Below are 72,089 nucleotides of genomic sequence, written 5' to 3' on the forward strand. Positions count from 1 at the left end.
CTTATGTGACATAGACTTAGCACATTTCTAATCTCCAGATTCCTCTCATATTATAGTTTATAAATATGATAAAAATAAATCACACTATTAGTTTTGAGGTCACTAGAATGAATATTTTGACTTGAACTAGATATGTTTCAAAAGGTTTAGAAAAGATTCTTTTTTCCCATTAGACGTTGATTTTCTCACAAATATCTTTTTATTTAAAAATGAAATGGTAAATTTGAATAGACAAAGAAAGACAGTGTACCTCAGGGCTAACTATACATTAATTTTGACTTGCAATAGAGGGTGAATTTTTTCAGGGCACTTCCACTAAAAGATAAATTTGGGAAAAACAAAGTAGCTCATAGAATAGCTTAGGAGATTTCAGACCTGGAAGGGATCTTAGAAGGCATCTAGTCCAATAACCTTATTTCATAGAAAAGGAACCTGATTCCTAGAGAGGCTAAAGTATTTTTCCATGGTCACACAGCCAGTGAGTGGCAGAGACAGAGTACAACCCTACAGGATCTTGATGTCATTGAGACATATGCTCTTTGCTGTCTGCTGTTGTTAAAAGATATCTGAAATATTATATTAAGTTGAAGTTACCAGGATGCAAATTTAGGTTTGGTGTCAGGGAAATAAAAGATCATACCAATTAGAACTGTCCACATGTAGAATGAGCTACCTCAGGAGGTAATGGGTTTCCCCTTCTTTTAAAGTTTCTAAATAGATATTGAATGCTATTAGCTTTTTTAGAGTATAGATTGATTTGGGGTTATGGATTGTGTGGCCACAATGTTTTTATCTAACTCAAAATTTCCATAATTCTATGATTCCAGTAAGATTTGCTCACATATGTAGAACATTTTCCACTGTACCATTCTGCTTTTTATATACATATAGAAAAGAGCATAAGGACAAATCCTCCAGTCTTCTTAACTGGTTCTATCATTTTTAGGGGGTGTGTTTAGAAAGACTCTGATACACTTTTATTAACTTTTCAATGTTTCCTTTCAGAATAGTGCTTTAAATTGATAAAACTAAAAAAAATAATCTGAACTGTGCTTAATAAGGTAAAAAAAAATGTGGTATTTGCTTTCTTTACATTTGAAGTCCTTGCTGACAGTAATCCTTGTGATGGAAATGTCTCCCAGCCTCCTACTTAGTGCATTCTCCAATAGTTCATGTCACAACACAGTCAGCTTCTCTAGGATTGTCATCTTATGGAACTCTAATCTACATCCTATAATGAATTTTCCACAAGAGGGACAATCCAATAATCTTGGAGACTTCTTCTAAGTCTATTGACAGAATATAGAGATGAATTCAGTGAGTAGGGGGGACAGAGCCAAGATGGCAGCTGGAAAGAAGGGATTTGCATGAGCTGCCCCCCAGGTCCCCCCAAAAAGGGCACAGAGTGAGTTGAATATGAAGGGATGATATCTAAAAAAATGAAATCAATTTAAGGGATAAGAGAAGCATATATTGAGAGAGGGAGAAAGGGAGACATAGAATGGGGTAAATTATCTCACATAAAAGTGGCAAGAAAAAGTGGTTCTGTAGGAAGGGAAGAGGGGGCAGGTGAGAGGGAATGAGTAAATCTTGCTCTCATCAAATTTGACCTGAGGAGGGAATACCATACACACTCAATTGGGTATCTTACCCCACAGGAAAGAAGGAGGAAGAAGATAAAAAGGGGGGATGATAGAAGGGAGGGCAGACAGGGGGAGGAGGTAATCAAAAACAAACACTTTCCAAAAGGGACAGGGTCAAGGGAGAAAATTCAATAAAGGAGGATAGGTTAGGAAGGAGCAAAACATAGTTAATCTTTCACAACATGAGTATTGTTGAAGGGTTTTACATAATGATATGCATGTGGCCTATGTTGAATTGCTTGCCTTCTTAGGGAGGGTGGGTGGGAAGGGAAGAGGGGAGAGAATTTGGAACTCAAAGTTTTAAAAACAGATGTTCAAAAACCAAAAAAAAAGTTTTTGCATGCAACTAGGAAATAAGATATACAGGCAGTGGGGGGTAGAAATTTATCTTGCCTTACAAGAGAAGAAGGGAAAGGGTGATGGGAGGGGAGTGGGGTGACAGATGGGAGGGCTGACTGGGGAACAGGGCAACCAGAATATATGCCATCTTGGAGTGGGAGGAGGGTAGAAATGGGGAAAAAATTTGTAATTCAAACTTTTGTGAAAATCAATGCTGGAAACTAAATATATTAAATAAATTTAAAAAAATTAGAATGGAGCAATTGGAAACAAATGACTTTGTGAGAAATCGAGAAATTATAAAACAGAACCAAAAGAATGAAAACAAATAAAAGACAATGTGAAATATGTCACTGGAAAAACCAATGACCTAGAGAATAGATCCAAGAATGATAATTTATAAATTATTGGACTACCTGAATGCCAAGATCAAAAAAAGAGCCTAGACATCATCTTTCAAGAAACTATCAGGGAAAATGGTCTTGATATTCTAGAACCAGAGAGTAAAATAGAAATTTAAAGAATTCTCTGATCACCTCTTGAAAAAGACACAAGGAGGAAAAGTTCTAGGAATATTGTAGACAAATTTGAGAATTCCCAGGTCAAGGAGAAAATATTGCAAACAGCCAGAAAGAAACAATTTGAGTATTGTGGAAACACAATCAGGATAATACAATATCTAGCAGACTCTACATTAAGGGATTGATCAGCATGGAATATGACATTCTGGAGGTCAAAGGAGCTAGGCTTAAAACCAAGAATCACCTACCAAGAAAAATTGAGTATATTACTTCAGGTGAAAAATTGGGTACTCAATGGAACAGATAACTTCCAAGAATTCTTGATGAAAAGACCAGAGCTGAACAGAAAAAAAAACTGACTTTCAAATATAAGAAACAAGAGAAGCATGAAAAGGTAAACAGGAAAAAGAAAGCACAAGGGACTTGTTGAAATTGAATTGTTTACATTCCTACATGGAAAGATGATATTTGTAACTCATGAAACCTTTTTCAGTATTAGGGCAGTTGAAGAGAATACACACACATACACACATATATTTGTGTATATATATATATATATATATATATATATATATATATATATATGTGTGTGTGTGTGTGTGTGTGTGTGTGTATGTATACATGTATAAGTATGTGTGTGTATAATTGTATATATGTATACATATATACATATATATACATATACATATACATACATATATATATATACATATATATATATATACATATATATATATATAGACAGAGGACACAGGATGAGTTGAATATGAAGGGATGGCATCTCTAAAATAAAATTAAGGGGTGAGAGAGGAATGTAGTGAGAGAAAGAAAAAGGGAGAGATAGAATGGGGTAAATTATCATGCATAAAGAGGAAGGAAAAACCTGTTACAATGGAAGGGAAAAGGAGGGAGTTGAAAGGGAATGAGTGAACCTTACCCTCATTGGATTTGACTTAAGGAGGGATTAACATTCACACTCAAATGGGTATCTTACCCTACAGGAAAGTAAGAGGGAAGGGCATGGAGGAGGGATGATACATGCAATGTCTGACTGGGGGAGAGGGGTAGTCAAAATCAAACACTTTTGAAAAGGGACAGGGTCAAACGAGAAAATAGAATAAATTCTGGGGTGGGATAGGATGGAGGTAAATATAGTTAATCTTTCACAACATGACTATTATGGAATTGTTTTACATAACAGCACATATATAACCTATATTGAATTGCTTGCGAGGGAGCTCCTTTATGGCTACCTAGAGTCTCATCTGGCCAAATCACACAAACACTCTTCCAATGAGTGAGGCCCCAAAGTAAAATGCTAATCTCAGAATATATGTACACTTCTTCAGGGTCAGAGGGCATCACAAGCATGTGACTCAAACACATGTGGCTTAGGCTTTGTTGTGACTTCAGCAGGTCACCAAAGACTCTTGGTTTAATCAAAGACTCTTGACTCAAAGAAAGGCAAGGCTCAATCAAAGGAACTTGATTGCTTTAGTGATGAGAAGCATGCCAAAAGAAAAAAACAGCAAAATTTACAACTTTGCTTGCCATTACACCACAATGCTCAAATTGTTTATTTCTGGCTGCTTACAATATTTTCTCATTGACCTGGGAACTCTCAAATTTGTCTACAATATTCCTAGGAGTTTCCCTTTGGGGTTCTTTTTCAAGAGGTGATCTGTAGACTCTTTCAAATTCTATTTTATCCTCTGGTTCTAGAATATCAAGGCAGTATTCCTTGATAATTTCTTAAAAGATGATGTCTATGCTCTTTTTTTGTCATGGCTTTCAGATAGTCAAATACTTTTTAAATTGTCTCTCCTGGATCCAGTGATTTGTCCAGATCAGTGGTTTTTTCCAAGGAGATATTTCACATTGTCTTCTATTTTCTTCTGTTTTTGGTTCTGTTTTATAATTTCTTGATTTCTCATAAAGTCAATTGTTTCTGTTTGCTCCATTCTAATTTTTAAGGTCTTATGTTCTTTCTTGAGCTTTTGGACCTCCTTTTCCATTTGGCCAGTTCTACTTTTTAAGGCATTCTTCTCCTCATTGACTTTTTGCCATTTGGGTTAGTCTATTTTTAAGGTATTATTTTCTTCAGTATTTTTTTGGTTCTCCTTTAGCAAGCTTTTGACACATTTTTCATGATTTTCTTCCATCACCCTCATGTCTTTTCCCAGTCTTTCCTCTACTTCTCTTACAGGATTTTCAAACTCCTTTTTTGAGCTCTTCTATGTCCTGCAACCAATTCATATTTTTTTCTTTGATGCTTTTGATATAAGATCTTTTTTTTTTAAATGCAATTTATTTATTTAACATATTTGGTTTTCAACATTGATTTTCACAACAGTTTGAATTACAAATTTTCTCCCCATTTCTGCCCCCCCCCCCACTCCAAGATGGCATATATTCTGGTTGCCCTGTTCCCCAGTCAGCCCTCCCCTCTATCACCCCCCTCCCCTCTCATCCCCTTTTCCCTTCCTTTCTTGTAGGGCAAGATAAATTTCTACACCCCATTGCCTGTGTATCTTATTTTTTAGTTGCATATAAAAAGTTTTTTTGTTTTTGAACATCTGATTTTAAAACTTTGAGTTCCAAATTCCCTTCCCTCTTCCCTTCCCACCCACCCTCCCTAAGAAGTTGAGCAATTCAACCTAGGCCACACATGTATTATTATGTATAACCCTTCCACAATACTCATGTTGTGAAAGGCTAACTACATTTTGCTCCTTCCCAACCCATCCCACTTTATTGAATTTTCTCCCTTGACCCTGTCCCCTTTCCAAAGTGTTTGTTTTGATTACCTCCACCCCCATCTGCCCTCCACTCCATCATCCCCCCGCCTTTTATTTTTTTTTTTATCTTCCTCCCTCTTCCTTCCTGTGGGGTAAGATACCCAACTGAGTATGTATGGTATTCCCCCTCAGGCCAAATCTGATGAGAGCAAGGTTCACTCATTCCCCCCTCACCTGCCCTCTCCCCTCCTCCCATAGAACTGCTTCCTCTTACCACCTTTATGCGAGATAATCCACCCCATTCTATCTCTCCCTATCTCCCTCTCTCAGTATATTACTCTCTCATCCCTTAATTTCATTTTATTTCTTTTAGATATCTTCCCTTCATCCTCAACTCACCCTGTGTCTGCTCTCTCTCTTTTACATATATATATACACATACATACACATACATACATATACACATAGATACATACATACATACACATTCACTTATATATATACTTAAACATATATATATATATATATATATATATATATGCATATATATATATATATATATATGCATATTCCCTTCAACTACCCTAATACTGAGGTCTCATGAATCATACTCATTATCTTTCCATGTAGGAATGTAAACAAAACACTTCAACTTTAGTAAGTCCCTTGCAATTTCCGTTTCTTGATTTCCTTTTCATGCTTCTCTTGATTCTTGTGTTTGAAAGTCAAATTTTCTATTCAGTTCTGGTCTTTTCACTGAGAAAGCTTGAAAGTCCTCTATTTTATTGAAAGCCCATATTTTGCCTTGGAACATGATACTCAGTTTTGCTGGGTAGGTGATTCGAGGTTTTAATCCTAGCTCCATTGACCTCCGGAATATCGCATTCCAAGCCCTTCGATCTCTTAATGTAGAAGCTGCCAGATCTTGGATTATTCTGATTGGGTTTCCACAATACTCAAATTGTTTCTTTCTGGCTGCTTGCAGTATTTTCTCCTTGATCTGGGAGCTCTGGAATTTGGCAACAATATTCCTAGGAGATTTCTTTTTGGGATCTATTTGAGGAGGCGATCGATGGATTCTTTCAATTTCTATTTTGCCCTGTGGCTCTAGAATATCAGGGCAGTTCTCCTTGATAATTTCCTGAAAGATGGTATCTAGGCTCTTTTTTTGATCATGGCTTTCAGGTAGTCCAATAATTTTTAAATTATCTCTCCTGGATCTATTTTCCAGGTCAGTGGTTTTTCCAAGGAGATATTTCACATTGTCTTCCATTTTTTCATTCCTCTGGTTCTGTTTTATAATATCCTGATTTCTCATAAAGTCACTAGCTTCCACTTGCTCCAATCTAATTTTTAAAGTAGTATTTTGTTCATTGGTCTTTTGGACCTCCTTTTCCATTTGGCTAATTCTGCCTTTCAAGGAATTCTTCTCCTCATTGGCTTTTTGGAGCTCTTTTGCCATTTGAGTTAGTCTATTTTTTAAGGTGTTGTTTTCTTCAGTGTATTTTTCAGTATTTTTTTGGGTCTCCTTTAGCAAGTCATTGACTTGTTTTTCATGGTTTTCTCGCATCCTTCTTATTTCTCTTCCCAATTTTTCCTCTACTTCTCTAACTTGCTTTTCCAAATCCTTTTTGAGTTCTTCTATGGTCTGGGGCCAGTTCATGTTTTTCTTGGAGGCTTTGGTTGTAGGCTCTATGACTTTGTTGTCTTCTTTAGGCTGTATGTTTTGGTCTTCTTTGTCACCAAAGAAAGAATCCAAAGTCTGAGACTGAATCTGGGCGCGTTTTCGCTGCCTGGCCATATTCCCAACCAACTAACTTGACCCTTGAGTTTTTCAGTGGGGTATGACTGCTTGTAGATTACAGAGTTCTATGTTCTACGTTTGGGGGGGAGGTGCCAGCTCTGTCAGAGCCACACTCCTCCTTCCCCAAGGACCCCCAGTCCAGACTGGGCTCAGATCTTCGGCAGGCTGTGCACCCCTGCTGTGATCCGCCACTTAATTCCCCCCACCAGGTGGGCCTGGAGCCGGAAGTAACAACAGCTGTAGCTGCCCCACCTCCGCTGCCCCCGGGGCTGGAAGCCGAACCGCGAACTCCTTCCACTCCCGCAGCTTTTCCCACTAACCTTCTCCGCAGTCTTTGGTGTTTGTGGGTCGAGGGGTCTGGTAACTGCTGCAGCTCACATATTCAGGGCGCTAGGGCCCCCTCCACCCGGCTTCTGGTCTGGATCGTCCATGCCGCTCAGGCTGGGCTCTGCTCCACTCCGTTCCCAGCTCCCAGCTCCCAGCTCCCAGCTCCCAGCTCCGAGTGGAAGAGAGCTCACCCAGAGACCATCCGGGCTGTCCTGGGCTGGAGCCCTGCTTCCCTCTGCTGTTCTGTGGGTTCTGCCGTTCTAGAATTGGTTCAGAGCCATTTTTATAGGTTTTTGGAGGGACTTGGGTACGGAGCTCACTCTAGTCCATGCTTACCAGCCGCCATCTTGGCTCCACCCCCCTTGATATAAGATCTTTAACTTTGTTATCTTCTGGTTGTGTATTTTGATCTTCTTTGTGAAGAAAGTATAATTCTTAGGGGCAGCTAGGTGGTGCAGTGAATAGAGCACTGCTCCTGGAGTCAGGAGGACCTGAGTTCAAATCCGGCCTCAGACACATGACACATGTACTAGCTGTGTGATCTTGGGTAAGTCACTTAACCCCAATTCCCCTGCCAAAAAAAGTGATTAAAGAAAGGTATGATTCTGCAGTCTGAGTTTTTTTTTTACATTGCCTTTTCATTTTTCCAGCCCTTTTGAGTTCTTTATCAGAGTAAAGGGTGCTCTGTCCCAAGCTTCATGGAATTTGTGCAGCTGTTTTCAGAGGTACTTCTAGGCACCTGTGAATTTTCAGTTCGTCTGAGGTGGTATCATCCAAAGAAAGGTGATTAGTCCTCTTTTGGCCTATGCTCCAGTCTGTGAGTGACTTCAAGCACTCTTCTCTGGAATGGAACTGTGAGGAGGATTCTCTCTACACAGCCACCACAAGCTCTGCCACATCAGTCTTCCTCCTCAGCCCAGGACCACCACCCATGACTGCAAATGAGATCCAAGCAGGGGAAAGCAAGAGAATTCTGCCTCAGCACCAGCAAAGAGATCCCTGCAGTGCCATTCTGATCAACCACTTGATTCCCCACCATCTGGGGGCCTGGAGGCCTGGAAGCAGCCATTGCTGCTCCTGCCTCCTCTGCTGCTGCTGCATCCACCGCACTGGGGCTGGGTCTTAAACACCCCCTTCTCTCACCTACATCTGACAGAGTTTTCCCACTGACATTTTACACTGTCTTTGGTGTTTGTGGTTTGAGAAGTCTGGAAACCACCATAGCTGTCAGTGATTCAATCCACTGAGGCCTTCTCCAGGCCCATATGTGCTTGTGTGGGCAATGCTGGGCTGTGTCCTGCTCCCAGCCTGGTGTAATAGATCCTTTCTGTAAACCTTCCAGACTGTCTTGGGCTGGAGATCTGCCTCATTCTTTCATTTTGTAGGTTCTGTAGCTCTAGAATTTGATTAGAGTAATTTTTTACAGGTATTTGGAGGAGTTTGCAGGGTAGCTCAAGCAATTACCTGCTTTTACCCTACCATCCGGGCTCTGCCACCCTGTTGTTTTGTTAAAACTCTAGATAAGAGAAAGTATTAATAATGCAGATTAAATTTAAAATGGTTTATGTATTCCCCTCTCCCCCTATCCATCCATCCCAGAGGCCAGTATTTAATTATTTATTATCATGTCTCTATATTGTTCTATAAACATTGCTTGAGTGCAGTATGAGCATTGCAGAAGGTTCATGGAATGAAGATACCACCATCCTAGAGGCCCAGTGATTGGATTATGATGGTAATGATCATGACAATAATGATGATGATGATGATGATGATGATGATGATGATGATGATGACCAAAGTTAATATAGAATTTTAAGGTTGGAAAAAATGGTTTACCTCCCCTATGTTGAGTCTCACAATGTCCTTGGCTATATAATCAGATATTTGTTATTTGGTAATTCTAAGGAGAATTTTAGGGTGTATGGAAGAAGGAGTTATCTCATTACATTTCTGGAGATTAGGATTTAAATACAAATTCATCAATACAAATTCAAGCCTCTTCAGAAGTGTTTTTTTTTTTTCTCTCCTGAGTCCCTTTGTCAGCAAACAGACATAAATACCTTGATCATCTATTCTTTCTATGGGAAAGTTTATGAGAGTATAGAAGAATTTATGGCATGATAAATAAAGGTGATGCCTTAGTTCTGTATTAGGAATGTGATGGATATCATACTATAAATGGAGATAACCCATGCATGAAGCTGAGGTTATATTATTCTCAAATAATAATTTTGGAACTAGAAGCAGGCTTTCATTGAAAAGTGTCAGATAATGTTGACAGAGTCTGGTAGCAGGTATCAACAGAAAAAAACATTAAGGTGAATGAGCATTTATTAAGTGTTTATCATGTTTCAGGTAATACTCATTGAGAAAACATATTTTGAATACAAAAGCAATCTCTGAACTTAGGAACTTAAATCCAAATCACAGGAAATGATTTATATGGGATAGTGGTGGTAAAAGGTGAGTGTTAAATTTTAGCTTCAAATTTTGTATGAATGTCTTGAACTTCTGGGAGTCATGATGGCAGAGTAAACTGTAAGTGCTCTCACCTCCCCCCCATTGACCTTGAAAAACCTAGAGAATATTGACACAGGAAATATCCTAGAATGTTGGATCCAAAGTAGGGGTAGAGCAGGCTTTTAGCTTGCAAAGCTAGGGAGATGGGTCACTTTTGTGGTGGCTGAAGGGGACCAGTGCAGGACAGGAAGCTTCCCAGCAAGCATTACTTCAGCAGACCAGTGGGAGTTCCTGAGTTCCAATGAGGTGGAGCCCGGCAAAAAAAAAAAACAACACCAGGATCCCAATGCTGCCCTGCACAGCAGGGGAATTGGCAGACACCAGCAAAGATAATGACTGAGTCTACCCATGCTTTAGTGCAGCCCTAGAGGAAGAGGAGAATTTGAGCAGCCAGATCACCCCTCCCCCACACCTCATGCTGTGATCTTCAGTGTAATCCCAGGGAAACTCAGAAAGACTTCACCAGTCTTGATCCTTGGCACACACCAGATAGCTCCATCTTAGCACCAGGTGAGCTGCAGCATCATACAGCTTCCAGCTGACAGAACCAGAGACCACAGCACACAAAGTCAGTAAGCAGACCCCTAGCTCCCAGCAAAAGAAGCTTGGGACAGAGCCCCCTATGCCCCAGATTCATAGATCACCTTTAAAAGCCATGAAAACTCAATCATAATGAAGAAGCAAACTAGAAGAACAAGGACCATAGAATCTTACTATGGGGACAGGGAAGATCAAAATATGAATTCAGATGAAGATAGCATTGATACTACACTCACATCTGAAACCTCAAATGAACTGGTCTGAAGCCCAAAAATCATTCTTGGAAGAGATCAAGGAGGATTTTAAAAGCCAAATTAGAGAGGTAAAAGAAAAATCGAACCAATCCTTTTAAAAACATAATGGACAAAATGGAAAAAAAATCAATGATGAGTACAGATCTTTAAAAAGTAAAATTGGTAAAATGGATAAGTAGGTAGAGAATTTAACAGGAGGGAAAAAAGTACTTGAAAAGTACAACTGGACAGATGGAACCAAAAGTAACTGAAGAAAACAATTTGTTAAAAATTCGAATAGGGCAAGTAGAAGCTAATGGCTCTATGAGGCATAAAGAATTAATCAAACAAAATTTAAAGAATGAAAAATAGAAGAAAATGTAAAGTATATCCCATTGGAAAAAGAGCTGACCTGGAAAATAAATGCAGGAGGAATAAACTAGCAATTATTGTTCTACTGGAAAGCCATGATGGAAAAAAGAGGCTGAATGGTGTCTTCCAAGAAATCATTGAGGAAAATGGCCTTGAGGTCCCAGAACAGAGGGTTAAATAGTCATCAAAAGATTCCATCTATCATCTCCTGAAAGAGATCCCAAATTGAAAACTCTAAGGAATATTGTAGACAAATTCCAGAATTATTAGGTCAAGTACAAAGTACTGAAAGAGCCAGGAAGAAACAAAGAAAATATTACAGAACTATGGTGAGGATAGCATGGGACCTTGAAGCTTCTTCATTAAAAGATCAGAGGGATTAGAATATAATATTCTGTAAGGCAAAAGAGCTTGGACTACAACCAAGGATCAATAACCAAGCAAAATTTAGCATAATTTTTCAGGTGTGGAGTTGTACATTCAATGAAATAAGGGACTTCCAGGTGTTCCTGATGAAAAGACCAGAGCTCAATGGAAAATTTGATCTTCAAATACAAGAGTAAAGAGAAGCATAAAAAGGTAAACAGGAAAAAAAGATCTATATGGGAGGATGATACTTCCTAATCTTGAGAATGGTATGTTCATTATGGCATTTAAAAGGGATTTTACATATCTATATCTATATCCATATCTATATCTATATCCATATATATACATGTATATGTATATGTGTGTGTGTGTATGTGTGTGTATGAGAGAGGGTGTGAGTATAAATTAACTTATATGATGATCAAAAAAACTTAATTAAGGGGTGTAAAGTGATTGTAATGGGATAAGAGGAAAGGAGAAGGCAAAAAAGTGTAAATTATATCACATGAAGAGGCACAAAAACATATTATAATAGAAGGAAAGAAAGAAGGGAGAAGAGCATTGTTTGAGCTCTACTCTCATTGGACTTGGTTCAAGGAGGGAATAGTATATTCTACTAAGTACAGAAATCTAACTTGCCTACAAGCAGTAAGAGGGGAAAGGGGAAAGAAAGGATGGGTATATTGTTAGAAGGGAAGGGAGAAGTAGTAAGGGAAATGGGTAAGATAAGGAAGGGGGGGGCTAATAGGCAATGAAATTAAGGGAAACGGTGGTCAAAAGCCAAACTTTTGAAGGGGGAAAGGGAGAAGGCAGAAATAAAAGCTTAAATGCAGGGAGAGAAATAGGATGGAGAGAAAGACACTGATAATCGTCATAACACTGAATGTGAATGGAATGAACTCTCCAGTAAAAATTAGGTGGATGGCAGGATGGAATAGAATCATATTCCTACAATTTGTTGTTTGCAAGAAACACATTTGAAACAGGGGGATACACACAGGGGAAAGGTGATAGAATATATTATGCTTCAGCTGAAGTAAAAAAGAAAAGCAGGGGTAGCAATTCTAATCTCAGACAAAGAAAAAGCAAAGGTAGATCTAATCAAAAGAGATAAGGAAGGAAACTATATCCTTCTAAAAGGCACCATAGACAATGAAGCAATATCATTACTTAACATATATTCACCAAGTGGTATAGCATACAAATTCTTAGAAGAGAAATTAAGGGAGTTACAGGAAAAAAACAGATAGCAAGATTATACTAGTGGGGGACATCAACATCTGCCTCTCTGAATTTCATAAATATAACCTCAAAATAAATGAGAAAGAAGTTAATCAGGTGAATAGATTGTTTAGAGAAGGTAGATACAATAGAACTCTGGAGAAAACTGAATAGGAATAGAAAGAAATATACCATTTTTCTCATTGGTACATGGCACATACACAAAAATTGACTATGGAGTCTGTCAGAGCAGAGAGCAGAACCTGTGGCCATGGGAGCGGCAAGCCCAGTGGCCTCTAACCACTGGCAAATGCAAGGGCACCAGACCAAACTAGCTATTAACAGCAGAGGAATCCAGCCAGCCTGCTGGTCTGGGAAGTCTCTGTGTGAGTGTAAACATTGAAGCAGCAACAAGCCCAGGGCAGAAGTACCAGCTATGGCCATGATCCAGCCCCAGACCTCTCAGCCCAGGACAGGAGTCTGTTGGAGCACAGAGGCTGAATGGGCAATTTATATTTTTGTAGATATTCATCCATTCCAGAACTATTAAATTAATAAATAAAACCAAGATCTGGTTTTATGAAAAAAAATAAAATTGATAAAACTTTGGTCAATTTGATTAAAAAAAGAAAGCACAGAATTAAATTACCAGTATCAAAAATGAAAAGGATGATTTCACCTCCAATGAAGAGGAAATTAAAAGAACAATCAGGAATTATATTGCCCAATTGTATGCCCATAAATTTGACAACCTTAAATTGCCCAGGTTAACAGAAATAGAAGTGAAATAACTTAATAACCCCATCTCAGAAAAAGAAATTGAGGAAGACATCAATGAATTCCCTAGGACAAAATATCCAGGGCCAGATGGTTTTACATGTGATTTTTATCAAACATTTAAAGAACAATTAATTCCTATACTTTATAGGCTATTTTGGAAAATAGGTGAAGAAGGAGTCCTACCAAATTCTTTTTATGACACAAATGTTGTACTAATACCTAAACCAGGGAGAGTCAAAGCAGAGAAAGAAAATTATATGCCAATTTCCCTAATAAATATTGGTGTAAAAATTTGAAATAAAATATTAGCAAAAAGGTTTCAGCAACTTATCACGAGAATAGTACACTGAAAACCTGGTAGGATTTATTCCAGGAATGCAAGGCTGGTTCAATATTAGGAAAACTATCATCATAATGGATAATATCAACAACAAAACCAGCAGAAACCATATGATCATCTAAATAGATGCAGAAAAAGCCCTTGACAAAATACAACACCCATTCCTATTAAAAAATTTAAAAAGCATAGGCATAAATGGGGCCTTCCTTAAAATTATAAATAGCATCTACCTGAAACCATCAACAAGCATTATTTGTAATGAGGATAAGATAAATGCTTTCCCAATAAAATCAGGGATGAAACAATGATTTCTTTTAGCACCCCTATTATTCAGTTTGGTACTAGAAATATTACCCATAGCAATAAGAGAAGAAAAAGAAATTGAAAAATTAGAATAGGCAAAGAAGAAACTAAATTATCACTTTTGCAGATGATATGATGATTTACTTAAGGAATCCTAGAGAATCAAGTAAAAAAAAACTACTTGAAATAATAAACAACTTTAGCAAAGTTGCAGGATATAAAATAAACCCACATAAATCCTTGGCATTCCTATACATTACTAACAAAGCCCAATAGGAAAATATAGAAAGAGAAATTCATTTTAAAGTTATAGGAGACACTATAAAATATTTGGGAGTCTACCTGCCAAGAAAAACACAGGGCCTACATGAACATAATTATGAAACACTTTTCACACAAATAAAGTCAGATCTGAATAAATGGAAAAAATATCAGTTGCTCATGGTTAGGCCGAGCTAATATAATAAAAATGACAATTTTACCTAAATTAATTTATTTATTTAGCCCCACACCAATTGAGCCACCAAAATTTGTTTTTTACAGAGCTAGATAAAAAAAATCAACATTCATCTGGAAGAACAAGAGGTCTAGAATATCTAGGGAATTAATGAAAAGAAATGCTAGGGAAGGTAGCCTAGCCATACCAGATATTAAACTGTATTATAAAGCAGCAGTCACCAAAAATACCTGGTACTGGATAAGAAACAGAGTCGTGGATTAGTGGAATAGATTAAGTACAAAAGAAGTAGTAGTCAATGACTGTAGCAATCTACTCTTTGATAAACCCAAAGAATCCAACTTCTGGGCTGAGAATTCACTATTTCACAAAATCTTCTGGAAAAATTGGAAAATGGTATGGCAGAAACTGGGCATAGACCAATTTCTTACACCATACACCAAAATAAAGTCAAAATGGGTTCATGATTTAGGAATAAAGGCTGATAATATAAGCAATTTGGGAAAGCAAGGAATAGTTTACCTATCAGATTTATGGAAAAGAATTCATGACAAAACAAGAGATAGAGAGCATTACAAAACGCAAAATGGATAATTTTGATTATGTTAAATTGAAATGTTTTGTATAAAAAAAGCCAATGCAACAAAGATTAGGAGGAAAGCAGAAAATTGAGAGAGAATCTTTACAACCAGGGAACTGAGACAAAATTATAGGAATACAAGTCATTCCCCAATTGAGAAATAGTCAAAGGATATGAACAGGCAGTTTTCAGAGGAAGAAATGAAAGATACTGTGATGGTAAGCAAAATGGGCTCTAAGCAGTCAGTTCAATCAAGTGCCCTTGAAGACAGAGCTATTCGCTCAGGGCTTTCACTCTTGGTGGCACGTTGATGAGGAGACTCCTGGCAGCTGTAGCTAAGAGCACTCCAGCTCATAACCCGGATGTTGGGACTTTGTTAAACTCTGATAACTATGTATTGGGTTTTGAATCAGACAAGATCTGTCCATCGATGTTTGCAATTTGTATTTTGCTCTGTGGTTCAGGGTGCTGCCTTTTTCTCCTGAACTAAGTGGATGGTATTTGTATGCTGAATTAAAGTAAGCTTGTAAATCCCTTAACGTTGCTTTCCTTAGTAAAGCAGATCAAAAGACTCTGGGCTTTTGCAGTGTTCTGGTAGTGTGCTTGTTGTTGGGCTTGTGTTGGTCTTTCACCCCCACAACAGCTGCTAGCCAGATTGTTGAAACAGATATCTATAGGCATATGAAAAAATGCTCTAAATCACTACTTATTAGAGAAATGCAAATCAAAACAGCTCTTAGGTACAACAACTCTCCTGTCAGATTGGCTAACATGAGAAAACAGGAAAATGATAAATGCTGGAGAGGATCTGGGGAAATTGGAACACTGTTACATTGCTGGTGGACTTGTGAAATGATCCAGCCATTCTTGAGATCAATTTGGAACTATGCCCAAAGAGGTATTAAAAATGTTCATACCCTCTGACCCAGCAAATACCACTTCGAGGCTTGTATTCCAAAGAGATCACACAAGTGGGAAAAGGACGCATATGTACAAAAATATTTATAGCAACTATTTTTGTAGTAGCAAAGAATTGGAAATCAAGGGGATGCCCATCAATTGGGGAATGGCTGAACAAGTTGTGCTATATGAATGTAATGGAATGCTGTTGTGGTACAAGAAATGGAGAAGACACGGACTTCATAATAACCTGGAAAAACCTACGCAATATATTGCTGGGTGACTGGAGCAGAACCAAGATAACATTATCCACAACCACAGATATATGGATTCTGTAATGACTAACCTCAGTAGACATCAGGCTTCTCAGCAATACAAGGTTCAAAGACAATTCCAAAGGACTCATGATGCAGAGAGCTATCTATATCCAGAGAAAGATCTATGGAGACTGAATGCAGATTGAGGCAAACTGTTTGCTCTCCTTTTTTTTTTCTTCTCTTTTTTTTTGTTTTGTTTCTTCTTTCTCATGATTCATTCCATTGGTCGTAATTCTTCTTTACAACCTGATTATTGTGTAAATAAGTTCAACGCAAAGTTATACGTAGAACATATATGGTATTCCATGTTGTCTTGGGGAGGCAGGGGGGAAGGGGGAAAGAAAATCTGGAACTCAAAATCATGTGGAACTGAGTGTTGTAAAATAAAAACAAAGAATCTTAATAATAATAATAAAGAGTTAGTGTAAGCAAAAACTTTATGACCCATGAAGTGAGGCCAAACTAGGAACAAGCCTCTCCAAATTTAGCTTGACTAATTCTAGGTGACATATAGTCTTTCATCAAGCTGATATTTGAATATTTTCTGAGGTACTACCTCATACCTATTAGATTGGCTAATAGGACAGAAAAGGTAAATGACAAAATATGATGTTGATGTGGGGAAAATATGATATTAATGCACTGTTGTTGGAGTTGTGAACTGACTCAACCATTCTGTAGAGAAATTTGGAACTATGCCCAAAGGGCTATAAAAACATGCGTATCCTTGTAACTAGCAACACCACTACTAGATCTGTAAACCAAAATAGATTTAAAAAAAGGAAAAAGACTTATATGTACAAAAATATTTTTACTGGTTCTTTTCTGGGGGCAGAGAATTAGAAACTGAGGGCATACCCATCAATTTCAAAATGGCTGAACAAGTTGTGGTATATGATTATGATGGAATAGTATTATACTATAAGAAATGATGAGCAGGATGCTCTCAGAATAAACACGGAAAGCCTTGCATGGGCCAAGGTGAAGCGAAATGTACTGTGTACAAAATAACAGCAATATTGTAAGATTATCTGCTGTGAATAGCTTAGTTATTCTTAGCAATACAATGATCCAAAACAATTCTGAAGGATTTTGAATGTTATCCACGCCCAGAGAAAGAACTGATGGTGTCTGAATACAGATTGAAGTATAAAAAAATGTCTATATACTAGGGCACAAAAACCTCACAATCCATTGCAGAAAAGCAGAAATAGTCAGTGCATTCTTTTCAGATCATGATACAATAAAATTACTTGTAATAAAGAGCAATGAAAAGATAGACTAAAAATTAATTGAAAACTAAATAAGCTAATCCTAAAGAATGAGTGGGTTAAAAAACAATCAAAGAAACATTCAATAACTTCACTCAAGAGAATGACAATAATGAGACAACAAACAAACTTATGGGATGCAGCAAAAGTGGTTCTTAGGGGAAGTTTTACAGCTCTGAATACTTGCATGAATAAAATAGAGAAAGGAGATAAATGAATTGGGCATGCAAGTGAAAATCTAAAACAGATTGAAAATCCCCAATTAAATACCAAATCAGAAAGATGGAAAACCAAAGGAGAGATTAATAAAACTGAAATTAAGAAAACTATTGAAGTAATAAGTAAAACTAAGAGGTGGTTTTATGGAAAAAAAAGACAGCAAAATGGATAAACCTTTGGTCAATTTGATTTTTTAAAAAAAGAAGAAAACCAAATTACCAACATCAGAAATGAAAAGGGCAAATTCACCTCCAATGAAGAGGAAATTAAACAATAATTAAGAATTATTGTGCCCAATCATACGCCCATAAATATGACAACCTTAGAGAAATGGATCAATATTTATAAAAATATAAATTGCCCAGATTAACAGAAGAGGAATTATAATACTTAAATAACCATACCTCAGAAAGAGAAATTGAATGAGGCATCAATGAACTCCCTAGGAAAAAACTCCAGGCCCATAATTTTTTTGTAGTTTGATTGGTATGGCACTGAATAAGTAAATTAATTTACATAAAATTGTCATTTTTATTACATTAGCTCAGCCTAACCATAAGAAACTGATATTTTTCCATTTATTCAGATCTGATTTTATTTGTGTGAAAAGTGTTTCATATAGGCCATGGGTTTGTCATGGCAGGTGGACTCCTAAATGTTTTGTAGTGTCTATGGTAACTTTAAAAGTAATTTCTCTTTCTATCTCTTGCTGTTGGGCTTTGATAGTAATATATTGGAATGCTGGGGATTTATGTGGGTTTATTTTATATCCTGCAACTTGGCTAATTTGTTTTTTATTATTTCAAGTAGTTTTTTTACTTGATTCTCTAGAATTCTCCAAGTAAATCTGTTACAGGGTGAGTTAGAGCCGACCCCTGCCCTCCTTGGACTTCCACACCCAGGGCCTGCTGAGTGAGGTAAGCTCAGGGCTCTGAGATATGGGTGGAGCCAGGAGGAGGGGTCTCGCCTTTGTTGCCTCCGTAGCAATTTCATGTCTTTGCCCGGACCTGCTTGACAATGTAGCTCTTCCGTCTCTTTGTCTGGGCTTGCCAGAGCACATGGAACTTTTGGTTCTTTGTCTGGACAGCCTGACCACAGTGAGCTTCGGGTTAGCCCAGGAAGAGAAGGGGAGGAGAGTAGGTGGAACCAGGGTGGCCCTAATGCCTATGTAACCAAAGATATAAAAGTTTGCTTTTAACCTGAATAAAACGGAGTTACTCACCATCTTCGGCTCCCACCCCATTCATTGTTTCCGAGATCAGGTCCTTTGCTGGGTGTTGGGATAGAGGATCCTGACATAAATCAACATATCATCTGCAAAGAGTGATACCTGAGTTTCTTCTTTGCCTGTTCTAATTCCTTCAATTTCTTTTTTTTTTTCTCTTAGTGCTACAGGTAACATTTCTAGTACCAAATTGAATAATACGGGTGATGATGGACATCCTTGTCTCACCCCTGATACTTATTGGAAACACATATATTTTATCCCCATTACATATAATGCTTGCTGATGCTTTTAGGTAGATGCTATTTATAATTTTAAAGAAGACTTCATTTATTCCTATGCTTTCTAGTGTTTTTAATACGAATTGGTGTATTTTTTTCAAAAGCTTTTTCTGCATCTATTTAGATGATCATATGGTTTCTGCTGGTTTTGTTGTTGATATTATCCATTATGCTGATAGTTTTCCTAATCTTGAACCAACCTTCTATTCCTTGAATAAATCCTACCTGGTCATAGTGTATTATTCTCCTTATAAGTTGCTGTCCTCTTTTCGCTAATATTTTATTTAAATTTTTTGCATCAATATTCATTAGGGAAATTGGTCTATAATTTTCTTTCTCTGTTTTGACTCTTCCTGGTTTAGGTATTATTACCATATTTGTTTCAGAAAAAGAATTTTGGTAGGACTCCTTCACCTATTTTCCCAAATAGTCTATAAAGTATAATAAAGTAATTGTTCTTTAAATGTTTGATAAAATTCACATGTAAAACCATCTGGGCCTGGAGATTTTTCCCTAGGGAGTTCATTAATGGCTTGCTTGATTTCTTTTTCTGAGATGAGGTTATTTAAGTATTTTACTTCTCCTTCTGTTAACATGGGAAATTTAGATTTTTGTAAATATTCACCCATTTCCCTAAGGTTGTCAAATTTATGGGCATACAATTGAGCAAAATAATTCCCAATTATTGTTTTAATTTCCTCTTCATTGTGTTAGAAACATACTTGCATTGTCTAGGAATAAACAATACTCATTGGGAAGCAAGGAACTTTTTAATTATATTTTACATTTATGCAGTCTGAATAAATGGGTACATCCCCTGAACAGAGTACAGGAGAAAGTACAAAGGACTCAGATGGACATCAGCCCTTTTGAAGACCCTTCCTTCAAATCTCATGCCATGCTCTTCTTTGGTCATACACAACCTCCTGACTGCCTATGTCATTCCCTCCTCAAATGGCACGTTTAGTCATGTATACAAGCTTCAGGCTTTTCAACTGACTGACCAAGGACTGGTTTCTGATAAAAGCTGGGATGCAGGATGGGGAGAGGGACACCTTCAACTCTGATGAAACAAAACTCCTCCCCCTATTGCTTACAATTGGAGGTGAATTCGCCCTTTTCATTTTTAATGTTGGTTTTCTTTTTTCTTTTTTAAATCAAATCGACCAAAAGTTTATCAATTTTATTGTTTTCTTTACAGCTCTTAGTTTTGTTTATTAGTTCAGCAGTTTTGTTGATTTAAATTTTATTAATCTCTCTTTTGATTTTCAGTATTTCTAATTTGGAATTTAAATTAGGATTTTCAATTTCGTCTTTTTCTAACTTTTGCAGTTTCTTGCCCAATTCATTGATCTCATTTTTTTTCTATTTTATTCATGTAAGCATTTAGAGATATAAAATTCCTGGATGAACTACTTTTGCTGATCCCATAAGCTTTGGTATGTTGTCTTATTATGGTCATTCTCTTGAATGAAGTTACTAATTTTTTCTATGGTTTGTTCTTTGGCCCACTCATTCTTTAGGATTAGATTATTTAGTTTCCAATTAATTTTTAGTTTATCTTTCCATGGTTCTTTATTACAAATATCTTCTTTCTCTAAAATTCTATTCATGACCTTAACTTCTTTGTTGTTATTTTGAGGTTTGATTTATCAAGTTCAGAGAGGGGTAAGTTGAGGTCCCCCACTAGTATCGTTTTGATGTCTATTTCTTCCTGTAACTCCCTTAACTTCTCCTCTAAGAATTTGCGTGCTATACCATTTGGTGCATATATGTCAAATAATGATATTGCTTCATTTTCTATGGTACCTTTTAGCAGGATGCAGTGTACTTCCTTTCCTCTTTGAATTAGATCAATCTTTGCTTTTGCTTTGTCTGAGATTATGATAGCTACCCCTGCCTTTTTTTTTACTTTAGCTGAAGCACAATATATTCTGCTTCAGCGTTTTATCTTTACCCTGTGTGTATCCCCCTACTTCAAAGTGTTTCTTGTAAGTATCATACTGTAGGATTATGATTTTTAATCCATTCTGCTATCCATCTCCATTTTATAGGAGAATTCATCCCATTCACATTCGCAGCTATGATTACTATCTGTGTCTTTTTCTCCATCCTATACCCCCATTTTATGCTCTTATTTCTTCTTTCCACTCCTCAACTGAGTTTTCTTTTGGACTGATGCTTTCCTCAGTTTACCCTCCCTTTTGATTCCCCTCACTTATCTTACCCTTTTCCCCTTGATAATTCTTCCCTCATTTCTGACAACTCCCCTTTTTCTTTCCCCTTTTCCCTTGTACTGCCTGTAGGACAAGCTTGATTTCTATACTTGTCAGATTATGTTATTCCCTTCTTGAACCAAATCTGAGGAGCATAAAGCTCAACTACTACTCTTCTCCCTCCCTTCTTTCCTTGTACTATACTATGTCTTTATGCCTCTTCTTGTGATGTAATTTACCCTTTTTTAATACCTTCTTACCTCTTCTCCCAGATCCATCCCTTTACATCCCTTAATTAAGTTCTTATCTTTATATCAACTGTTTTATACTGATACACTGAGTATATGTGTATCCCTTTCAATTGTCATTATAACTGTACTATTCTCAAGATTGAGGTATGTATATATATATGTATGAAACAATATAATCCTGTATAAGGATGTAAAAAATTTGACCTTATTGCTTACCAAGGTTTCCCTCCCTGCCCTTTATCTTTTTATGTGTCACATGAGTTTTGTATTTGATGATCAAATTTTCCATTGAGCTCTGGCCTTTTCTTTAGGAGGGCCTGGAATTCCCTCATTTCATTGAATGTCCATCTCCTTGCCTAAAAATAATGCTCACTTTTGCTGGGTAGTTGATCCTTCTTTGTAGTCCAAGCTCCTTTGCCTTTCAGAGTAACAGATTACAATTTCTCCTGTTTTTTAATGTAGAAGCTGCAAGATCATGTGTGATTCTGACTGTATTTCCGTGATATTTGATTTGTTCCTTTCTGGCTGCTTGCAGTATTATCTTCTTGTCCTGATAATTCTGGAATATGGCTATAATATTTCTTGGAGTTTTCAATTTGGGATCTCTTTCAGGGAATGATCAATGGATTCTTTCAATGACTATTTTACCCTCTGGTTCTAGGAGCTCAGCACAGTTATCTCTGAAGATTTCATGGAAGATCATGTCCAGGCTCTTTTTTTTCATCATGGCTTTCTGGTAGACCAATAATTTTTAGATTGTCTCTCCTTGATCTATTTTTCAGGTCAGTAGTTTTTCCAATCAGATATATCACATTTTCTTCTGTTTTTTTTTTTCATTCTTTAGATTTTGTTTGACCAATTCTTTTTTATGTTTTAATCCATTTTTATTTATTTATTTTTAATTATATATTTTTTATTTTTAGTTTACAGCACTCAGTTCTACATGTTCTTAAGTTTCAAACTTTCATCCCTTCTCTCCCCTTCCTCCTTCCCCCCAAGATGGCACATAGTTTGATATAGATTCTACATATACCTTTGCATTAAACTTATTTACACAATAGTCAAGTTGTAAAGAAGAATTTTAACCAATGGAATGAATCACAAGAGAGAAGAAACAAAACCAAAAAAGAAGAGGAAAAGAAGAGAGGAAATAGTTCACATCAAAGGGTATTTGAACAACACAGTTCTTTTTCTTGATGTAGATAGTTTTTGCCATCATGAAGGAAGGGAGGGAGAAGAGTAGTATACGAACTTTACTCTCATCCGATTTGGTTCAAGAAGAGAACATACTCTGATGAGCATGGAAATCAAACCTGTCCAACAGGCAGTAGAAGGGGAAAGGGGGAAGAAAGAAGGGGGTGGTAAGAAGGGAGGGAATATGTTTGACTGATTCTTGATGCCTCATAGCATGATTAGTTTCTACTTGCTCAATTCTAATGCTTAATGAATTGCTATCTTCATTTTGCTTCTGAACCTCCTTTTCCATTTGGTTAATTTTACTTTTCAGGCATGATTATCACTAATTATACTCTGAATATCTTTCCCTGTTTTGCCAATTTTACTTTTTAAAGATTTTTTCTCATCAGTGAATCTTTTTTTCCATTTTTTCTTTCACCTCTCTAATTTGTTTTTTTAAAATCCTCCTTGAGCTCTTCCAGGAAAGCTTTTTGGGTTTGAGACCAGTCCACATTCCTTTTTGTGGTTTCATATGTCAGTATAGTGTCCATGCTGTCCTCTTCTGAATCGGTATTTTGATCTTCCCTGTCTCCATAAAAAGAATCAATTGGCCTTGTTTTTTTTAAGTGCTTCTTCATGTTGGTTAACCTTTTCTTGGCTTTAAAGTGGATTTTTGCTTCTGAGGCTCAGGCACCTCTGTCCCAGGTTTCTTGTTTTGGGAATTGTGGGCCTAGTTACTGGCTTTGGGTGCTATTGCCTCTGGTTTTGTCACGTGTGTGGGAGGGGGTAGTCTGGCTTCTGGAAGTCTCCTCTTCCCCTAGTGCTGCATCTATGCTACAGCATAGATGTCTCAGCCATTTTCTCTCCTGGTGTCTGCCACTTCCCCTGGCTGTGCTAAGGCACCTCTGGTGTCCTGGTGTTGAACCTTGCTGACTCCACCCTCCTAGGACTCAGGAACTCCAACTGTTTGGCTACTGAAGCCCCACTTCTGGCTCCTCTATTTCAAGGGTTTTTTTATACAAAGAAGAAACCTATATACATATATCCTAGCCTATTTCAGGAATTTCTATATAAAATTGTAAAGGTGATCTTTGACTCAAATAAATATGGGTTTCTGACAACAAAAAAGTGCAGCAAAGTTTCTGTAACTTATAAAGTGAAGTTCCAGATTATTGCCTAAAATATGATGATGCTGATCATATTGATGCTAATGATAATGATATCCAGATCTATTGTTTGTTTAGGATATAGAGCTTGTAAAGAGGTAACTACCAATGCAAGATGGCACCTTCCCTGCAATTTCCTGTCTTAGGGTGTTTCCTAAAAAAACAAAACTAGGAGAAAGAGGTGTATAAGAAGTTTGAAACTCATGCAATATTTGTTCAAAAGAAAGTATTGTCAACTTGAATTGTTTTCTTATAATTATGCTATTATTACGAGTAAACCTCTTGAACTGGCATGCTTAGACTATCTTTTTAGGCAGATCATACTATAGGCACTATCCTGGTGGTAAATCAACTTTTCACTTAAATAATTTTAGAATATATATTTGTCAGTGTTTATTGCTGCCTCCAGGATCTACCTTCATCAGAGTTGAGTTTTGGAGAGCTAGATATGATAAGAAATATTTGATCTTGAAAGAAATCAAAATACTTTTTTAAAAGCAACACTTGTTTATTGCTACCTTTCTCCCTCCTTTTTCTCCTTTCATACAGCCTTAGATTCTTAAAGCCTCCACTAATTGCCATCATATTTTAATGAACATATTTTCTTTAATGCATCATATTTCTTAAATCACACAGATTCTCTGAGTACTCAAGAAGCTCAAAGAAAGTGTTTCCTTTGCACTTTCTGAGTTATCTCATGTGATTTATGTTACTCTTCTTATGCTATACATTAATACCAGCTTTGCAACTGCGTAATATAAACCTGTGAAGTTGGTTATAATTCATCTTCACTATATAATTATGGTTTTATCATTTAGCATTTATATGACACTTTATATTTTTCAGCTCTCATTATAAGCATTAATTAATTATACAGTAAAAAATATCATCTTAAGATGTGTTTCAATGGCCAATATGCACAAAAACTTCTTAAGAAGAAAAGCTTAGTAGGTAAATGGAATAATTTTACAAAATTGGCACTTGAATTGTTCATTATGAAACTCTTATGTCAGCCTACAAAGAGGCTGTTATGAACTTGTTGAAGAAATAATACAATATAAAGATTAAATGATACCTTTATCTATATGTTTATGTTTATACACATATATTCAATTAAATAAACATTTATTAAGCACCTATTATGTGCCAGGCACTGTGCTAAATACTGGAGGAGCTTATAATCCTCTAGGAGTTTATAATCTAATGGAGAAGATAACAAACAAAAGGAAATAAAAGCAGGGTCGCAGAAGGGAAGCATGATGTTCCATGAAGTCAAAATAAGCAGAGCTGCCAATGGAAAACAGAGAATTACCTGGAATGTTCTGAAAGTTCAATCCCTCTGTAATGGTAGAGTTTAGGAGGAATTTCCTGTTCCACCCTCTACACCACCAATCAGAGGGGAGAGGGAACTAAGGGAATTGAGAAGGTGTTAAGCATCAAAAATGCAGTCAATCACCATGGTGATATGTGTGTATGTATGTGTATGTATGCATGTACATATGTATGTATGTTTGTGTGTGTGTGTATATATATATATACATATGTATGTGTGTATGTATGTATGAAGAGAGAGCACAATCACTTTAATGATGCCTTGCCTTTTGAGTTCCTCATCTTTTACAATTTTCTTTTGCTATTTTTTCAGTTTTCCCTTAGAAATGTTGTATTCAGGAACAAGTAGTAACTTTTCTGGAGAAGAGAATATGTGAAATATGAAGTTCATAATAAGATAGCAAAGGTGGGCTAGTAACAGGTTATGATAATTTTTCACTGCCGGAGGAGTCTCTGTTATCACCTAGAAACAATGGAGAGCCACTGGAGTTTATTGATTGGATGTGGTCAGACATTTGATTTAGATGCATCTCTTTGTTATATAGGAATTCAGTTCTTGCTGAACTCTTCATACCCTTAAACTTTCCTGTATCCACTAATCATGGTAATATGTTATATTCCTGGAAAGTATCATTTTTTATTTATATAGATCTTGCTTTCTAGACCAAAGTTCAGAGGAACAAAACAAAAGGGATTTAGAACTAGAAAGATTTCATAATTAGCATACTATATCATCTATGTCAACCCACTCTTTTTACAAATGAAGAAACTGAGACCTTCTGTGATTCAACGATTTATTGACTTCTATTATTTGCTCAACTAAGTAGTGGCAGAGTCAGGACAAAAACAGAAAAACTACTCCATAATTCTGCCATCCTCAGTTCACAATTCTTGGCCAGTCCTGGTTTATGGTCCCTAATTCCTGTGGCACCCTTCCTTCTTCCTTACAATTCTTTTTGGTAGTTGGCTTTATTCTTTTTGTTCATATACCTTTTGCCTACAACCTTATCTGAAATGGAGTCTGTTACTAGTGTCATGTCTGTTGTATATTAATCATGTATAGTGGTGTTTAGCTGAATTTTGTTCAACTTGACTAAGAAAATGAATACTATTAATGTGAAAATTAAAAAGCAAATCATATGTGGCCCTATTCTAAGCCATTACAAATCATTTGAAATTCCAAATCTAAGCCCATTCCTACATGTAGATGGAGGCTACATGTGTTTGTATATGTATGTATGCATGTGCGCATGCATATGTATGTATATACATGTGCATATCTATCTATCTATCTATCTATCTATCTATCTATCTATCTATCTATCTATTTATCTATCTCTCTACCTACATACCTTCATTTTTATAAGCATTCTCCTTTATCTGAATGTGATTGTTTAGGGCGGGGAGTTGTGTGGGAGGGGGAAAAGCCTGCAATCCTGTGTGGAGAGAGATACTTCTGAACTTAAGGAAGATAAGCATATCCTGAAGCAGGCTGCTTTCTGTGGTTCTAGTGACCAAACTTTATGGAAAATGTATAAAACTGGAAAAGGTTCAGAGAAGGGCAAGTACTCAAGGACATAAATGAGTTTCCATGTGAGGATGGACTGAAAAAAATAAATAGGACTTGTGTGCTTGGAAAGAGAGCAGTGGGTAATCCAAGATGAGGGAAAAAAAATAAAAGATAGAGTAAATACAGACTTTTCTCACCAAGTTCTAGTATATTAGAACTGTATGAACTCTTTGTAAATTTTTTTTAATTTATATATTTTTTATTTTTTTTTATTTTTATTTTACCGCACATGGTTCTACAAAATTTTGAGTTCCAGAATTTTTCCCTCCCCCTTCCATCCCGAAGATGGCATGGAATCTCATTTAACTACCATGTATAACTTCGCATTGAATTAATTTATACACTAGTCAAGCTGTGGAGAAGAATTATGACCAATGGAATGAATCATGAGAAAGAAGAAACAGAACCAAAAAAAAAAAAACCCATCAACAAAAACAAAAGAGAAGCAAAAAAGGCGAGCATGTAGTGCGCCTCAATCTGTATTCAAACTTCACAGTTCTTTCTCTGGATGGAGATAGCATTCTCCATCGTGAGTCCCCTGGAGTTGTCCTTGCACCTTACGTTGCTGAGAAGAGCGAATTATGTCAGGGTTGGTCCTCACGGAATCCATATAACTGCGGTTGTGTACAATGTTCTCCTGGCTCTGCTCCGCTCACTCAGCATTATGTCGTGTAGGTTTTTCCAGGTTGTTACGAAGTCCGTATTATCCCCGTTTCTTATGGCACAATTAGTATTCCATTACCTTCATATACCACAGCTTGTTCAGCCATTCCCCAGTTGATGGGCATCCCTTTGATTTCCAATTCTTGGCTACCACAAAAAGAGCTGCTATAAATATCCTGTACATGAGTCCTTTTCCCGCTTGTATGATTTCTTTGGGATACAACCCTAGAAGTGGTAATGCTGGGTCAAAGGGTATGAACTTTTTTATAGCCCTTTGGGCATAGTTCCAAACTGCTCTTCAAAATGGCTGGATCAGCTCACAACTCCACCAGCAATGCAACAATGTTCCAATTTCCCCACATCCTTTCCAACATTTGTCATTTTCCTGTTTTGTTATTTTAGCCAATTTGACAGGAGAGATGTGGTATCTAAGAGTTGTTTTGATTTGCATTTCTCTAATCAGTAGTGATCCAGAGCATTTTTTCATATGCCTATAGATAGCTTTAATTTCTTCCTCTGAAAACTGCCTGTTCATATCCTTTGACCATTTCTCAATTGGGGAATGGCTTGTATTCCTATATATTTGGCTCACTTCCCTGTATATTTTAGAAATGAGGCCTTTATCAGAGATACTAGTTGCAAAGATTTTCACCCAATTTTCTGCTTCCCTCCTAATTTTTGTTGCATTGGCTTTTTTTGTACAAAAACATTTCAATTTGACATAATCAAAATTATCCATTTTGCATTTTGTAATGCTCTCTATCTCTTGTTGGGTCATGAATTCTTTACTTTTCCATAAATATAATAGGTAAACTATGCCTTGCTTTCCCAAATTACTTATAGTATCAGCTTTTACTCCTAAATCATGAACCCATTTTGACTTTATTTTGGTATATGGTGTAAGATATTGGTCTATGCCCAGTTTTTGCCCTACCGTTTTCCAATTTTCCCAACAGTTTTTGTGAAATAGTGAATTATTAGCCCAGAAACTAGCCTCTTTGGGTTTATCAAAGAGTAGATTGCTAAACTTGTTGATTTCTCCTACTTGTGTACCTATCCTATTCCACTGACCCACACCCCTGTTTCTTAACCAGTACCAGGCAGTTTTGATGACTGCTGCTCTGTAGTACAGGTTAATATCTGGTATGGCTAGGCCACCTTCTCTAGCATTTCTTTTCATTAATACCCTAGATATTCTAGACTACTTGTTTTTCCAGATGAATTTTGTTATTATTTTGTCCAGCTCAGTAAAATAATTTTTTGATAGTTCGATTGGTATGGCACTGAATACATAGATTAATTTAGGTAAAATTGTCATTTTTATTATATTAGCTCAGCCTAACCATCAGCAACTGATATTTTTCCATTTATTTACATCTGACTTTATTCACGTGGAAAGTGTTTCTTAGTTATGTTCATATAGGCCCTGGGTTTATCTTGGCAAATAGGCTCCCAAATATTTTATAGTGTCTACAGTAAATTTGAATGGAATTTCTCTTTCTATCTCTTGCTGTTGGGCTTTGTCAGTAATGTATAGGAATGCTGAGGATTTGTGTGGGTTTATTTTATATCCTGCAACTTTGCTAAAGTTGTTTATTATTTCAAGTAGCTTTTTACTTGACTCACTAGGATTCTCTAAATAAATCATCATATCATCTGCAAAAAGTGATAATTTAGTTTCTTCTTTTCCTATTCTAATTCCTTCAATTTCTTTTTCTTCTCTTATTGCTACAGCTAATGTTTCTACTACCAATTTGAATAGTAGGGGTGATAATGGACATCCTTGTTTCACCCCTGATCTTATTGGGAATGCATCTAGTTTATCTCCTTTACAAATAATTCTTGTCGATGGTTTTAGGTAGATGCTATTTATAATTTTGAGGAAGGTTCCACTTATTCCTATGCTTTCTAGTGTTTTTAATAGGAATGGGTGTTGTACTTTGTCAAAGGCTTTTTCTGAGTCTATTGAGATGATCATATGGTTTCTGCTAGTTTTGTTGTTGATATGGTCAATTATGCTAATAGTTTTCCTAATATTGATCCAGCCTTGCATTCCTGGAATAAGTCCTACCTGGTCGTAGTGTATTATTCTCGTGATGAGTTGCTGCAATCTTTTTGCTAATATTTTATTTAAAATTTTTGCATCAATATTCATTAGAGAAATTGGTCTATAATTTTCTTTCTCTGTTTTGACTCTACCTGGTTTGGGTATTAGTACCATATTTGTGTCATAAAAAGAATTTGGTAGGACTCCTTCTTCACCTATTTTCCCAAATAGTCCACAAAGTATTGGGATTAGTTGTTCTTTAAATGTTTGATAGAATTCACATGTAAAACCATCTGGCTCTGGAGATTTTTTCCTAGGGAGTTCATTGATGGCATGCTCAATTTCTTTTTCTGATGTGGGGTCATTAAGAAATTTCACTTCCTTTTCTGTTAACCTGGGCAGTTTATGTTTTTGTAGATATTCATCTGTATCTCTAAGGTTGTCAAATTTATGGGCATACAGTTTGGCAAAATGATTCCTAATTATTGTTTTGATTTCCTCTTCATTAGAGGTGACCTCACCCTTTTCTTTTTTGATACTGGTAATTTGATTTTCTTCTTTTTTTTAATCAAATTGGCCAAAGGTTTATCAATTTTATTTTTTTTTATAAAACCAGCTCTTTGTTTTATTTATTAATTCAATCGTTTTCTTGGTTTCAATTTTATTAATCTCTCCTTTGATTTTCAGTATTTCTAATTTGGTATTTAATTGGGGGTTTTCAATTGGCTCTTTTTCTAGCTTTTTCAGCTGTATACCCAGATCATTGATCTCCTTTTTCCCTATTTTATTCATGTATGCATTTAGGGATATAAAACTTCCCCTAAGAACTGCTTCAGCTGCATCCCATAAGTTTTGGTATGTTGTTTCATTATTGTCATTCTCTTGAATGAAGTTATTAATTATTTCTCTGAATTGTTCTTTGGCCCACTCATTCTTTAGAATTAAATTATTTAGTTTCCAATTAGTTTTTAGCTTATTTTTCCATGGTTCTTTATTAAAAATGATTCTTATTGCATCATGATCTGAAAAGGATGCTTCGACTACTTCTGCTTTTCTGCACTGGATTGTGAGGTTTTTATGCCCTAGTACATGGTCAATTTTTGAGTATGTGCCATGTACTTTTGAGAAGAAAGTATATTCCTTTTTAACCCCATTCAGTTTTCTCCAGAGGTCTGTCATATGTGCCTTTTCTAAAATTCTGTTTACCTCCTTAACTTTTTTCTTATTTATTTTGAGGTTAGATTTATCAAGTTCAGAAAGGGGGAGTTTGAGATCTCCCAATATTATAGTTTTGCTGTCTATTTCTTCCTGTAACTCCCTTAACCTCTCCTCTAAGAATTTGTATGCCTTACCACTTCGTGCATATATGTTAAGCAATGATATTGTTTATGGTGCCTTATAGCAGGATATAATGTCCTTCCTTATCTCTTTTAATTAGATCTATCTTTACTGCTGCTTTGTCTGAGATTAGGATTGCTACACCTGCTTTTTTTTGCTTTAGCTGAGGCACAATATATTTTACTCCAGCCTTTTACCTTTACCCTATGTGTATCCCCCTGTTTCAAATGCGTTTCTGCTATCTGCTTCTGTTTTATGAGAATGTTCATCCCCTGCACATTCAGAGTTATGATTTCTAACTGTGTCTTTTTCTCCATCCTCATTCCCCCTGTTTATGCTTTTATTTCTCCCTTTCCCCTTCTCCTCCTCAACAAAGTTTTGTTTTTGACTGCCGCCTTCCTCAGTTTACCCTCCCTCTTTATTCCCCTCCCTTATCTTACCATTTCCCACTTGCTACTTCTCCTCTCCCTTCTGACCACCCCCCTCCCTTTTTCCCCCCTTCCCCTCCTACTTCCCGTATGACAAGTTAGATTTCTAAAATTATCAGGGTATGTTATTCCCTTCTTGAACTAGATCAGATGACAATAAAGCTCAAATACTGCTCTTCTCCCTCCCTTCTTTCCCTCTACTATAATATGTTTTTGTGCCACTTCATTTGGTGTAATTTAACCTTTCCTACTACCACCTTACCGCTTCTCTCATAGCCCTCCATTTATATCTCTTACTTATATTTTATATCTTTACATCAGTTAATTTATACAGGCATTCACAACCCATGTATATCCCTTTCAATTGTCATAATAACTGTACCATTCTCAAGACTGACTTATATATGTATATATGTGCGTGTGTGTGTGTATATATATATATCATACTTAAGATTGTTTAATACCACATAAAGATGTAAACAACCTGGCCTTATTGGTTAATAAGGTTTGTGGGGTTTTCCCCCCGGTTACCTTTTTATGTCTCTCTTGAGTTTTGTAGTTGGAGATCAAGTTTTCCATTGAGTTCTGGCCTTTTCATCAGGAAGGTCTGGAATTCCCTTATTTCATTGAATGTCCATCACCTTGCCTGAAAAATTATGCTTAGTTTTGCTGGGTAGTTGATCTTTGGTTGTAGTCCCAGCTCCTTTGCCCTTCGGAATATCATATTCCAATTTCTCCTGTCTTTTAATGTGGAAGCTGAGAGATCCTGAGTGATCCTGACTGTGGTTCCATGATATTTGAATTGCTTCTTTTTGGCTGCTTGTAGTATTTTCTCCTTGAGTTTATAGTTCTGAAATTTGACTATAATATTTCTTGGTGTTTTCAGTTTGGAATCTCTTTCAGGGGGTGATCAGTGAATTCTTTCAATGACTATTTTGCCCTCTGGTTCTAGGAACTCTGGGCAGTTGTCTTTGATAATTTCTTCGAAGATACTGTCAAGGCTGTTTTGTTCATTGTGGATTTCCAGTAGACATATAACTCTTAAATTGTCTCTCCTGGATCTATTTCCCAGGTCAGTTGTTTTGCCAGTCAGATATTTCACATTTTTTTCTATTTTTTCATTCTTTACGTTTTGTTTTACTACTTCTTGGTGCCTCATAGATTCATTAGCTTCCACTTTCTCAACTCTAATTTTTAATGAGTTAATGTTTTCATTTTGCTTTTGAGTCTCCTTTTCCAATTGGTTGATTTTACCTCTCTGGGTGTCATTTTCTCTCTTTAGATTCTGTGTCTCCATAGCCATTTCACCAATCTTATTCTTTAGGGACTTGATTTCATCAGTGGATTTTTTTCCCATACTTTCTTTAAGCTTCCTAATTTGGTTTTTAAAATCCTCCTTTAGCTCTTCCAGCAATGCTTTTTGGGCTGGAGACCAGTTCATATTACCTTTTGAGGTATCCGATGTATCTATAGTGTTATTGCTTTCTTCTTCCATATTGGTATTTTGATCCTGCCTGTTTCCATAAAAAGAATCTATTGTCCTTGGTTTTTTTGTGTTCTTCTTCATGTTGGTTTGCCTTTTCCTGGCTTTACAATCAATTTCCACCTTTTGGCCTCAGGGCTTTCTATCCCAGCTTTCTTATTCTGGGGGTTGTGAGTCTAGAATTATAGCCTTCAATTTCCTGAGGTGTGGGGAAGGAGTCTGGCTCCCTGGCGTCTCACTCCCTATGGGTGCTCTCCAGCACTTGCTTTTCAGCAATGGTCTCAGCTGTTTGTTGTTTGAGCTGATGTCTGGCACTTCCCCTGGGGGAGCAAGTTTACGTCTGGGCTCCTGGCATTGACCCCTGCTGACTCTGCCCCTCTGGGACTAATGAACTTCTACTATTTGACCACTGAAGCCCCACTACTTTCTGCTTAGGTCCAGCGTTCTTTTTTTTTTTTTTCCCGAGGAATTCTCTGACTGTGGAGGGGAGGGATTAGAGCCATTTACCTGGACATTATGCCTCCCGGAAGTCCAAGAAACTGCGATTCATATGTTTGGGCTGCAAGCCTCAGGAGTAGATATTTTCACCACCGGTGGAGTTGCATTGCCTCTCGTCGCTTCCACAGACTGCCGTCCTGTGTTGGGAGGCCTGGGGATCTCCGCCGGTTTCCGGCGCCCAGCTTTCTCCCAGCCTGTCTCCCACATGGATTTCCTGGCTGGCCGCCTCTGCTTTGGGCTGGAGCAACTCCGCACCGAGCACTCTCCAAGCTTACAGGTTCATGCCTTTGGCCTTTCAGACTCTCCCAGCTCGAAAATCTGCCCCACGCAGACTGCTCGCAGTTTCTGACTCTCTCAAATCTGCTCAAATTCACTTTTTTTATAGGAATCTGACAGACCTTGTGAGAGAGCTCTGGTAAGATGCTGCCTTCATGCAGCCATCTTGGCTCTGCCCCCCCAACTCTTTGTAAATTTGAAGACGATTTTAGTATTTTAAAAAAAGTCTTATTATGTGCCACCTGTAGTCAACAGCATAAAAGAAAAGAATATACAACAATGGCTAATCAGTTCAGGGATAATAAATTTAAAAGGTGTTATTGGGGCAGCCAGGTGGAGCAGTGAGTAGAGTACCAGCCTTGGAGTCAGGAATACCTGTGTTCAAATCTGGCCTCAGACACTTGACACACTTATTAACTGTGTGTCCTTGGGCAACTCACTTAACCCAATTGCCCTGCCTTCCTCCCTCCAAAAAAAAAGGCCTTGTTAAGAGAAGCTAAATGGGAATACAGTACTATGCATTTCTGCTACAAAGTTTCCCTCATAGTGCATAACTTCTCTGACACTATATGGTATTTTATAAATTTCATATGCTAACTGGTAAGATTACTAGGGGACAAAATCATAGAAGTGAGTTCCATGTGGCCAATAAAGATGCTCTGAGCCAAATACAACTTTGTTTAAGTGAAGTTATTTTTAAGCACTAATGCAAAACTGACTTTCTGAGGTTTTTTTATATTATTCTATGGTTTACAAAGTACTTTCTATCAAATCATCAATTACTTGTTAAGCACCTAACATGTGTTTGGAACCATATCAGGCACTGTGACAAAAAAAATAAAAAAGAATAATCCCTGATATCAAAGAGTTGTGGAAAATATTATATTAAGGAAAACAAAATCTCCAAGGTTAAATAAATATGAAATATATGGAAAATAAATACAAACCGATGGGTTTTTTTTTGAGGAAGGGGACATGAACAACTAAGGGAAATAAGAAAGTCCTCTAGAAGGAGCTATCCTAAGATGATTCATGAAGAAAACTGGTGGTACTAAGAAATGGAGTTGATAAAGGAGTACATTCTAAGGATCGGAGGAGGGGTCAGCTCGTGTAGAGATGAAGACGTGCAAAAAGAAATGTCATATTTAGGAAAAAGAGAATGGATCAGTTTGGCTGGAACATAGATCATATAATAGGTAATCATGTAGAATGTATATACATACATACGTACATACATACATATGTACACTCAGGTAATGCTAAGGGGTTTAAATGCCCGACGGAAGATTTTGTTAGAAATGATGGGGAGACACTGAAGGTTTTTAGTGAAAGAAACATTGTCAGAACTGTGCTTTAAAAATAATAATTTGGTAGTTATTTAAAATTTGGACTATGGATGAGAAAGGCCGTATTCAGAGAGGTTATAACAATAATGTTACATGATAAAGATCTGGATTACAGCAACTGTAATGTGAACAGAGAGAAGGAGACAAGACACAAGGCATACTGTGGAGGTGAAATTGACAAGATTTGCTAACTGGTTATCTATGATGTTGGGAAGGAGGAGAAGGAATGAGAATGAAGAGTCAGGAGTTATTCCTGGATTTTGAATCCATATAATAAGAATTGTTACCTTTAACAGAATTTTTGAAAAAGAGTGGTGGATTTAGAAGGGAAAGGTGCTGAGTTCTCTTATGAATATTTTGAATTTGAGAGGACTATGTGATTTCTAAGAGGAGATATCCATTAGGAAGTGGGAGATTTTGGAACTGGAGCTTAGGAAACAGATAGGTTTTGGCTACATAGATTTGGGAGACAGCCATAGTAGGGGTTAACTAGGTGCACAGTAGATGGGGAAATGGGCTTAAAGTCAGAAAGGCTCATTTCCTGATTTTGAGTATAGCCTCAGACACTTACCAGTTGCATGACCCTGGGCAAGTCTCAGTTTCATTAACTCTAAAAGGATCTTGAGAAAGAAATAGCAAAGCATTCTAGTATCTTTGCCAAGAAAATCCCAAATGGAGTCATGAATAGTCAGACATGACTGAAACAACTGAAAAACAGCACATAGAGATAATGAACTCATAAGTAGTGAATGATGAGATGATAAAAATGAGAGAAAGAAGAGAGAGAAAAATAGAGAGAAGACAAGACAAGAAAATCCAGAAGGACCATAGGTATACTATGTAGGATAAGACACAGGAGATGGAAGGATTGGTTAGAAAGGTAGGGTAAATACAGCAAAAATTCTCTCTATCTAAAAACTCTACAAGATAATTATGAGACTATTATTAGTCTCATTTTACAAATGAAGAAATGGAGGCTCAAAGAGATTAAGATATTCCCAAATTCACACAGCTATTGTGCAGCACTGGTCAAGCCCAATGCCTGGTTTTGGGGGAGATTTTCTCATCCTGTGATGTTGTTAATACAAAGTGAGGAAGATGATTTAAACTTTAAGTCAATCTTTTTAATGCTTTTATTTCATTTTTTACCATAGTTGTATCAAATACTCAAGAATATCCCAACTTCAGCCATTTTCTGCTCTTCTCTTTCCATCATATCCCTAACATAGTAAGTTACTAAGTTATGATCATTCCTATTCTATAAAGTTTCCAGATTCCATCTCTTTCTATTCTTTCCTACTGATTACTTCAGTTACCTCATTTTTTGTGCTTGGAGTATTGTGATTACCACTGGCACTTAAGCACACTGGGAGACCTTAAGTCTACCAGCCTTTGTAATTAGGAGCCTGGAATTACCTACTCCTGGATTGTCCACTTTCTGCCACCATTATTAACACTACATGAAGAGTATGGTATAGGATGTAAAGTGAAGGAGGAACAAAGTTATTCATTGTTAGCTTGAAGATGGCCTCACCTTTGGGAACTTGTTCATTTTTCAGTTGCCTTGAAGAGGTGACTCTCACAGTGACCTGAATTTGAGAAAGGTTTATATTACAGGTTTATCTCCTAGTCCTCCCTTGTGGGTAGGTTACTCTACACATCGCCTGGGATGCCAGCCTCTCAGAAGGGGCTCCTGTGATCCTGATGACATCAGTACTTCCCCTCATTCTTTTTGAATATGTTGTGTCTATGGCAAAATCCCATTGGCTGAAATCATTCTTAGAGAATTAGGTGAAGTCTAAGAGAGGAAAGCCTTTTTGAAATAGCTGACAACTCTATCTCCTACACAGCATTGTTCTAAGACTATATCCAACCAACACTGGGAAGGTTGAGGTGGAGACCTTGAACCATAAGCTGTATACTTGAGAGAATTGCATGCAGCAATATTTATTCCCATTATTTTAAAGGTTCTAGCGGAAGCTGTGCACCAGCTCAGAGAGAAGTTGTATTAATTAAAGGGATTTACTAGTAATTGACTGGTATCATAGACTGACCCCTTCATGTTGCCATCATGTACCTTTCCCCAGGAGAAGACTTAAATAGCTGATATACCTCTCCCAATATGAACCTACTCTTCTATAATCACCCATCTTCAAATGGTAATAAAGGCCAAAGTTAGGCCTTTGAGGGTGAATGTGAAACATCTTTAAAGAAACAGATTCAAACTTCTGTTGCTAATCCAGCAAAGGTTGTTTGGATAATAAACTGGTTAGAATGATTCATTCTAGATATAGGAAGGGCCCTAATCGAGTCATACTTCACTTATGGCCTATCTCGGACCTTTGGATGCTCTAGCACAACACTCCTAAGAGCTTCTTTCCCCCATCTATATGCCTGATGTTTTTCATTCCCTTTTTAGTGTTCTTTTCCCTCATTTGATTATAAGCCCTTTGAGAGCAGATATTGTGTGTTTATCTGTATTTTTATCCCCAAAGCTTAGCACCATATGTATCTTGTGGATGCATTCCTCTTGGACTTTAATTTCTGAGAAAGTGACTGGAAGATATTTGTGGAGTCTTCCCCTTGAGTGTTTTACACACTATGGCTCTGCCTGACATGAAGCAAAGAAAAACCTTCTGGTATACAGTGAAGAATTGGAGATGAAAGTTCTAGGTTCTAAATCTTTCTCTAGAAATTAGTGAGTTGGGGAACAATGGGAAAGCAATCAAATTCTCAGAGTTTCTGTTCCCTCATCCATATAATGTGCATAATAATATTTATACTATCTTTGTTATAAGGTCATTGTGGGCAAATATTTTGTAACATTAAAATCCCCAATACTGCTAATTATTATTAAATTTATTGTAGCCAAAGTCAGATTTTTACTGTCCTCAGAGTTTCTAATGTTATACCCTATCAAATACTAAAGACACCAGGGGGCTCCATTTCTGACATACCATTGTCTTTATAACCTACTGCCACAAACCTCAGGGAGTGCTTTTGAGCCCATTATGTAACAATAATGTGTTAGTCAATATATATTTATGTACCAGACATTGTGCTAAGTGTTAGGGTTATAAAAAGAGGCAAAGGTGGTCTGTGACCTTGAGAAGCTCACAACCTACTGTGAGACATAATGAACAAACAAATAAACTAGCTATATATGAAGTTAAAATAGGAAATAAATAAAAGAAGGAAGGCACTAGAATTAGGTGGGGTTGGTACAGGCTTCCTTTAGAAGATGAGATTTTAGTTGGTCCTTAAAGGAGATTCAGGAAGCCAGGAAGGTAGGAATTAAAAGGAATAGAATTTTATACATGGTAGAACATGGTAGACCATAAAATAATAATGATGATGATGATGATAATAATAATAATAACAATAATCTTGCAGCCAAGAAATGGAAGACCTTATTTAGTCTCACTGAATTGAAGAGTACATGAGAAGGAGTAAGATAAAAGAAGCCTGAAAAGATGGACAAGGACAAGTTATGAAAGGCTTTGGATGCCAAATATATGACTTTATATTTGTTCCTATGGTAGATTAGGAGTCAGAGTATATTGATTGAGGGATGGGCAGCAATATCAACAGACCTGCAATTTAGAAAATCAATTTGGCTGATTAATGGAAGATGGATTGGGGAGTGGCCCATAAGTAGCCTATTGCAACAGCCCAAGCACAAGGTGATAAAGGCTTTCAATAAGAGATGAGATAAGGGGGGAATATTATACCTATGTGGCAAAAATAAAATTAACATTCTTTGACAACAGACTGAATATGCAGAGTGAGAAATATTGAGGAGTCAAGAATGACATGTAGGTTCCAAGTCTAGAAGATTGGAAAGAAGGTCTGACCTCAATAGGGAAATTTGGAGGGGAAGAGGATTTAGGGGAACAGGTAATGAATTCAAATTGTTGATTTTGAGATCTTTATTGGGTATGCACTTTGAAATGCCTGAAAGGTGGGAGCCAAGATGGTGGCATGAACTCAGGGACTTGTTTGAGGTCTCCCCCAAATCCCTCCAAACACCTGTACCCGAGCCCTTCTTTACCTAGTGTGCTCTGGCCTGGTCTGTCCTGGGGTGGCCCTCAGTCTGCACTCTACTTCCAGTGTAGTGCTATATACCCTTTACAGCGACCATCCAGGCTGTCTTCAGTTGGAGACTTATTTCAATCTGTCATTTAGTAGGTTCTGTAGCTTTTGAATTTGTTTAGAGTCAATTTTTACAGGTCTTTGGAGGGATTTGGGGGAGAGCTCAAGGTAGTCCAAAGCAAACGCTTTTAAAAAGGAACAGGGTCAGGGGAGAAAATTGAATAATGGGGGACAGGATAGGATGGAAGGAAATATAGTTAGTATTTCATAATGTGACTATTATAGAAATGTTTTGCTTAATGATATGATACATTGGTGACCCATGTTGAATTGCTTGCCTTCTCAAGAAGGGTGGGTGGGGAGGGAAGGAGAGAATTTGGAATTCAAAGTTCTAAAAACAAATGTTCAAAAATAAGTTTTTTTTTCTACATGCAACTGGGAAATAAGATATAAAGGCAATGGGGTATAGAAATCTGTCTTGCCCTAGAAGAAAATAAGGGGAAAAGGATGGAGTGGTGATAGAAGGGAAGCCAGACTGGGGAAAGGAGCAATCAGAATACATGCCATCTCGGGGTGGTGGGGAGGGGAGAAATGGGGAGAAAATTTGTAACTCAAAATCTTGTGGAAATGAATGTTGAAAATTTAAAATAAATCAAAATAAATTAAAAAAAAAGAAATGTCTGAAAGGCAGTTGCTGTTACAAGGTAACTGCAGAGGTTGCAGAAGTATGGGTAGAATGTTCATAGCCTCTTATCTTGTTTCTGTCCATAGCCTCTCACTTCTTTAATCCTTCCTTTGAACTGCTGCCAAATAAATATTACTGATGCATATATATATATATATATGTGTGTGTGTGTGTGTGTGTGTGTGTATGCATATATATATGCATATATATACGTATATATATGTATATATATATATATATATATACGTATATATATGGCTTCTTAATGACTAAATCAGAAACTTTCAACTGGTTAACCATTATTTAGATGCCAAAATTCTAAGAACTTAAGCTTTTTACCTATTAGCTTGTTAGATCCTTGAGAACAGTAACTGCCTCTTTTCTTTTCTTTTCTCTCCTCACCCTCAAGTGCCTGGCATATACAAGGCTTTGATAAGTATTTATCGACTAACTGATTTTTAAAGTCTTTGAAAATATGGTTCTAACTAGTCTCCTTTCTTGCTCTATATTTTAGTGAAACCAGGCTATTTACCATTTCCTTATTTCAGACTGCAGGCTCCCATCCTAGTGACTTTTCATGCACTATCTATTATGCTTTAGAAGAGTCTCCTTATGGGGGTGGTGTCAAGATGGTGGAGTGAAGTGTTACAACTACCAATTTTCCTCAAAACCTCTCTATATGACCCTAGAAAATGCCAGATACAATTCTGAATGGAAGAGAACAAAAAAGTTATATCAAGTCATTTTACCAAGGCAGCTTAGAAAGTCATAAACAGGTCTGTGGACACTGGAGTGAAGGTCAGTCAGGAAACTCCTAATGGGGATTGGTAGAAGTGGATACAACTGTTAGCCTTGGAGGTGACAGCAGCAGCAACATCAACAGGGACAATGAGCAGGCCCAATGCAGATGGATAGTAAGGGGACTAAAAACCTGATCAGAAAGAAATTCCAGAGGAGTCCTTTGTTAGTACTGGGTGAAGGATTTGGTGAAATTTGGAAGCTCCATAGTGTATTACTCTGTTCCAATGGAAGGAGCATTTTCAGTGGTGAGAGATCAAGAGTACCATCTGGGAATGGATTAGAGTGCAGACCATGAAATCAGTGATCAGAACTCTCCCTAGGTCATACCACTGAAAACTAACAGGTATCCAGATAGAGCTACAGAAGCTCAGGTCAACCATGCCTTTATAGAAATAAGCAGGGCCCAACTCTAACATAAAGTTAAGAAAAAGGATGAAAATGAGAAAAGAATAATAATGAAAAAGAACTTGACCATTAAAAATTTCTTTGGTGACAGGATACCTCAAGATGCATACTTAGAAGAAAGTGACTTGAAAATACTCACAAGCAATCTCAAAGAAAAATGCAGATTGGATACAATCATGATAAGACTTCCTAGAAGCACTAAAGAAAAAGAGTAAAAGTGATTTAAAAACTAAAATGAATGGTAGGAAAAACGGGGAAAATGAGAGCTACATAAGAAAATTATTAAAAGAGAATGAATAGCTTGTTAAATGAGGCACCTAAATACTGAAGAAAATAACTCCTTAAAATCAGAGTTGGCCAAATGGCAAAAGCAGCACAAAACATCATTGAAGAAATGAGCTTCTTAAAAATTAGAAAAACTGATGGCAGAGCCAAGATGGTGGAGTAAAGACAGGGACTCACATGAGCTCTCCCCCAAATCCTTCCAAAAAAACTTTAAAAATGATTTGAAACAAATTCTAGATCAGCGGAACCCACAAAAAGGGTGAAAAAAACTTCCAGTGCAAGATAATTTGGAAGGTTGGCAGGAAAGGTCTGTTACACCAGGGTGAGAAAGGACTGCAGTCAAGCACAGGTCATGCCAATGTAGTCCAAGTCCAGCAAACCTGGAGTAGGCTTCCAGATGACTAAATTACTGGCAGCAGTGGTGTTTTCCAGATCTCTCAGGCCACAGAGGCCAAAGCCATCTTAGGTCAGCAGAAAAGATCTATTGCATCTGGGGAGGAGTGTAGCACAGTCCATCACAGACCGCAACAGGACAGCCCCTGCCCCAGCCAACCAGGATCAGGCCTTGGTAGTGACTGAATCAGCAGTGGCAATGGCAACAGCTGCTTTCTGAAGCTCTCAGCCTGTAGATGGTAAGGGGCACTACAACTGGTCAGAAGGAAATTACAGAGGTATTTTTGCTAGCAGTGGAGCAGGACTCTGTTGCTTTGCCCATACTTGCATCCAGGTTGCAGTCCTGAGTGGCAATCTTGGGGCAAAGAGTAGCACTAGCATAGCAGAGATTGTGGTCATAGTGGACGGGGGACCCTCCTCACAGTTCCACAGTGTAAAGGGGGTGCTTCTGGTCTCTCACAGAAAAGGGCACAGGACAGGAGAGAAGTAAACACCTCTCCTTTGATCATAATACCTTGGAAGAACTGAAAACTTACAGGTCCCTAGAAGTATCTCTGAAAAGAGACATACCAAACTCCTAAAGCTTGGGACATTTCACCCTCCACCCTGAAATTAGAGCCCTACCTTAACAAACAGTCAAAAAGTCAAGTAATAGACTAGGAAAATGAGCAAACAATGGGGAAAAAACCCAAACCTTTGACTATAGAAACTGACTATCATGACAAGGAAGATCAGAACCAGAACTGCACAATTTGTAACCTTCTTGGGGCCACAGATTGGTTAGACTAGAGACAGACTGATGATGGTTGGCTACTTCAGGTCATGTTATGAACAGGAGAGTGCACAGTGGCACCCCTACATTTTTTGCAGGCCACCTGAAATCCTTTTCTGGGCCCCAAAAGGAACACAGTTGTGCAGGCCTAATCAAAACACACATTAAGAAGAAGACAACAAAGTCAAAGCTCCTACATCCAAAGCCTCCAAGAAAAAATATGAATTGATCTCAGGCCATGGAAGAGCTCAAAAAGGAAGAGAAGTAGAGGGAAAAATGGGAAGAGAAATGACAGTGATGAAAGAAAACCATAAAAAAGAGTCAACAGCTAGGTAAAGGAGACCCCAAAAATACTGAAGAAAATAACACTTTAAAAACAGACTGGGCCAAATGGTAAAAGAAGTCCAAAAAAGTGATGAGAAGAATGCCTTAAAAATCAGAATTGGCCAAATGGAAAAGAAGGTCCCAAAAGCTCACTGAAAAAAATAGTTCCTTAAAAATAAGAGTGGAGCAAGTGGAAGCTACTGACTGTTCTAGAACCAGAGGGCAAAGTAGAAATTGAAAGAATCCACTCACCTACTGAAAGAAATCCCCAAACAGAATCTCCCAGGAACATTGTAGTCAAAATCTAAAGCTTCCAGGTCCAGTAGAAGACACTAAAAGCAGTCAAAACAATTTTCAGTATCCATTGTCCCCATGAGGTAAATATGTGGTGTTATTTGATCTAAATATTTGTTTTTTATTTTCAAAGCTCTCAACTCATTAACTCCAACAACCTGTGAAAAGCAATTGTGAAGCAAAAATATAACTCATACATTATGTCATTCAATCTTGATAATATTTCCACTAAACCAAAGTGTAAGCCATCACATAAGTTCTTCTCCAATGAGAAAGTCAAAAGAAAGAAGATGGGAATAAAGAAAGGATAGAATTAGTCTGATTCACTGGAAGCCTTCTCATGGAACATGTGTCACTTGTGGGGATGTTTTTTTTTTTTTTTCTAGATCCCTACTGGGTGGTTCTGCCGTATAAGTTTTCATCTCTATGTACCCAAGTAGTCAGTAGGCAGAGAATTAATTCTACTTATGAAATGGAAATTATGAAAGAAGGCCTTTAAGAAGGTGATAAGACTCTGACTGCCCAGGTATGCAATGCAACAAGATAGGTCCAAGACTCGACCAAGTAGAAAAAAGCAAATAACTTGTAAGAATATATTTCTCAAAGGAATGAGAATTGGAAAGAGTTCATTTCTAGTTTAACAGATATATTTCATGGGCAGTTGGACTTCAACCTAATTTTACACCAAAGATTTAAAAACATGGAGTGTGACCATGGACTAGGAAGTCTGTTTACAGGAGTACAAATAAAAAAAATAGTCCTTGATGCCAGCCTTTTCACTTAGCATCGTATCCAGATTCCCCCTATATAATTCTATCAGACAAAAATTTTTCTAATGAATATTTTCTTCTCTTTGGTATGTCTTAGCATCATGTTAAGGGGAGGAGAGGAGGAGGGAGATAACAGGTATGGGACAAAGTTAGTGAATGAATATTTACTCAAATTAAGAAATTTTTACATCAAGGATGAAATACATATGAAAGATCTGGAAATACCTTCACTTAAAAACAAGGTGTGGTATTATGTCTCTGATATGCTAGTAACCCGGAAACTCCAGCAAAGCACTGAACCTAGGGTCAGGAATATCTGAGTTCAAATCCAACCTCCAAGATTTGCTAGCTATGTGATTCTGGACAATTCATTGAACAACGATGTCCCTCAATTTCTTTATCTGTAAAATGATAGTAATAAAAAGTAATAAAATAAAAATAGTAATAATACCTACTTCACAGGGTTTTTATAAGGATAAAATGAAATAATATTTCAAAAGTGCTTTTCTTTAAAGCACTAAAGCACTTTAAAGTACTTTAAAGACTACTTATATTATTAATATTTACTGAGGTGAAAAATTTGATTTAAGGTAAACCATCTTGGACTTCACTCAATAAGTTATTTAAAAGCATTGCAAAACTCCCAGGAATGCATCCAACATGTCTCTCATCAATTCGTGTATTCCCTTAACTGACAGATGTTGCTAACCCTTCATTGTGTTCCAGTATTTTCTGTGTCTCACTAAATCCTTTGTAGAGGAACCAATGCACAGGGGGCTTTTCTTAGCTTCTTTAAATATTTGTGGAGCAACCATGGCTTATGTCTGTCATGTTTGTTTTGTTTTGCAATCATATAGTGACCTTTTGTGCCACTCCTTTTTCCTAAGTCATCATTGACAAGATGTCCACTAACTTTAAAAATGTGCCAACATACATAGTATGTAACTCTCTATGGGTCCTTGGGTTACCTGCAGATAGTGAAAGAATAGGGATGGGAAAAATCACTTAGAAAATTGAGCCTTGGTTCTTCAAAACACAATTGTGTCTATGTATTAACATTATGTATTACACTGTGAAACAAGCCCAGTTCCTCTGGATAGTTGTATTGATTTATGATATCATAATCAGAATACTATTAAAGTGTGAAAGAGCTGATTTTCTGGTTATGATAGGTAACGATGCCATTAAACTGAAATCCTCATTAAGTTCTGGTACCCTAAATGAGACTATCCTTAAGAAACAAGGATTTGTTCTTTAAATTAGACACTCAGCAATTTTCTACTTTTGGTTATTTTCAGAGCATAGCTAGAACTGTAAAAATCATGACAATCAAGTTTCTACCATGTTCTTCTGAGCACATCATAAAAAAAGCATACACTCATTTTTTTTGTTTCTTAATGTTGTAATTGTAAAGAGCTTTCAATTTGACATGAAAAACTAGTGGGATGCATTTCCGTAACAGTAACTGCCTCATATTATATATCAGGTTATAAATCCTCCAAATAATGAAATAATGCATATTTAAGCCAGGGTAGCATTTAAATCACAGTATCTATCAAAGACATTACTAGGAGAATGAACACTTAATTGTGTATTCTTCATTAACCAGGAATTTTCTCATCAACATAACAATATAGAAAATTATTTCTATTAGCTGTGTTGAAGGACCAATATTTTTGTATTTTATGATTAATTTAATTTGCAGAGAAAGTTTTCTTTTTCTGGGGCCATACACTACTAATGTTATACACAAAGAGAATGCCATATAGGAAAGTATGCTTTTAGGGACTTTTAAAAAGGCAGAAACATGTACAAATGTTTCACTTGATCTGATAATTTTATGTGACTAACCATCCATCTACAAATATACTAATGCTTAATTGTCATTTAGTGAGTAAGAGAAATTGCCATTGAGGCAAGTTCTGCACATTACAGGCAAATTGAATTTTCTCATCATGTGGTCAATTAGTCTGATTCACTGGAAGCCTTCTCATGGAACATGTGTCACTTGTGGGGATGTTTTTTTTTTTTTTTTTCTAGATCCCTACTGGGTGGTTCTGCCGTATAAGTTAGCCATAAAGAATCAAAGACTTTAACTGAGTAATTCAATTAAAGAAAAAGAAATGCACTGAACTTGTCTGTCTCAATTGTGAGTATGCTTTGGTGCATCAAGAATTGAAGAGAATTTTCCTTAAGGGCTGAACTATCCAAGATGGCTTTTCTGTACTAAGCAAATAAGTTGGAATTTTGCATTCTACCCCTTGGGTTCTAGGTCTGTGAGGTCTATAGATTTTAGTCTTAAGTAAGAAAATGCATGTAAATTAGAGAACAAAAAATGTTTACATGGGGCATTTATCAGCAATAGGATATAACCTGAATATTCAGTGGACAGCTCCGATCTCACCTGTATAATCATACTGGGTTTCCCAGAAATCTTAGTACAGTTAAATTTTATAAAGTTTATATTGTTATTTTTTTCCAGTTACTCTGTATAGATACCCAAAACTGTTTTTAATCAATCTTCTTACAGAATTCTTCAGCTGGTACATCTACATTTTTCAATGACCTGATAACTCAGACTACACAGAGAGCAAATTGAAGTCATAGTAATGTCCCAAAGGGTTTCATCTAACTATTTAAATTGTATGGCATTAATATTTAAGAAAAATTGGAAGGGTTAGATGAAGATTCCTGTGAGAGTTGGGAAAAAAGAAAACTTGTCTGAAACTCTGAAGATGGATAACACCTATTTTTTTTTTTTAAGTAGCACAGCTCTTTTATCGGGGAAGAGTAAGAAAATACTTTTCTGAGTGGTGGGGGAGAGATACAGTCCAGCCTAGCATGGCTATCCAACAGTGGCTTCCTCTGCCTCAGGCAGTATCACCTGACCACCTCCATATCAGATGTCTCAGTGGACATTGTTTTTTAAAGACCACCTCTCTAGAATTTTTCCAGCCAGCTGAAGAAATCTTTGCCCCCTCTTACAGAATTACAGCATCACAGCCCCAACATTTTCTCAGTGAATCAAGACACATTTCCTTACATGTACACAGCACAGCATGGTCATAGGGCTGTCCTTCAGATCACTCATCATCCCAAGTGGATACAGAGTTACATTAAAAAAAAACAATCGTTTAATAAGCAACTCCTGCTATATTCTGGGTTTTTGTGATAGTGTTCTCTCTTGTTTCTCTTTCTATCTGTCTGACCACTCCATTTCAATTTCCTTTGCTGATTCATAATCCATATCACATCTTTAATTATATTTTCATCCCAAGGCTCTTTTTTTTGCAAGGGGAAGGCAGGGCAATTGAGGTTAAGTGACTTGCCCAAGGTCACACAGATACTATGTGTGTCAAGTCTCTGAGACTAGATTTGAACTCAGGTCCTCCTGACTCCAGGGCCAGTGCTCTACTCACTGTGTCACCTAGCTGCCCCCCTCCCAAGGCTCTGTTTTTTTACTCTTCTTTTCTATACTCTCTTACTTGGTAACCAAATCAGCTTGCATGAGTTTAGCTATAATTTCTATGCAAAAGACTCCAAAATTTGTATATCCAAATCTCATTTTCCCCTTATAATGAAAGATCTTTAAGGGCAAGGATTGTTTGATTTTGTATCCCCCAACCCTAAAACAATGCTTAGAAAATAGTAGTGCTTAATATATGGTTACATATTTACTATTAGCATATTGTTGTAATCTTTATGTTTAACACAACTCAGATTTAAGTAATATTTGGACAGGTCATCATGAAAAAAAAACTATCTGCCAATTAAAATTATTGCCCAGAAAGTACTTAGATTCTTAGGGAACATATTTTATTTAGTTCATATAATTAAAAAAAATAAAGGTTGAAAACATCTATAGGTGAATACATAAAGTAGGATGATAATATGGATCAGTATACTATTGGCATGGCAAGCTACTAACCCACTACTTCTGCATATATCTAGTCATGACATATCTTTCTAACAAAACAAAACAAAAACAATAAGAAAACCAACAAAACCTTTAAAGGTTTAGCTGCCCATGTGTAAACTCCAAGACTTTTAAAAAAAAAACTCTTGCCCAATTACTTTCCCAATGTAATCTCATACCAATACCCTTCACTCACATTATTGTTCCCCAGATGTACTCAGTGGTTTCCTACCTCTTTGACTATGATTATACTCTTTCTTCTTTGTTTAATGCCTTTTCATCAACTCTGGCATTCAATTTTCAGTCTCTCACAGATCATTACACATATGATCTCACCACAAAACTTTCACTTATCTCACTAGTCAGAAGTGATATATCTCTGTTCCGAATACCCCCAGTACTTTGTAGCTCTCTTATTGTACTTACGTATTTTAGCTCATCTTTCCTAATAGACTATAAGCTCTATCAGGGTAGGTAAGAAGTGACTTATTCAAATTTTGATCCCACTCAGTCCCTAGAAAAAAGTAGGTGGAGAATAGATATTTGTTGAGTTAAATTGAATTAAATGTGATGAATTTCTCTTAAGCATTATATAGACTTAAAAAAAAACATTGAAATAATGCTTTGTGGTGCTATTGTATTTTACATATAGAAAATGAACAGAATGGCTGATATAGAAATAGCTCAAATATATTGTAAGTACAAATTCTGCATTTTCAAAAAGTAGGATAATTCAGCTAATGGGTTGTCACATCATTTTGTTGCTATGACAACGTAATAGGAAGCCATCTTGTTGCAATAGTCTCTCTCTTCCTCCCTCCCTCCACCTCTTTCTCTCTCTCTCTCTCTCTCTCTCTCTCTCTCTCTCTCTCTCTCTCTCTCTCTCTCTCTCCCCCTTCCTCTCTAAGAGCACCTTATATTGAATTAACATAGATAAATATTCTCTCAAATTTGAATACAGATAAGTACCATTTGGATTAAAATATATACTAGGACAAAATATGCACAAAAGAACTATAGTTGTTTCTACATGTTGTAATGGAAATATTAATATCAAAACCAAGATACGAATCCTAATACTGAAACTAATGATTGTAGCATTTTAGCACCATGGAAAAGAAACAACTTCTTGGAGCCTCAGAATCCCAATATGTCAAATGAGAATAGTAACACCTATACCTGCTTCATAAGGTTATTTTCTTCAAATAAGATATTGGGTGGAATATGGTTTATAAAACTTAGAGAACAATATTTATTCCAATGATTATTTCATTATTTTTTTCAACATTACTGTTTTCTCTCTTCCACATTGATGTGAGTGATCATATCCTATAATTTCTTTGTATGGATTTATTTCCTATTACATACAAAATATAAAAAAAGAAATATTATTATTAGTGCAAGTCAAAAATTCAGAAGCCTTCTTAGGTACAGGGGAATAAAGGCATTCAACTTTAAGGGATAGAGTGCTTATTTACTTTACCAGAGTGTATTTTGATATTTAAACTTGTTTCTTTGCCTCACTAACTCAGAGAAAAGGTTTTATTCATTTTATTAACTTTTCTGTTTCTACAAAGGCTCTAAAAACTTACATCTGTAGGACAGTCCATTAAAAATATAAAAATGTAGAAGGAAAAAAGTTTTTATTAGTTATCATTTTGCCTGAAAGGAAGGTAATATATATTACCAGTATTATTCAGAGATCCAGGGAAGATTTGCATTCAGGTCCTTTTTCTGATGCTGGCAATGTGACCCTACCTTGGAAAGTCATTTAACCTCTCAGTGCCTCTAGCATTTCTTTATAAGTTGCAAAATACTTGGTGATCTGTACAGGCAGAATGAGCTTCCTTACTGAGAGTTCCCTAAACTAATGTAATTGAATGATTGAATGTCTAAATTAAAAACTAAGTCCAACATGTTCTTTGTATCCTTGATTGCCTCTGCCTAGTAACTAGTCTCTGTCTCTCTATCTCTCTCTCTCCCTCTCTGTCTGTCTGTCTCTCTCTCTCTCTCTCTCTCTCTCTCTCTCTCTCTCTCTCTCTGTGTGTGTGTGTGTTTGTCTGTATGTGTGCGTGTGTCTCTGTCTCTATCTGTCCCTCTGTCTCTGTCATTCTCCAGTAACTTTATCAGTATACAGACCACCCAGTGAGGAATTTTCACTCAATATAGTTCAGCACCTTCTCTTCAATATATTTTCAATGAAAGTCACATACCATGATAGCATAATGGTAAGAGGTAATATACCCAAGCTATCCTGTACAAAACAGGGTCTCATTTCTAGAATCTCACCAGTCTGAAAAAAGAATAACCAGGGTAGCAATCCCAGACAAAATGCGAACCTACAATTCTGCCACTGAATCAACAGAATACATAAGCTGGATGATATGGTCTGAGACTAAAAGGAGCAACAGAAAAATAATCCCACCAAAAGAATCTATTATACTGGCCATGAAGTTTAAGATAGAAAATCAGAAGGAGAGCATGATTTCAAAGCAAGTATATGCGAAGCCTCAAAGAAAAAAAAAACACACCTTGGACATTAATTAAGCTATAGTTCCTGGAAGAGATGAAGCAAGAATTTTTTTTGAAAAGTTAGAAATGGAGACAATGTTTAAAGAAAAAAATGGAAAAGAAATCAGAAGTATGGAAGAAAGAATTGGAAATTGAATGAACAGCTTGGCACAAGAGATACAAAAACTTGCCCAACAAAAATATCCCATTATAATCAGAATGAATCAAAAAGAAAACCATGATATCATGAGGCAAACACAAATATGAAAACAAAGTCAAAAGAATAAAAAGAGAAAAAATATAAAGTATTTCATAGCAAGAACTGATCTAGAAAAAATGAAGAGAGAAAAAATTATAAATCATTGGAGTAAATGAAAGGCAAGACCAAAAAATAAACCCAAACTTAGAAATTATATTTCAAGAACTCTTAAAAGAAAACTGCTTAGATCCTTTAGAACCACCAGGGTAAGTGGAAATTGGTAAAAGAAAAGAAAATTATTCTGGACTCCCTCTGCAATAATCCTTCCAATAAAATCTTCCAGGAACATTAAAAAAAATCCAAAGTTTCCAGGTCAAAGAAAAAAATAATATTGCAAGAAGCCAAGAAGATAGAATTTAAGTACCAAGTAGCCAGTCATAGTCATATATGCTTAAGAAGCCACAACTATAAAGGAGCAGAGAATTTTAAATATTCCAGAAAGAAGAGGATAGGAATTTATAACCAAGAATATATTACTATTCCAAACCGAGTATGGTGCTAACAGGGAAAAATGGATATTGAATGAAATATACGACTCTGGCACATTCCTGATGAAAACACTTGAGCTATGTAGCTAATTTGAAGCACAAACACAGGATTGAAGAGAAATGTAAAAGGTAAACATGACTGAACAATGATAAAAGAATAAACTGTTTACATTAAATTATGAGAAGATGATACAAGCATTTTACCTGAACCCTATCATTACCAGGTGTCATAGAGGGAATCGAATTAGATAAGGAGAGTGGTTTGGTTAGGTCTTGATTATCCTAAGAAATGAAAGGAATAAGAGTACAAGAGGAATGTAAACTGGTGGGTAGGGTGGAGGGGAAGAGAAAGGAATGTTAAGGAGAATTATGCTACATGATCAGAGTGCTTATACTAACAAGCTGACACTTGAACTTCATTCTCACTTTAATTTGTCAAAAGAAGTAAAAGTATACACATCAAAACATAGTTTGGTACAAAAACATATTTCACTCAACGAGGAAATATGAAAGAAGGGGAGAAGAAGGAAGGGGAATTTAGAAGGAGGGTAAAATAAGGGAGGAATTAATCCTAAACAAAATTCCTGTTCACCCACACATACACACATATATATGTATATATGTGTATATTTGTATATACATGCACATGCATGTATATATGTACATATATATGTGCATGTTATGTGTGTATGTATGTATGTATTTGAAGGAACAATGAATAGGAATCTGAGAGGCTGCCTATATATTGGAAAATGAATAAACAAATTCTATTACAAGAATCATATAAATGTGATTGGATTGTATTTTGCTGAACTATTATCAGCACAGTGACCAATCATGATTCCAGAGGTCTAATGATGATACATTTTAACCATTCCATGAAAGAGGGGTAAAGAATTCAAAATATAGAATGAGACTTTTTTTTTGACACAGACAATGTGGAAATTTGTTTTGATTGGTGTTTTCATCACTCAACTGTGGAATCTCAGACAAATCAAATACTGCTCAAATGGTCATCCAGTCCCTGCTACAGTCCATCCAAAATAAATTAAAAGGTAACTACATTACTAGAATAAAATGGTACCAAAGTAGTCTAATAATCTCATAATATTTGAATCTTGAAAGGACATTAGCAATCTTCTTGTCTGTCTTTCCCATCATATAGATATGGAAATTCAGCAAGTGAGAGATCAAGTGATTTGCCTGTGGTCACCCAGATATTAAATATTTAGTTAGAGGCTTATTCTCTTGCCTCTAGGTCCAGAGATTCTGCCATTAACCCTGTGCCAAAGAATTAATTACAGAAACCTCATTGTCATTTATAGAGGGATAGACCAAGAGTTTTACAGTCTGACATAAAATGCTGTGACAGTTTCCTGCTTAAAAAGAAACCTCCCTTTTTCAATGCTTTTGTATTTTTTTTCTGATTTTCAGGAGAAAAGCCACAATCCTGGGTCAAAGGCTTCAGACATCTCTATTTATCTCCTGCTCATCTCCATTCTAACAAAGAGAGGGGCAACAGGTCAGTGTTGTCTACTGAGGGGAACAGCAGTAATGACAACAGTACTAGCCATTAAAAGCAAGTGGTTGGGCCCAAGAGACACCAGGGGAGGCTAGGACTAGCCTTGAATCTTGGAAATAGCAAAATTCCCTAGGCAGTGTTATTTTTTATTAGAGGAGGAAAAGAGGCACAGCAACAACTTATGTGTTCGAGGTCAAAAGAACTGCCCCCCTTGTCCATTTAAGATCAGAGTGAGTGTATTGCTTTATTTGTTTTGATTTCCACAAAATTATAAAATCTCAGAATGGGAATTGACCATAAATGTTATCTACTCCACACTTTATGGAAGCTCATCAGATATCAGATATAATTGATAGATGTTATCAATTTCACACTGTATTGAAGCTCAACTGATTATGGATAGAGCAGATAGCTGTTATCTAGTTGACTGTATACAGAAGCTCAATAGATACAAAATATGAAAAGAAAAAAAAATATTTCCATGTACACAGCAAAACCTTAGAGAGGCTCAATATAAGGTGATAAATGTCGATTTCAAGAAAGAAAACCTATTAACTACACATTATTTTCAAAGGTGTCCATCTTTTCTTTGCTTCCTTATATGTTTTCTTTTGTCCTCTGCTACAATTAAGTGCTGATTCATGTAATACACACATATATATACATATCCATAGACATACACATATATACACATATACAGTCAAATGCACATACATAAGACCATATTATGCTTATTTATTTCCACTTATCATCTGTTTCTCTGTAAGTGGATAACATCTTCTTTTATAAGTTCAAGTATTTTCATATTTTTTTCTAAATCCACAAGCTCATCATATCCTACTCCACATAAATTTTCTGAACTAATCACTATCACTTTTATGGCATTATCTTAAAGCAACATATTGTTGAATTCAAATTTTTAATCTGCTATCAGTTTCCATTTCATGGGTATATTCATTCCATTCACATTCTAAACTGTAATTATTTGTTATCCATTTTCCTTCTTCCTATTTTCTTCACTATCCTTCTCACCTTATTCCTATCCTTCCTCACATCATTACGATACTTCTACCTGCTACTTTGCCCTCCTAGTTCTTAATCTACACCCCTCCAAGAATCCCTCTCATTATCCTCTCACTCTACCCTATCGCTTACCCACTTATTTCTTTCTGAATTTAGAAGATTTTTACACACAAACATACACACACACACACACACACACACACACACACATATCGCTCCTTATCCTATTCCCATTAATCTACACACCCTTCTATTACCTCTGCCCCTTATGCTATTTCCTATCCCTCCCTTAGCCTTTCCCCCCTCCCTATCCTGGTAGTGATCATTTTTAAAAATTATTCCTCTCACATTGGCAAAATTTGCTTCTTGGTAACCTTCAACTCTTTTTTCCTCCTAGTTCTACTCTTTGAGTTCCAGCACAACCATTCAAATCTTTCTATCTGATGATAAGTCTCTCGTATTCCTGAAGACAGGTATGTTGCCCATGAGTGTTTTCCTCAGACTAAACATTCCAAACTCCTTCAATTGATTCTCACACACTAAACTATTCACTACTCTAATTATCCACCTCTCCAGATTGCCAATTTCTTCACTAAAACATGTTGCCAACACCTGGGACAATACTCTAAATGTGGTTTAACCATGATAACATGTTTTACAGTCACTAATAATTGCAGTTCCTCTTTTGAGAATAGTTTGTTCATATCACTTGACCACTTATCTTTTGAGGACTTATATTTGATCTTATATATTTTCTGATACATCCTATTTATCTTGGATATTGGACCCTTCTCAGACATACTCAAAACAAAGAATCCTTGGAGATTATTTTGTTCCACATTTAACATTTTTTTTTCTCATCCCAACTGAATTAATAATTTCATGTAAAATCTTTTCAATATAACAAACTTGAAAATAGTTTAATATTTGATTACTTTCCTCCCTTGTTTAGTTAAGAATTTACCCTTTGTCCATAGCTGCTAAAAGATGTGTAATATGGTTTTATTCTCAATTATTTGTAGATTTTTATTGTTTTAGAATTGTTGGGAGAAGGAAATGGCAAAATGTATCTTTGCCAAGAAAACCTGAAATGGAGTTATGAAGAGTTAGACATAACTGAAAATGATTGAACAACAAGAAATTGTTTTGTAGACTTTAGTTTTCATGGTAGAGGTGTAAGATAGTGATCTAAATCTTACTTCTCTTAGACTAGTTTCTAGTTTTCTAGCAGATCTTGTCAAATAAGTTGTACTCTTTTCCAGATAGTTTATATTTTTATGTGTATTAAATATTGGGTTAATAAGTAGAAATTTTTTCTAATTCTTTCTTATCTAAACTTTTATGAACTGATAAATTCAAATAAGAACCTGGGAAATAATGAGCTTAGCAACTAAAAATATGGAGAGGAAAAGAAGTGTTCCAATAATAAAAACTGAATGCTTTGAAACTACCATGATCAAGCTGGTCTCTAAAGACTACATATAAGAATGCATCTCATCAACTTTGCAGCAGTGGGTGAATATGGGTTGCTGTTAATTCATTTTTTAGTTGTGTCCAATCCTTTATGACCCCATTTGTTTTTTTTGGGATTTTGGCAAAGATAATAGAGTGGTTTACCATTTCATTCTCCAGCTCATTTTACAGATGAGGAAACTGAGGCAAACTGGGTGAAGTGACTTGCCGAGGGTCAAACAACAAGTAAGGGTCTGAGGCCAAGTTTAAAGTCACTAAGATGAGCTTTTCTGATTCTAGGGGTAGCACTCTATCGACTGTGCCACCTAGCTGCCATATGGGTATAGAACACTACATATAAGGAGAATCTTTTTTTTTTGATTACTTTTCATGAATTCTCTCCTCCTACACGTAAGTTTTCTTATTCTTTAACATGCAGAATGACATTTTGGGACAGGAGGGACATAATATAAATTATAACATGTAAAAACTAAAGATATTAATATGAATTATATTTAAGAAAGAAGGGTGAATTATATTAAAAATAAATTAGCTAGATATCATTGTTCCCTGAATACATACATACATACACTCACATACCTATACATACACACACACATACATATGTACATTCTTAAAAGACACATTTTAAACTACTTACAACCATATGAAATATGTTGTCCTGACTACATCATATTTAGAGTGTTGTACCGAGTACTGGGAAAATGATCTTTCTTAGTAATCATTATCTTCCCAAGTTCAGTTTCTTCTTCAGAAGGTCATTGAGATCCAATATGTGTATTCCTGCTCATTCTGTTGCCCAGATATGTCTGGGGAAAATATGGATTCCTCCCTATTGTCAAGACAGGTGATATGGAAATTGATGTCTCTTCAACCAAGATTAAGTGACCTAAGCCTCTTACCCCAAGACCCACATTTTAATATAGCCCACCTTCCAGTATGTTAACTAGAGTTGATTGGCACCCCTTGGGAACACCTACTCTTACAAGGACACATAAACTCTGTACCCCCAACCCCCAAATCAAGCTAGTTTTGGACTGGTTCCCTAAAGGAGGCCCAGTTCTGGACTGCAACTCTCATGTAATGTATGTTTGTTGCCAGCTTGAGAGAAATTAAAAACATGGACACAACCTAATTTCATTTGTCTCAGAACAAACTCAGGTAGGTTGAAAATATTGGCAATATGATTTAGCAAGGAAATTGACAATCCAGAAAAGTAGATGATGACAGGAGTGAATAGCATTTCATGTGAGTATATGTATATGTGCGTATATGCACATACTTGCATGTGTGTACATATACATGTAAAATTATAGATATGTGTATATATGTGTTTATACTGACAAATATACATGTAGACACATGCATGTTGAGATAGCTTTCTTCATTTGTACAAATACATACATATGTTTTAAGATACCTTACTTCATGTAAGTATACATATTTCTTCATATACATATGAAGAAATACATATATCTATTAAACTATCTACTTTCATATGTCTACATAGATATGAAGAGAAAACAGAAAATGTAAAAAAAAATCTAAATTTAGAATTCATGATTAACTTTCTACTAATGCTCTGTTATGAGATTATTATTATAGTATTATTATACTGTTCATTTGAATGTATGGCAAAGCACCTATGAAGATGTCAGGGTTACCTTACACCTCTAGATTTATGATTTCCTTTGTGATCATAGATATTTTTAGCCTCTTTTTGTCTCCCTCTCACTTACACCTCTTGCTTTCAAATTGTTCATCTGTGAAATGGCTCCATTGGAGTAGGAGATTTCTAAGGTATTTTCCAAACCCATGATACTGTAGCATCTTGCATTCCTGACCTTCTATCCTTAGTCCAAGTAAAGACTATTCCCACTTTACTCCTAGCCTTCCTGTTTATGATTTCATTACTTCCATGCCAATCATGAATTCTGGCAGCATTTGTTTTCTTTCTTTTATGCTTCAACCATTCCCTCCAACATCAATTTTTCAAGTTCATTTAACCTCACAAAACCAGCTAACATATTCCATTCCATCACTTAAGGATTTCCTTGGACATCAAATGAAGTTAACTCTGCTGGTTCAGTTGGGTTCAGTGCATGCATGTTTTGAATCTTCTACCATTCTTTCTTTCTGCTCATTTTAACCCAGTTGCACATTTTGAGAGTGGCCTGATGGGTTAAGAATAACAGTATCTTCCATTGTTAGGGCAGAGAAGGAACCTGGCTATAAACAAGTGGCAGAATAGCTAAGAAAGTTCAAAAATTTCTGCAGTAAGGTAACATGGTTTTAATTTACCTTGTTTTCCTCTGACCAAATGCAGAAATTAGTTCAATTAAAAACAAAATTTGGCTCAATTCATTCTTCAAAATGCTATACATTGAGTATCCTTGAGGTGAAGCATTAGTGGGTTCATTCTTATAAATAAATCTAATCAATACATTTAATTAATTTGTCAATAAATTTCAGACCCAGAATTTTGCCTATTTTTTCCTTTTAACAAATTTTCCCTACTTTTTTTTTTCTACTTACCCCTGGACTTGCTGCTTCAAATAATATGCACATATTAAAATGTCTTATCAATAAAAAATTTGTGGGTGCCTTATTGTGCACATACTCTCACTCATACCAGGTCTAAATATTATGTCTCCTGAAGAAAAATTTAGACATGAGTACCCAGGGAATTCGAGGACTGCACACATTATTTTCTAAACTTACTTTGTGTGCAGTATCATATCCAGTATATACCATGTCACAGTATAAATATTACTATTAGCAGTGTTAGCACACTCCCTAATACTGGTTTTGGAAATTTAAAATGATTTTAAAATGAGGGTAAAAATTTAAAAAAAAAACACTAAACAAGATATTTTCTGAGGGGAAAAATACTATTATGAAAGACCTAGATTTTGCTGAATTTTTAAATCAAATGGAAAAGAAAACCCATTTTTACTAGTAGTAGAAAGAAAAATAGTACTTCACAGAGCTTCATAAAATAACAAATGCAATTCAAAGAGGAAAGTGCTATATATGAAGAAATACATTTTCTGGTTGAGGCATTTGATTTTAACTGAAATACAGTAGCAAAAGGGAAAACAAAAACTTTTAAAAATCATCAAAGCTGTTACAAATTGCTTTTAAGTAAACTTTTGAATTTCCTTTGTAAGTTCAGATCTGCATTTATTGAATATATTTCAAATTGGTCAGGTACATTCTTCTGTTTGCCCCCAGAGGGCAAAATTCAGTTGCATTTGAAAAGATGCAATTTAGACTTGACCTCAGGGAAAAAAAAATAAAATAAAAAACAAACAAGGAAAAAACCCTCTTATCACAGAGAGTTATCTAAAGATAAAGTGGTCTGCCTTGGGAGGGGGTGGGTTCTCCTTAACATCAGGTCTTTATAAATAAAGCCTGAAAGAGGGAAACCCATCACAGTTATGAGTTCCACTAAATATCTATGCAAATCTCAGGAACTCTGTATTTGTCATTATCTATCATTAGTTCTACACCCATTTGGATACTCCTATTAGAATAATCTTTTTAACCCTATGAGCATGTGTGGTTAAAGAGACATAAATGACCCACTCCAACTTTGTCAAGTGAGGCCTTTTTTTTTAAATGTTAGAGGGCTACATCTTATGGAAAAAAATAAACTTGATAAATCAGTAGATATACAGGAATGTTAAGGGATCCCTAAAATAGATGAGGATGGGTGCGATGTGTTTGTGTGTGTGTGTGTGTGTGTGTGTGTGTCTGTGTGTCTGTGTGTGTCTGTGTGTGTATAGAATGAGACTAAGTAATTACAGGCATAATGATAGAAGAAAGAAATTATAAGGAAACTGGCAGGCTACTGAAGAGGGTAAAGAAAAATAATGATAGTAGGGAACCATAGGTTTCTAGGGGTGCTCAAGACCCCAAAATACCGGCGTGCTGAATGCTGCCAAAAGAATTCGACTCAAGCCTTCTCAGCCAAGGGAAAAGACAATGTTTATTAAGGGTTTGATATAATGGGTTGTCTTAAGAAATCACATCCTTTGTGATGCCTGTTTTCACAAGTGGGCCAGATTCAATCTACTGAGCTAGATCGAATCTGAGTGCCTTCATGGAGGCAAGATGGAGATTATATACACAAAGATTGTGGGAGGGATTGAGGGGTGGTCTGGGGTGACTAGAGGAGGGGTTTAGGGAGGGTCTTGAGGAGGAGTCTAAGGAGGAGCTTGATGGGACCAGGGTGAGGTCAGACTCCAGGGTGGGCAAATAGGTGAAGGCTACCTGGAGATGACAGATAATAAGAGAGCTAGGGTAACTGGGCTAGGGTATAAATATTTTGATCAAGATTATGGGTGGGCTAGGCTAGGTGAAGATTTGGGCCTAATGATAATGTAAGGCTTATGGCCTTAGGGGAAGGCCAGATCTAGTTGGAAGATTCAAGGAGAGTTCAAGGAGACTCCCAGAGACTGTATTCCAGATTAAAGGGGGTTCCCAGAGACTGTGCCCTCATCACTACCTTGAGGTTGAAATCAGGAGACAAGAGTTGAGTGAATGTGCATATTTACTCTAGAGCTGCCAGGCAAAGGTTACAAGCTTTGCAATTTTGCCATAGGTGTTTATTGAGATGAATTTTTGTTCTATACCTGTAAGTTCATTAATGTGAAGAACTCACAGTGAGGAAACTATCTCTGTAACATATATTCTTAGAGAGTTGGCAGGGGATAAGTGAGAGGATAAGTGATTTGACCAGTCACACAGTAAGCCTTTGTCAGAGGGAGGAACTGAACCCAAGCCTTCCAGGTTCACAGGCTTTTCTTCTACTTAACATGCCATGATGCATCTCATTGAGATAAACTTGCACTGGAAAACCAGTTAGATTTCATTTAATGATATTACTCTCCGTATTTCAAAAATATAATTCTTAGTAGGATGTGAATGTTTTTGTAAAGATTTTTTTTTCTACTTTAAGAGAAAAAAAAGTTCCCTACAAAAAATTCCCTTATGTAGTTGGAATAAAATTAAAAAAAAACACTAGTTGCAGCAGTCAGGTAATTTTATTTTGACAGATGACTGCTTATCTTCTTTGGGAATTGAAATTGTTTTTTCACTGGCTCGCTATGGTTTCCCTGCTTCTCCTAGAATCTTCACTGCTCACTTAGACTACATGCTTGATAACTTTTTCAACTTACCTGAAGGGTACTTCTGTTGAGAAGAGACACTCTGAGGTAAAATCAATCTTGCTAATGGTGAAGTGAATTGGGCCACCTCAGTTGGTGTTACAGGTTATTTAGCATAAACATATGTGTTCCCATTAAGAGCCATCTTTTCTCCAAATACAACGAGTCACTTGTGTAAGAAATTTTGTTTATAAATCTGAAACTAATTTCCCCAGTCTGTTCTCTATGTGCCATGTGGCAAAACTATACAAATGTCACTTTGCAAATACAGAGAATTCCTTGCCACAGTAATTTATGTCATGTTTTACTCAAAGGATTGCACATAAATATCATATAAAACTAAGGGGGATACTTTAATATAACCTACACTGTAGTTCTTTATTATTTGGGGATTTCCTTTAACCATCCTATTGTGTTCATCATTCCCATGAATAATTGAATTTTGCTGGATTTAATCTGTGATTATAATTCATGAAAGTAGCATGGTCTAGTGGGGAAGGATCATGCAATAGAAGATTTAGAGCTGGAAAAGACCACAGAGGTTCTCCTGCCTAAAACCCTGTTTTGCAGATGAGAGGAAACTGAGGCTAAGAAAGGGAAAGAAATTTGTATAAGTTCTCATAAATAATACCAGCACAATCAACCTTTGAACCGAGGCCTTCTGACTGTGAATCCTGTGCTCTTTTCACCATTCTACTTTATTTGGGCTCAGGAAAACTGGGTTCAAATCCCACTTTTGTTGTTTACTATCTGTGTGACCCTAGACAAATTATTTAAATCTAGTGTTCATCTGGCAACTTCTAGGATTCATCTCTGAAATCACATAGCAGTAAAAAATGTGCAGTCACAGAATTGCATAATAGTACAGATAGAAGAGACCTTAATGATTATCTTGTTACAGCATTATTCTTAGTTAACAATGCTTAGTTTCTCTATTCCTTCAGGATTCAGTTCAAATCCCTGATACACCGGAAGGCTCTTCCTGGCCCTCCCAGCTGCTAATTTTTTCCCCCTCTCAGTGACTTCCATCTATGCTGTATTTACCTTATGTATGCCAAATTATTTAAATGTTAGCAGAGTTAAGGTATTTGACTTCTTCGTCTCTCCAGTGCTTAGCACAGTAACCAGTTTTTAGTAAGTGCTTAAAAAATACTTGTTGACTTGACTTGAAAGGGATCTTCATGGGTACATAACTGACAATTAGTCAGGGATTCTTTGCCTGAAGTCCTCCATAGAGGAGCAATCTTAGGCAACCTATTTCTTATTTGAGTAGTTCTATTTGGTACAATGTTTTTTGCTCACATCAAAACTAAATTAGCTTCCACCCCACTTAGCCTTCACCACAAAGGGTGGAATTGGTTTCTACCACATTTTCTTTTTTCTGCCCTATAGAACTAACAAGAAGGAATCTATGCCCTTTCCTACACAGCAGTCCTTTAAATACTTAAAGACAGTTATCACTTCCCCTAGAATCTTAGTTGCTTCAACCACTCCTCAGTTGTTATGGACTCAAGATCCTTTATTTCCCCATTCTGTTTTGTCTTTGTGTGGATACTCTTCCATTTGTTAGTGTTCTTCCTGAATTCTAATACCTAGCACAGAATACAACAATCCACTTCTTCTCGGGCCAGAGTCAAGTGCAGAAGGACTATCATTTCCTTATTCCTGGAAGCTGTGTTTCTTTTACTATAACCCAAGATCACATTAATTTCTTTGAAAGTCATACCTTTTTGTTAACTCATATTGAGAATTTGCTGATACTTGAAGGTTTCAAGACTCAGGAGAGCTTAAATTCATGAATAGTACCTTGAATTTCATTCTATAATTTTCACTCCAAGTACCTATGTAGCCTGGGCATATAATCAATCCCACCTTCTCAAACTTATACCACAGAAGATAGAGGATTGGACTGGATGAAATACCATGCTCAAGGTTGTTGTCAGAATGAAATGAGATTATATTTGTAAAAGTGTTTAGCACAGTGCCTGGCACATAATAAGCACTATAAGAATGCTTACTCCCTCCCCTTTCCTTCCCATCTCAAGACATATTGTCCAGGGATGCCGTGTCCTACAAATCACCCAGCATCCTTTCTTTCCATTAAGGCTGACTAATAATACTGGTAGGACTGGAGTTCCCAGAGTGAAGTATTCTATAGAGGTACCCTACTCCATCTCCATTCAGGATCTTTCCATGAACCTCATGGAAGAGCATGATGGGGGAGGGGAGTTGCTCAATGTCTCTGCCTATGAGAGAAGTGACTCTATTTTTCTGCTCACTTAAATTTCTCCACCAGAACAAGGCTGACTGTTGTATTTAATATTTAGTTTCATTTTTGTTGTAAATCTTTTCCTTGTTTTATGACAGCTATATTGATATGAATAATTGACAATAATGTCTTTGATTCTTCTTGAACTGCCAGTAGGTTAAAGATCCCAATGATTAGAAAGATAATTTTCTTCTCTCTTATTTTTCTTTATCTCTCTGTTTCTGTTCTTGCTGGTTCTCCCTCTGTCTCTCTCTCTGTCTCTCTCTCTGTCTCTCTCTCTCTCTCTCTCTCTCTCTCTCTGAATGCAGACAGACTTAAAAATAAAATAGAATATGCTTACTAAGAAAGCCAGAGTGAAAATACAAGGAGTTAGAGGGAGTTTTGCCATTGTCATTCTTGGTAAACAAGAATAGCCCCCACCATTTTGCACTTGTTCCTGGCAATCTTATTCACTCATCATCTCAGTTTTGTATCCTCTGCAAGTCTGGGGTCATGGCAGTGATCGAAATTTCTCTGGTAGCCAGCTGCTCAACTCTCTCTTCTGGTTTCTCACTCCTTGGGTAAAGCAAAGCTGCAATAGCTTGAATAGAATAGAGTCAATCCTGCAAGCATGTATATTATGGATAACACTTTTCATTTTTAAATCTCTAAGGCCTTCACTCTCTGACACCTTCCTACCTTTTCTGTCTCTTTCTTCTTACTCCCCTCCAAATACTTTGTAACCCAGCCATACTAGCATTCTGACTGTATCTCCATCTCAACTTTCTAAGCCTTTTCATCTGGATGTTCTCTATATTTTGCATTTTCTCCTTCCTCGTCTCCAATTCCTATTTTCCTTCAAGTCACAGCTCAAGTCCTACCTTCTGCAGAAGGCTTTTTCCAGTCTCCCTCAACTATTGATGCCTTTCCGTCTCATAGTGCTTTCTATATTTTGTCAGATACACACACACACACACACACACACACACGTGTGTTTATGCACATGCACATATATGTTTGTGCATATATGTAGAGGTATGCATATACATTTTATATATACACATGTACATATACATACATATGTATATGTATATATTATATATGTATGTAGTTTGCACCTAGTAATTTACATGTAATCTCCCTCATTAGAATGTGGGATGCTTGTGGTCAGGGACTTTCCCCCCCTCTTTATATTCCCAGTGCTTAATACAATGCTTGGTGTGTATTAAGGGCCTAATAAATCCTCCTTGACTGACTGACTAACACACCTAATCTATAAACAGTAAGTAGATTAATAAACAACACATTCTAATTAGATGGGTTAGTTCCATTTGCATTTACTTTATGTTGAGACAAAAATGGTTCAACTTATTAAGCATTGAACTTATATGACAATACTATATACAGTATCTATTTCATTCAAATGAGAAGAATGATGTAGTTCCTTAAACCATTCTTGAAAAGAAGTCAGTCTCATAGCTTGGTATAGTCCCAATAGTTTTCATTACATCATGGTTGATTACTACACACACACACACAGACACACACACACATGCACACGCACACACACATGCACATGCACACACACATGGTATATTGTACTAAAATATGATCTTAAGATGCTCAACAAAACTTTTATATTTTGATTTGCAACAATTATCTTCAGGTGAAAAAAAAACACAAGAGTATGGCTAGGCAGGTAGCAGAGACAATGACCTTTTTTCTGGGCTAGATTTGTCTGTCTCATCTTCACCCTGCCTCAAATTTATCTACATGAGAGAATAGAAGATATTAGAGGTTAGAAACCCGGAGAATCTCAAAACCCTGAGCTGTTCAGCATTTAGTTGGTTGTTGTCCTTCTTATTCAAAGAAGACTAAAACAACATCACTATGTTGGGGTCAAGGTACATTGCATTTGACTGTGGCTATCAGACCAATATGAGCTCAGAAGACTTTACCACAGGTTGGGCACAAATAGTCCATATGACCTGTTGGAGTGGAGATGTTTCTAAGCTTGTACACCTCACATTTCTTTTGAGCTTTTGCAATTCTACTTTGATTATAGAGTACAATTCTGCATGATCCTGTGCCAATGTCTCCCAATAGTAGGCATGCTTGAGCTCCTGAGGATAACCTACTATTGCCATATAACCTGGAAAAACTTTGTCACCTTTTGTTTGAGTAGTGGATCCCCTGCCTTATAAATCTCAGATGGAATAGAATCAGCACCAGCTGCTTTGCTACCCAAGAGGAGCCTAATTACATTCAAAATCTCATCTTCAGTTGGAAGCTTGGCTAGAGAGATATTGACTTCAACCTGCAATATACAGTCAATGGCTTCAGAATTAGTTAATGACAGTCTGTTGAGAACATTATGTAAGTGTTCATCCCATCTCACCAGGATCATGTCCTTATCACAGATCAATGTGGCTCTACCAGAACTGAGTAGGTGAGATGCAATATAGGTTTTTGTCCCACAAATAGCCTTCAGGGAATCATAAAAGTTTTATGGACTGTTACAATAATCATAAAGCTGAATTGCATCTGCCTTTTTTATTGAGCCAAGAATCTTGTATCTCTCTAAATTTCACTTGTACTTTACTTTTAATGAAGTTAAATGCTGCCTTTTTAGAGAATGATGAACCATCCTGCTGGTAAACTTTCTGGAATTCTCGTTTATCTTTTAAGAGCTTCTGAATTTCCCCACCATTTCCATCAGTCATCTGGTTGGCTGAGCAGCTTTTTTTAAAAGGACTTCACTGTTCACCTCCTGGTTTGCAAGTGTTCTGGCCCAAATGCATAAATACTGTAGAACAAATCTATGAAAGCTGCCAATTCATTTTCTACTCCACCATTGCTGAATGTGTTACCTCGACTTTCCATTCATGTTAACAAAGAACTGTTTATGTCCAGAGCATATATATATATATTTGGTGGGTCATAGTACACGTATAGACACACGCACATAGTTGATTGGTATATAGTTAGGTAGATATGTACATATCTACATCTTCACACAAAGAGAAAGAGACAAAGAGAAAGAAAAAGAGTAATAGGTTGATTGGTTGGTTGATTGTTATCCTTCATTCTTAAAGAGGAACTAAATGACATCACTATGTTGGGGCTAAATTGCAACATATCAGACTATGTCTGATTAGACAAACAAGCTTGGAAGACTCTACCACTGGTCAGGCACAAATAGTCCCTATGAACTGTTGGAATGGAAATATTTCTAAATTTGGCTATCTCATGCTTCTTTTTAACTACTGCAATTCTGCTTTACTCAAAGAGGACAAAGCCTTCTTTAATGAGGGCATACCATGCTGGACAGTGCTGTGCCAATGTCTCCCATGTTTCATAATCAATTCCAAAGCTTTTCAGAAAGACCTTGAGAATGTCCTTGGATTGCTTCTTCTAACCTGAACATGAGCACTTGATTCATGTGAGACATTTTAGGGGGGTAAAAAGAAAAACAGACCATGCACATGTCTCTTTTTGAGAGGTCTGTTTCAACAATCCGGCTAGCAGCTGTTGTGGGGGTGAAAGCCCAACAACAAGAACGCTCCCAGAACACTGCAAAAGCACAGGTTCTTTTGATCTGCTTAACTAAGGAAAGCAAGGTTAAGGGGTTGGCAAGCTTACTTTAATTCAGCACACAAATATCATTCACTTAGTTCAGGGGAAAAAGCCAGCACCCTGAACTTCAGAACAAATGCAAACAAATTACAAAGATCAACAGACAGACGTTGTCTGATTCAAATCCCAATACACAGTTACCAGAGTTTAACAAAGTCTCAGCATCCAGGTTATAAGCTGGAGGGCCCTTAGCTACAGCTACCCAGAGTTTTCGCATCAACACCATCTCGAGTGAGAGCCCTAAACAAATTACAAACAGACAGATCCAATACAATTCATAGTTACCAACATCTAGGTTCAGCCCAGGAGCTCATAATGTGGGCTGGCCCAGAGTCACTCGCACCACCACTGCTGTGGGAAAGAGCTCCAAAGAAGAGAAGGCCAACCCCTGGTTTTATATCTTTTTCAGCGTCAGGGGTGAGTCACACATGCGACTCACCCACACGACCTAAAATTGTCACAAAGAGGCAACTTAAACCCACATGGTCTAAGAGCCTCTGATGTCCCAAACCTATCACTCAAACTCATTTGTAAACTAGGCCCTCTCCTGAGTTAGCCCCACCTTGGACCCCACCTTAGCTACCAATCCACACCCACATAGGTTTTACACCTAATAGGGGTTTGGGCCTGGGGTTTACCACCTAGAAAGGCTCAATGAAACACACTGAATTACTCAAAGCAAACAAAAGCCAAACTCTTCAAGGGCACTTGTTGAACTAAGTGCTAAGAAGCCCATTTTGCTTACCAACACAAGGTCCCACTTGCCAAAAAAAGTTCAACCCATTTGTGACCTCAGACCAAGGCCATAACTTTAAGAGACACTTCAATGCACCCTCACACATCTGGCACAAGATCATGCAGTATCCACTCTCCAAGGAGCTGAGGTAGAAATACAACAACTACTCCATGCCTATCTGGAAGGACAATGAAGTCCAGGTGGTTTGTGGACACTACAAAGGTCAGCAAATTGGCAGTGTTTCAGGTTTATAAAAATAAATAGGTCATCTATTTTGAGTGTGTGAAGCATGAAAAAGCTCATGGCACAACTATCCATGTGGGCATTCACCCTAGTAATGTAGTTATCACCAGACTAAAACTGGGCAAAGATCTCAAAAAGATTCTTAAGTGGAAAGTCACATCTTGACAAGTTGGGAAGGAGAAGGGCAAATATAAATAAGAAATCATTGAAAAGATGCAAGAACAAAATACTCTGTTGTACAGTTGTAATGTTTTTTTAAAAAAAGTCCAGAGGTTAATATATTCATGGAATATCACAAATAATCGTCGTGCTGTAGAAATTTAGTAAAAATCATTACTATTTTCAGAAGTTTCACAAGGTGCCTAAACAGATCAGACTGGGGGGGGAGGGTGGGTTAAAGGGAGGGAATGTATCACAGGACTGGTAGATATATCTTCTTATATAGAACTCAATTAAAGACATGAAATGAGAGAGGTTGTCATAGTTGTTTATTTCAATGGAGAATTTTTTCTGCAGGGATTAGAACCAATTCTATTTTTAATTGATGATTCAAAATGGAATATTTAATCTAAAAAATGGCATACGTGTTAAGATCTCTGGGATTATAGGAAATACTATATTCTGTCTCACACTCTACTTATGATGAAAAAAAATTGCTAAAAGATTTACAAGTCTTAGAAGGCATAGCTGCTATGGTAGACAAATGAAGGAAGATTAAGAGAAAATATTTTAGTAGGATGAAAAGGGGTATTGAAAATGATTTGAGAGGGATAAATATGAAGTTCCACATAGATTGAAAAGATATGCATAAATTTCATATGTATGTTCATATATATGTATGTATGCATGTGTGTTAGAAAGAAGCTCCTCTAAAAAAAAGAATCAGCATTTCTTAGAAAAATATAAACTTAATATAAGTCACTAGTGTGACCAAGGAAATAAAAGAGCAAATATGATCATAAACCATAAATCTCTTCCAATCAAATTATGCTCCTAGGCTAAGAAAAATAGAAATATGTCCTCAACTGAAATCTTTAAGACAAACTTAGGTGGAAATGAGGAAGACTTCCTTTCCCCTCAGGTAATTGTACCAACGTGGGAAGCAAAGACTCTAGGATACTGTGAAGCTTCTGTTGGCAATACTACTGGGCTGTCTAGCCCAAGGAAGAGCTTTCATTTGGTTTGGCTACTGAGGAGCAAGAGAAGAGAAAACATGCTATCTGATACCATCCTAACTTAAGTAATCATTCATGTAAATAAAATAGTAATAAGATAGTGGTGTAGTGGACAGAGAATTAATCTTGTAGTCAGGAAGACCCAGAATAAATTCTGCCTCTCACTCACCTTGGCTGTATGACCTTGGGTAAGTTACTATAACTTAGAGCACCCTAAATAAGTCTATGATGCTATAAATCATAAGCACATCTAAATCTGCATTAATAGTGGTAGTGTCCTTATTGAGAGTTCCCTAGTGTGATTAGAATGGTATGGAACAGAAAAAAAGAAGACAGACATGGAGAAGAGATCCATGAATGAATGAAAAGTATGAATGATTGAATATATCGTCTTTCCCAAAAGCTCCCAGAAACTGAGATAGCTCTTTGCAGGGATAATGTTTCAGATCACAGCTAAGCCAGTTTTGGGACAAAAGAGTATGAGATCTGGGAGAGTAGAGAGGGTAGCAGAGGAGGGACAAAGCTAGCAGATAGTGGGGCCACAGCTGCAGAGACTGGGAATTAGGGCAGAGACATTTTAACAGAGTTTAAAAAAAAAAACTGAGATCCTCCTGTGTCAGATAGTTTCATCATCCAGGGCAGAATGATAAAAAATACAGTTGGAGAAAGGGCCTGACCAGTGGTGGACTTCCCACACATTACCAACCTTGGACTTGAAGTAAGGCAGTTAAGAGCTGTCTTCTTTCTCTTTTCCTTTCTCTTCTCTCCATTAATTTTTTTTAATGTAATTTATTTATTTAACAAATTTGGTTTTCAGCATTGATTTTCACAACAGTTTGAATTACAAATTTTCTCCCCATTTCTGCCCCCCCCCCCCCACTCCAAGATGGCGTATATTCTGGTTGCCCTGTTCCCCAGTCAGCCCTCCCCTCTATCACCCCCCTCCCCTCTCATCCCCTTTTCCCTTCCTTTCTTGTAGGGCAAGATAAATTTCTACGCCCCATTGCCTGTGTATCTTATTTTTTAGTTGCATACAAAAAGTTTTTTTGTTTTTGAACATCTGATTTTAAAACTTTGAGTTCCAAATTCCCTTCCCTCTTCCCTTCCCACCCACCCTTCCTAAGAAGTTGAGTAATTCAACCTAGGCCACACATGTATTATTATGTATAACCCTTCCACAATATTCATGTTGTGAAAGGCTAACTACATTTTGCTCCTTCCCAACCCATCCCGCTTTATTGAATTTTCTTCCTTGACCCTGTCCCCTTTCCAAAGTGTTTGTTTTGATTACCTCCACCCCCATCTGCCCTCCACTCCATCATCCCCCTGCCTTTTATTTTTTTTTTTATCTTCCTCCCTCTTCTTTCCTGTGGGGTAAGATACCCAACTGAGTATGTATGGTATTCCCCCTCAGGCCAAATCTGATGAGAGCAAGGTTCACTCATTCCCCCCTCACCTGCCCACTCCCCTCCTCTCCTAGAACTGCTTCCTCTTGCCACCTTTATGGGAGATAATCCACCCCATTCTATCTCTCCCTATCTCCCTCTCTCAGTAAGTTACTCTCTCATCCCTTAATTTCATTTTATTTCTTTTAGCTATCTTCCCTTCATCCTCAACTCACCCTGTGTCTGCTCTCTTTCTTTTACATATATATATATATACACATACATACACATACATACATATACACATAGATACATGCATACATACACATTCACTTATATATATACATAAACATATATATATGCATATATATATATGCATATTCCCTTCAACTACCCTAATACTGAGGTCTCATGAATCATACTCATCATCTTTCCATGTAGGAATGTAAACAAAACAGTTCAACTTTAGTAAGTCCCTTGCAATTTCCGTTTCTTGATTACCTTTTCATGCTTCTCTTGATTCTTGTGTTTGAAAGTCAAATTTTCTATTCAGTTCTGGTCTTTTCACTGAGAAAGCTTGAAAGTCCTCCATTTTATTGAAAGTCCATATTTTGCCTTGGAACATGATACTCAGTTTTGCTGGGTAGGTGATTCTAGGTTTTAATCCTAGCTCCATTGACCTCCGGAATATCGCATTCCAAGCCCTTCGATCTCTTAATGTAGAAGCTGCCAGGTCTTGGGTTATTCTGATTGGGTTTCCACAATATTCAAATTGTTTCTTTCTGGCTGCTTGCAGTATTTTCTCCTTGATCTGGGAGCTCTGGAATTTGGCAACAATATTCCTAGGAGATTTCTTTTTGGGATCTATTTGAGGAGGCGATCGATGGATTCTTTCAATTTCTATTTTGCCCTGTGGCTATAGAATATCAGGGCAGTTCTCCTTGATAATTTCCTGAAAGATGGTATCTAGGCTCTTTTTTTGATCATGGCTTTCAGGTAGTCCAATAATTTTTAAATTATCTCTCCTGGATCTATTTTCCAGGTCAGTGGTTTTTCCAAGGAGATATTTCACATTGTCTTCCATTTTTTCATTCCTCTGGTTCTGTTTTATAATATCCTGATTTCTTATAAAGTCACTAGCTTCCACTTGCTCCAATCTAATTTTTAAAGTAGTATTTTCTTCAGTGGTCTTTTGGACCTCCTTTTCCATTTGGCTAATTCTGCCTTTCAAGGAATTCTTCTCCTCATTGGCTTTTTGGAGCTCTTTTGCCATTTGAGTTAGTCTATTTTGTAAGGTGTTGTTTTCTTCAGTGTATTTTTCAGTATTTTTTTGGGTCTCCTTTAGCAAGTCATTGACTTGTTTTTCATGGTTTTCTCGCATCCTTCTTATTTCTCTTCCCAATTTTTCCTCTACTTCTCTAACTTGCTTTTCCAAATCCTTTTTGAGTTCTTCTATGATCTGGGGCCAGTTCATGTTTTTCTTGGAGGCCTTGGTTGTAGGCTCTATGACTTTGCTGTCTTCTTTAGGCTGTATGTTTTGGTCTTCTTTGTCACCAAAGAAAGAATCCAAAGTCTGAGACTGAATCTGGGCGCGTTTTCGCGTCCTGGCCATATTCCCAACCAACTAACTTGACCCTTGAGTTTTTCAGTGGGGTATGACTGCTTGTAGATTACAGAGTTCTATGTTCTACGTTTGGGGGGGAGGTGCCAGCTCTGTCAGAGCCGCACTCCTCCTTCCCCAAGGACCCCCAGTCCAGACTGGGCTCAGATCTTCGGCAGGCTGTGCACCCCTGCTGTGATCCGCCACTTATTTCCCCCCACCAGGTGGGCCTGGAGCCGGAAGTAACAACAGCTGTAGCTGCCCCACCTCCGCTGCCCCTGGGGCTGGAAGCCGAACCGCAAACTCCTTCCACTTCCGCAGCTTTTCCCACTAACCTTCTCCGCAGTCTTTGGTGTTTGTGGGTCGAGGGGTCTGGTAACTGCTCACGTATTCAGGGCGCTAGGGCCCCCTCCGCCCGGCTTCCGGTCCGGATCGTCCACGCCGCTCAGGCTGGGCTCTGCTCCACTCCGTTCCCAGCTCCCAGCTCCCAGCTCCCAGCTCCGTGTGGAATAGAGCCCACCCAGAGACCATCCGGGCTGTCCTGGGCTGGAGCCCTGCCTCCCTCCGCTGTTCTGTGGGTTCTGCCGTTCTAGAACTGGTTCAGAGCCATTTTTATAGGTTTTTGGAGGGACTCGGGTACGGAGCTCATGCTAGTCCGTGCTTACCAGCCGCCATCTTGGCTCCGCCCCCCTTCTCTCAATTAATTAAGGTAAAAAGAAAATAAAATCAGCTGGGCCGTTTGCTTACTATCTGTTATGACTCGTTTGGTTTTGTAAGCCTGATTCTATT

The sequence above is a fragment of the Trichosurus vulpecula genome, chromosome 1, assembly GCF_011100635.1.
Source record: "Trichosurus vulpecula isolate mTriVul1 chromosome 1, mTriVul1.pri, whole genome shotgun sequence".
In the NCBI taxonomy this organism is placed as follows: Eukaryota; Metazoa; Chordata; class Mammalia; order Diprotodontia; family Phalangeridae; genus Trichosurus; species Trichosurus vulpecula.